The sequence below is a fragment of the Pinus tabuliformis genome, chromosome 4_1 (genome assembly GCF_031772625.1).
Source record: "Pinus tabuliformis cultivar Carrire ecotype Pingquan chromosome 4_1, CPIR1, whole genome shotgun sequence".
In the NCBI taxonomy this organism is placed as follows: Eukaryota; Viridiplantae; Streptophyta; class Pinopsida; order Pinales; family Pinaceae; genus Pinus; species Pinus tabuliformis.
The window spans coordinates 530,451,616-530,523,704 of NC_142303.1; the positions used below are offsets into that span (position 1 = coordinate 530,451,616).

At 36.0% G+C, this 72,089-nt stretch overlaps 1 protein-coding gene across 3 annotated transcripts; it reads left to right on the plus strand.

Moving 5' to 3' along the window:
* Positions 1–33,663: 33,663 nt before the first annotated feature.
* On the plus strand, positions 33,664–51,587 carry LOC149176921 (uncharacterized). Of its 3 annotated transcripts, none has more exons than XM_089423237.1 (2): positions 33,664–33,938; positions 51,263–51,587. In XM_089423237.1, the coding sequence occupies exons 1-2, from the start codon at positions 33,806–33,808 to the stop codon at positions 51,403–51,405; spliced, it is 276 nt and encodes a 91-aa protein (XP_089279363.1). In that variant the 5' UTR covers positions 33,664–33,805; the 3' UTR covers positions 51,406–51,587. The 3 variants fall into 3 exon arrangements, with proteins under 3 accessions (XP_089279363.1, XP_089279361.1, XP_089279362.1); XM_089423235.1 differs by lacking the exon at positions 51,263–51,587 and adding an exon at positions 34,070–34,523 and having other exon boundaries at positions 33,672–33,938; XM_089423236.1 differs by lacking the exon at positions 51,263–51,587 and adding an exon at positions 34,073–34,523 and having other exon boundaries at positions 33,675–33,938.
* The last annotated feature ends 20,502 nt before the right edge of the window (positions 51,588–72,089 follow it).

Below are 72,089 nucleotides of genomic sequence, written 5' to 3' on the forward strand. Positions count from 1 at the left end.
TAAGGATTTTCTAATAAAATAAGGCAATTAACCCAAACATCAACAAAAACCAGTCATAAAGGACATAACAAGATCTCAGGGGCTCAAACACACTTGGTTTGATAGAGAAACACTAAAAGTTTCCAATCTCAGGGATTAGTGAGGCTGTCAAGGCCAAACAGGCACTGAACAAGGGATAAGCATGACTGTTTAAAGAAAAAGTGCGTTGGCAGCGTGACCTTCAGATCGAAAAACACGTTGGTCGAGGAAACAAGCAAAAAATAAAAAGGATTTCACAAATCTTGTAGATTGAGCACTCCAAGACAATAACGAGTGATTGTGCAGACCTATATCAACCCAAACTAACTGAGAACATGATGGTCAGTCAAACTAATCAAGAGATCAATGGATAAAGGAGGATGAACATGTTATAGCTTCCCCAATGGAGTCACCATTTTGTTGTGAAGGAAAATCCACTATGTAGATAGAGGCGATCCCTCTAGCCCAATGAGTGGGTCTAGTAACAAACCAAACAATCTAATAGTCACATTCCTAGCTAATGCTTGAAAAATGCAATAAGAAAGAGGAACCTACCTCATTCTGATCCTAATCGCTCAATCCTCAGAGATGGCTTTGAATCTTTCGCTCCAGGCCTCGCTCTTAAGTCGTTCTTCATGTTTGGAAACCTGCAAGAGAGATCAAAGTACTATGCAAGACACAAGAGTATATATAACATATATCAAACATAAGCTACTTAACAGATCAAGGAAAATTAAGATAATCACATAAATATTTACACAATTATGGAAAGTGAATCATTAGATATATATATTAAGAAACTAAAAATGGAAGCATACAACCTATGCCTTGATGTTGAGGCCTTCCTTTGGGTGGATTTCCAAGTCCAAGCAAAGACTCTTCAGGTACTCCTTCTCCAAGCTAGAATGGGTAGCATGTGAGCATAATCTTAGCATAGGGATGCACTAATCAATGACCAACCATTTGGGAATCGAAGGGGGTGAATTTATAGGAAGGGAGAGGGAGTTAGGGATCCACAAAAGAGGGAGGAAGGTCCACATCTCAAGGGGAAAACCCATGATGATAATATCAAGAACCGCAAATGAGAGAGCTTGACCATATCAACAACAACCAATATCCATCTCATTGTTCTCGAAGGTTCTAGCAAGTGAAGCTTCTCCTCTAGTTTGGGAAAGCCTGCCAGAAGGAGTTAAATATGGGTTTTCCTATGAACCTGCGCTGGCAGCACAAGTGTATAACTGAGAAAATTGCCATCATCATGGGTAGGCAGTGGAGCAAAACACATTGATGCCAAATATGAGGTTTTTAGGCAATTTTCTCCAGGATGATTTCAGGGCAGCTTTCCTTTGATTCTTCAAGGAGGTTTTGGTCTATATATCATGATGGATATGATGTATAGTAATCAATGTTTTGGCTCTCCTGGATATGGCACGGGAAGTGAACAGGAGACATGAAAAAATACTCTGTAACACACCTAGGGCTTCCAAAGCATTTGTCCAATCAGGGCTTCCAAGATTAGTAACTCAACCAAATCTTTTACAAGGATTCCAGAGAGTTTTTCCAACCAGGGCTTCCAGGAACTAATAACTCAACCCAAGCTAAAGGAAACATGAGAACCAACCAGAAAAACAAAGAAATAAATCCACAACACCATGGCTATCTAGGAAATCGAAAGTCCAGGAAAATCCACTGTCAATCTAGGAAATCCGACATGCCAGTGAGAGATCATGACCAATAAACCACATGCATATGCCATCGATGCCAAAAATAGTGAGGAAAACATACATGCAACTCGGTACCTACAAGAAAAACTCGTTGTAGAAAATTGATCTTGATGTCCTCTTGCGCTTTCCTACTCTTCCTTTGTCTTCTTGCTCCAAAAATCCAAGTGTTCCACACCCTCCAAGAGTGCTCCAAGAAAACTCTAAGTGTCCAAGAGTGAGAGAGAGAGAGAATAATGAAATAGCTCTAAAATTGTACTCGCAAAAGTTACACTGACCAAGCCTAACCCCTGATCCTCATAAACCTTTTTATTAATGAGGCCACTATTTTCTTCATTTTCCATCATTTTCCTTCAATTTCCTCCTCACATCCAACCTGTGACCTTTCACCTTCCTTTCCTCCTAATTTGCATTATTTTCATAAATAAATGTGCCAAAAACGCCAAATTTCCTTTCATAATCCTTTGCCAATTTCCTTAGCCATTAATAAACCGAATGAACACCCACTAGGATGTTTTTCCCACCATTCAGCTTGGAATACGTGTCCCATGACTGCGGCCTTATATATTTTTACATGGATTTTTAACCAAAGATGTTACAGAACCCTCCCCCTTGGGGGAACACCGTCCTCGGTGTTCAATGACACCTATAAACCTACAAACTACTGAAAACAAAACATACTACCCATGGATCTTTATAATACAGCTAGTTGTAGTATTTACAATGACCATTGTTGAAACATGACAATCATACCATTTAATGGAGCTTTATAACACATCTCATTAGGGTATTTACAATAATAACCACACATACACATTTGCTTCAAACAACAAATAACCATATTTTCTAAGGAGCTTTATAAATCAAGCTTCATACAATATTTACAATGATATACACATATGCACATATGCACATTTTCTTCAACCAAAAAATAAAAGGATACGATGCCTGCATCCACAAAAAGGGATTCCAGAGGCTGACACCTCCACCCTCAAAGTAATACCAGGATTCACCTCCTTCCCAGGAAGTCTAGAATCCATTACAAGGTCAAATATTCATCCAATGTCCAGTGAATTGTTACCAACTCATTGTTCCAAGGCACACTCCTAATGTGCATTGATTCCATTTGGCAATGCTAATGACCAAAATAAATATATCCCCAACCTTCCCTTCTCTACTACACAGTACCTTGTGAAATCGAGTCACCCCCTTCTATGTAGTCACACACCTTCCAAGTTTGGCTGGCACCCCTATCCCGGGAAGTCCATCCCTCGACAAGGTATCCTCGCATCGGAATGTCCAAAAACCAAGGCATATCCCTACCTTAAAACCATCATAACAATCATAGCATGCTCATGGAAATCAATGGACACTATTGGGTACCAATGTCCCACAATGGCCCTGCTCTTAAAGTGTTTTACCAACATACTACTGTTTGTTCCAATTTCTTTCACTGCAACTGCTAATTATTGTAGTCAATTTCAACCACCCAACCGAGCATTTCATGCTTTCCGCTACCAAGCACATAATTTCCATTAGATTCAAAATAAATGGAATAGACTTTAAACTATACCTCATTGGTGGCTCGTCAACAAGGCACATTTGCAATTTTTTTCGCTTCCTGTCACAACAAGTCAAACTAATTATTTGATCAAATCATCATGAATAAACATATCACATCAGGTTAGCTCAAAACACAACCATCATAGATCAAAATCATAAGTCACATGTAACCATCATAAACCAGAATCATAGATCACATGTAATCATCATAGACCAGAATCATAAATCACATGCATAACAAAATTGAAATAAAATACTTATACTTACCCTTTAATCGATCCTTATCTTCTACCTTTGTTTTTATTCCATACGCACTCTGGATTGATTACCACACCCGATCAACATCGAGTGCCTTCTTCGCAACCATGTGCACATACACATAGTGTGTATCACACACATATAACCACACACAACATACAACACCATGCAATACATGCAACCACACCTGACATACCACACATACACCTACACCCAATGTACAACACAATGCAATACATACTCCTACATCCGGTGTGCATCACCACACAATACACACACATGTCACGATGCCACGACTACACAATGCACATACATAGTATCACATGTACACAACACGACATGTACAACATGCACCTAATACCACATGTACACTAGTACCACATGTACAACATGTACACAGTACCACCCATACATAGCACCACCTGCACAACGTGTACGCAACATCACATGTACACGACACCACTAGCACAACGTGTACACAATGCCATATGTACATTGTACCACTTGTACAATGTGTACACAACGCTAGACGTACACAGCACCACGTGCACGACACTTACATGACACCACATGTACACAAAACCATATGCATGACATGTACACAACACCACATGCACACAAAACCATATGTACAACATGCACACAACACCATATGTACATAGAATTGCATATACAACATGTACATATCACCCTATGTACACAACACTGCATATCCAACATGCACACAACACCGCATATCCATCATGCACACAATACAATATGTACATAGTAAACCAACAGTAAGAAGAAAACCATGGAAAAGCAACAACAATATGACGCCATAAGCAAAGTGGCATGGCCATGCACAAGATGTAAACAAAAGCGCAATCAAGCACAAAAAATCACCAAAATATCAAAGACACAACACTGAAAATAGACACCATGACTCAATCCCCATGCTCCCCAAAGCCTCCAAGGGAAATCCCATCTTGATCCTTCTTCGAGATTTCATGGCAGCCTCTTTTCCATGCAATCCCTTGCATCATACTACTATCAACACATAATTTTTAGTGCATAAATAAACATAACAACACACTGGTTACCTTACCTTGTTGTGTCAAGCATGTTGTCTTGTAACTGAACACATCCATGCCATCTCTCCAAGGACTCCAATTCCTTTTACAGATCTAGCTATAACTAGACACCAACTATTATACCTGTCAAATACTTGTTCATGAATATAGCACATACCCACACAATGCCAGATGAAATCAAGGTTAAGAAGACTTCTGATATGCAAACCACTCATTCATTTAGAATTAGGGTTTCCAAACATAGCCAAAGGAATTCTTGCCCAATTCATTTCTTTACCTTTTTACCTTGTTGCAATCGAGGCTTGCTATGTATTGTCACATCACCCAATTGTTAGTCATTTAAGCACATCAATTGTTACCTTGTCACGCTAATACCAAGCATGTTTCCTGCAACTAGTTACATATGTCAACCACATGTTCCAAATATCAAGACAATCATATTTGTCAATTTGAAATCAACCTTTACAAAGACTAACAATCATGTCATAATCCATAGTCAACTCATAGTCATTAGACATAATGCTACAACTGTCACCTACTACACTTAAGTACATATCAACTGTCTCAACACATATGTGTTAGTACAATCATCTTAAAACAAGATGATTTGAACACATGCCCATATTATGCAATTCATCAACCATTCAACCAACTTGCAAACATATCATGTTAAATTAATCAGCTAGACGACATAATCAAACATTCAAGCACAAAGAAGATGACATAAGCAAGCTCATACCTTCATGTATCTCAGGGGAGGCTATCTTGTCTACACAATCAATCTAGTTATCATAATATAACTTTACGACATAACAACTCAAACATAAATATGGTCATGATATCCATAACAATAACTAACTAACATGTTCACATCATAAACTCATAAACAAATTTTCATTCATGCATAACAATCACATTTTCACAGTCAATCTAGATTAGTATGACATAATATCACAATAGGTCGACTCATACCTGAATGTCATATCCCTAACCATCTACATAGGCCAATCCAATTTAGTGTGACACATATAACATCAAGATCTTAATGTAATAACCCTAATAATCAAGTTACTAGCATATAACAGCAACAAGTTATATATCATGCTCATCAACAACATATAACCTAATCATCAAACTAACCATCATATTACACCAACAAGTTAACCTATAACATACTCATCAACAACTTATAACATAATCATCAAGTTATATAACATAAAACAACAAGAGCAATGCATACAACCACAAGTTACTACCACTCATGACTATCTGACACATGTGCATATGACTACACTAATCAACTAGCATCTATCATGTATGTAACCATAACATCAATAGAATGAAAGGCATACACATAACCATAATGCATATAGAAATCCTTAACCTACGTACTTCCTTGCCCAACATACAAACAGGTATGACACCATGCTCTTCCCTCGAGGTCCAATGTTGCAACTTCACTTTAATGATTTACATCTCATGCTCTATCTCAACCAACACATTAACATCATGACATACCAATATCATCATGATGACCTAATTGCATACAATGACCTAATGCACAACAACCTTCACCATGAAAATTCATGCATGACAACATATAGACATTGACATGCATAACAAATGTATATACAACCATACACTCATGACGACACATCCCACAACCACACCATTAACCTTCACATGGCGACATCATTACAACCATGATCAACACCATGCAAATGCAATAAGCACATGGACTACAAGAATAAGCAACACATATGAAGATGACATGACTGTATGACCAACACACCTCCCATCCAGTCCGAGGGGTGAACCATGCTCTGATACCACTCTGTAACACCCTCCTCCCATATCTACCCAAGTAGCCAACCAACCAGGGTAAACATGTGACGAGAGGCCACTATGATTGGATTCAACCCCTTAGGTGACCTTAAGGAAATGGAATCGACAGAAACACATCATACAAACATTCCACATCATCTACAGGACTCCTAAGAACCATCCCAACATTTATGGTAACCAACCCCTGGGTCCCACTGAGATTTTAGACCTCTCGACCTCTAGACGCTCCCATGCTATGGGCCTGACAACGTCCAGGAGGCTCTGGATGCTCTCATGACAAGGCCTTCTAGTGTCCAGGGATATTTTTCTCAGTGATGTGTTAGCGCCCTCGAGATTTGAGCCACATTTTCAGGCCTAGAGCCTGGGTCACTACCCAGAATTGAGTGACACCTTCAGAACAAAAATATAACAATGAAAAAATGATGAAATTGCAAATACTTGAACAAGCTCTTGACTGGAACCCTACTAGCCATGACAAGTATTTCAACAAACATATCACAAATATGTAATCTACACGTGTAAACAATAGATCTAGACATAAGAGTTTCATACTCATCTGAGAATTGTTAAGAAGCATTGATGCCTCAACACATTAGTTGCCATTTCATCCATTAGGTCATAGATACATTTTTCATTCATTTACAAGTGAAAACATGATGAGAGCCATACATAGCCATTGCCATAATACATATTCATAACTAGCATAATAGGGACAGAGGTACCAAGGAAACAACATCCATATAATCCACATATAAACCAATACAATACTCATAAACTAAAAAGGAGAAATAACATCATATTAGTGATGCAAAGGCCAACCAGTTGTGGGACTTCCATGAACCACCCGACCGTAGACATGGCTGAGCCAAAAATCTTTTCATCCAGTCATCCCCATGCTATATTCCAAGCATGAATGTGGGATCTCATAAAACACATCAATCCAAAACCATCTAGGGCTTCCAGAGGCATACCACCTCAACCCATCAAACAATGATTCCACCTCATGTTCGAACATCACAAAAGCATTATCAGATTGGTCTCTACCCAAGCCTTCCAGGGCTCCAGAGCGTTTGTTCCAACCAAGTCTTCTAGGACTAGTAACTCAACCCACAACTTATTATGGGATTTCAGAGCATTTATCCAACCAGGGTTTCTAAGACTAGTAACTCAACCCACCTAGGGCTTCCAGAGTGTTTGTCCAATAAAGGCTTCCAATTTAGTAACTCAATCCAAGTTGTTACAGGGCTTCCAAAGAATTTTTCCAACCAGAGCTTCCATGAACTAATAACTCAACCCAAGCTAAAGGAAACATGAGAGCCAACAAGAAAAACAAAGAAATAAACCCACAACACCATTGCTATCTAGGAAATGGGAAGGTTAGGTAAATCCACTGCCAATCCAGGAAATCCTCCATGCTAGTGATAGGTCGTAACCAATAAACCACATGCATATGCCATGCATGCCAAAACTAGTGAGGAAAACATACATGCAACTCAGTACCTGCAAGAAAAACCCATTGTAGCTATTGATCCCGATGTCCTATTGCGCTTTCCTGCTCTTCCTTTACTTTCTTGCTCCAAAAATCTAAGTGTGTCACACCCTCCAAGAGTACTCAAAGAAAAATCTAATTGTCCAAGAGTGAGAGAGAGAGAGAGAGAATAATGAGAGAGCTCTAAAACTGATTGACAAAAGTTACACTAACCAAGCCTACCCCCTGATCCTCAAAATCATTTTTATTAATGAGGCCTCTATTTTCTTCATTTTCCATTATTTTCCTTCAATTTCCTCCTCACATGCAACCTGTGACCTTTCACCTTCCTCTCCTTCTAATTTCCATTATTTTCATAAATAAATGTGCCAAAAATTCCATTTTTCCTTTCCAAAGCCTCTGCCAATTTCCTTAGTCATTAATAAACCAAATGAACACCCACTAGGATGTGTTTCCCACCATTCAGCTTGGAATACATGTCCCATGACCATGGCCTTATATATTTTTACATGGATTTTCAACCAGGGCTGTTACAAGTGTTAGGTTGACCAGATCATGTTCAACAACTGTAACACCTATGTTCTAGACATAGAGTGATCTAATAGCTCATATTATCCTTGATACTAATAACTATTGATCTGTGGGCCTGTGACTTAACACCTAAGCAGACTATGATCTCTATTTAAAGGGCATGGAGGGTCATGGTTGATGATTGATTGTGAGAACTCTTTTATGTAAAATACTTTCTTTTGCATTAATAAAATTACCTCAAGTGGTCGTGTTGGTTGGGGTTGTTGATAGTTTCCCTGTTAAAGGGTCTTAATCGTATAAAAACGATGGATTTATGATCCTTAATCTGGTTGTGTGAGTGGTTACTGAAGGTGTTCATCTTGTATGGAATACCCTGTTACCCAAACATGGTATCAAAGCCTGTTTGAGAAACTGGTCCCATTGGTGAGTGATATCTTGAATCCCATGTTGCCACATTTCTTAGATCTACTATTTTTGTACCATTTTGGCCTGAATAGATTATTTCATTGCATCCATAACATCGGTTTTAGCTAATAACTCCTTTTGTTTCATCTGAAAATGTCTTTGTTTGCCTGAGATACAACATTTTTCGTCAGATTTTAAGGTTATGTTTTCAATCGCGGTTATGAACCTATCACTTGGGCATGTAAAGGAAACAAGATATTTTCGTTTCTTCAATAGGAGTAGAGTATCAAGCAGCAATTAATGCAAGTCAATAAGTCTGGTGGCTTTGTTAGATCCTTTCAAAGTTTGGATTCCAACACTAGTTATCTGACCACCCTTCGGTGCGACAAACATAGTACCATCAAACTCACCAAAGATCTAGTTCAGTATGAGTACAACAAACACATTGAGCTACAAATGAAATTCTTCAAAAAATTCATTCATGATCAAATTATTGAAGTGCACTTTTTCCCTACAAATGATTAAGTTGTAGACATTTTCACAAAGTCTCTTATAGAAGATAAGTTTTCAAAACTTCAATCTATGTAAGTAATTCAAGAAGTTGTCATTAAGGGGGGATAGGATCTAATGCTTTCTTCCTTCTCCTATTGTTTCATATTTGTAAATCCTTCAATCCAATCACAAGTTATTCTTCGGATATTTAGACACTTAGGAGTTAGTTAAGTTCAACTTGGTCGAATGTGTATACTAGGTAAAAGTGTGTATCTTAGTGTGGTTCATTAGTTGCATTGTAATCCAATGGTTTTGATATGTTCTAGACATAGTGTGATATGATGATTCATATTATTCTTGATACTAACGGTTATTGACACATGGATTAGCACCTAATTGGTCCATGATCTCTATTTAAATACCATGTAGGGTTATGGTTGATAATCAATTGCGAGAACTCCTTATGTAAAATATTTTCTTTTCCATTAATTAAAATTTCCTCAAGTGTTTGTGTTGGTTGGGGTTGTGGAATATGTACTTATCAAACTATTTTAGCCACGTAAAAATATTGGTGTTGTGATCTTTGATCTAGCTATATGTGTGGTTATTGAAGGTGTTCATGATGTATGAAATACCTTCTTTACCCGAACATTAGTCAAATCTACCAAACAAAGATATATACTATGACATAACCCTTCTAATAATAACTAGTGTTCAATGGTTTAATAATAAGAATGATTGTTACCGCACTTTAATATAATCCTGTGTTATTTGCAAATTAAGAACCTACATGGGTTGCATTGAATGTAAACAAAATACAAAAGGAAGGCAAGAACATTGAAATGTGGCAGAAAGCATGTCCTTCCTTAGCATGGAAGCTCCTGGAACACCAGTGGCAATTGTGATCTCTATGACACATGATGGCTTCACCACCATAGATATGCACCACCTTAGCTTCATGGAAGTCTTCTAGCTCTATATGTATATGCACCTATCAAACTTGTTCTTTCCATATCACATGTGGTCTCTAGAGATTAGAAGAGGGAGTTTACTCTTACTAAGACTATAACTTAACCCTCTTGACAACACTCTTCTGCTTGGAGACTTTTCTTGACTTTTAACAAGATGTTAATCTTGTTACTTTTCCAACATAGCCTCCAATGGGTGGTTTTTCGTATCCTTCTCCCATACAAGTCTGACATAGTGATAATTTTAAGCTTTGACCCTACAAAGAGTCATGAAAGAATGCTAAATTTCCATTTAGTATCACTAGTCTCTTCTTCAATGATTTGTGTGATGAACTTTCAACTTATGATTTGGAGGCTAATACAAACAAAATGGCATCTAAACTCTCCTTGAGGTCCCATACCACCCAAACTCCTATGAGTCATCCATGACACCATTCTCGTATTATTTAACAACAGCAACGTTGTAAACATGTGTATTTGTCCCACTTTACAAGTATTGCATTTTGAAATCGGCATAAAAGGAAGTCCAATATATTTTGAGGTAAATAACAAAGTGTCAATACTTTAACAACAATGGTTTTATATGTTTCACCATCTGCTAAATATATTGTTATGAAACCATAGTCTTCTCTAGACTTTCATCAATAAGTGAGAGTATTGTTTATACTGTGTGATTTTATTATGTTTAGAGGTATTTCTAACATAGAGGAGGTCTTGTCATATAATGCATATATGCTAGTGCAACAATATAAATTAAAAGGTTGGTAAACAACAATAGGCATCAATTCATAATAAGCATCCAAACACTTATTTAATCATACATCTCAAGTTTCTAAAATTTAATTTAAAAAAATCATAAGAATTAACTAAATTATAACTCTATTTAAATTTATTATTATTATTATTATTATTATTAATGATAAAATAATTAATATATAAGTTAAACATATATACATTAAAAAAAACTTGTAACAATATTTTTAACCACCCCCATTTTATTCTTAATTGTTACAATAGCATGGCTTATCAATGCAACATGCCCAAAAATCCGTAACTCATTTCATATTATACTTGTTCATATGGCATTTTTTTATTAATAAATTTAATTAAAGGGGGAGGGGGGGAGGCATAACTACTTTGGAAATAAATCTGAACCTTTGATTTGTGTATACTATTAAGAATATTCTATAAAGATTAAATCCCTACCATCTACCTAATAATTATTGATAATTAAATTAAATTTTTGGAAAACCTATTCCAAAATAAACATACAAGTCCACATAATAATAACACAAATAAATTAATTAAAATACTTAAAAAAATTGTGAATTGGAACAATTCATATTCATAATAAAAAATAGTGTTTACATAGAGAACATCACCATCCTATTTAGATTCTCCCTGTGATACATAAGAAGTAACAAAAAAAACCCTCATCACCTACATTATAGATCCTGAGCAGAAAATGCTCATCATTGCAACATATTCCAAAACTACAAAACCTACCATCACAGTAGACATGACAACTACATCATAAATACATAAGATAGTTCTAGGATAATCACTTCCAGAAGAAAGAAGCCTTCTGAAACCTTGTCTCCATACCACCACCAAGTTGTAACCTTTTAACGCCCATAACCATAAAGGATCAACATTGTAGTAACCAGAGGAGGCAATAATATGCATAAAGTTCGAACACTAAGACATTGTGAAATACCTCCAATATGCCAAAAAACCAAACATTGAAACTTTGTGCAATGCTTCCACCACGAAATGACTAGCAGCATATCTTCTATCCAATATGCCTCTCACCAATTGAAGGAGAATCAACCTAGAATTCGTAACATAACAGAGAAAAAAATGAGCCCTTTTACAAAGAGTGCATGAGACGATGAAAATGACAACCCATAAGAGACTCATAAGCATCAAAGGCATAAAAAATTCCAAAAAATAGGATCAGTCATAACAGTTCTCAGAGAAGCATTGAGACAATATCATCAATAGAGCAATGAGGACTATATTCATTGAACTCCAAAACATAAACGAAGTGCCCTTACTGAGAGTCAATACCAATGTCACCATTAAGCAACCCATAAGAAGAGTAGCAAGGTATTGAAGGATGCATACCAAAAGTTTATAGAAAAACTTCATGAAACCCACCATTTTATTCTTGATCAGAATAAATTATGGTATGACTCTACCCATTATCAACCAGAGGGTTTGTTAGACTTTAGAGGCAGAATCACTCACCAAGAAGGCTTCCACATGAGTGGAACGAGAGTCCAAATTATCCCAACAAAACCATTGATTGCACAACATACACTTAATATGCTCCAAATAAGAGAATATATTATAGTGATCCACTTGTTTCTCCTTGAAAATCAAGAAAAGAAAAGTAACCATTTTTTGGTGTAAGGCCGGAAAATTCATAAAATGTAGCCTTCTTTTCTTAAATTTTTCAAGGCTTGGAAGTCATTTCATATTTTCCCCCACCAACTTAGAATCTGAGTGATAAGGCTAGTCCCTTGTCTCTTTGTTTTCTAGCAGCAATATCTCCTTCCTAATTTCCAGAGGAACGACATCAAAGAAGTTAGAGATGAAGTCCTAGGCAAAGGGTTGGCTCCTTTTCTTTTCTACATTGCCTCTTGTAAGGGCTCTGGACACCACATATCTCCACAATGGTATGATATTGTCCACTTTGGGCCTAAGCCCTCATGGATTTGCTTTTGGACTTACCCCAAAAGGCCTCATACCAATGGAGATATTTGTCCATCCTTATATATCCATGATCCTCCCCACCTCTAGTCAATGTGGTTGTTGGATCAGGTGCACAGCAAAAATAAATAAACACAGAATTAACACAGCATAACAATCAAGCACATAAGAGACAATTTTTAATGTGGTTCACCCAACCAATCTGGGCTACGTCCACCAAACATAGGCATCAGGAATTTATTATTCAAATCAGGAGATTACATCATGAAAGCGTCACAAAACTCTCACACTCTCAGCAAACCATCCGAATGGTTATATAGCCTAGAGAATCTAACAGCCTCATTAATTCCCTCACATCAAATATAGGAGGCATTAACTCCCTCCCAACAACCTGGAGTTAATCTAGGACCTGAATTCCTGTTGTTGTCACCAGCTGAGATTTTTTCCTATTTCATTACAAACAGAAAATCTCAACAATCTCCACCTTGACAACAATTCGCCTGATGCCCTGTTATTATTATTTTATCTTTTCTGCAAGCCAAGAGAAGCCAAACACCAGCGTAGCTTCTCCAACAAAACTGGTTTCGTGAACATGTCTGCACAGTTTTCCTTTGTATGCACCTTTTCAAGAGAAACTCCCCTTTCAGTGATAACCTGTCTTACAAAATGATACTTGATTGGAATATGCTTTGATTTACTATGATGGGCCGGATTCTTAGCCAAATGTATTGCACTTTGACTATCACAAAGTAACCTGATGTTGTCCTGTAACCTACCAAACTCACCAAGCAAACCTTTCAACCAAACCGCCTCTTTGCAAGCATGAGAAGCAGCAATGTATTCTGCTTCAGTAGTGGATAAAGCAACAATATTCTGTAGCTTTGACATCCAGCTTATAGCTCCACCTGCAAGAGTAAAGACGTACCCTGAAGTTGATCTTCTCTTATCCAAATCACCTGCAAAATCGGAATCAGCATATCCGCAAACAAATTCACTACTCTTATTGTAAGAAATACAATAACTACTTGTGCCTCTCAAGTACCGAAGCACCCATTTTACTGCTGACCTGTGCTATTTACCTGGATTTGCCATGTACCTGCTGACAACCCCAACTGCATGAGAAATATCTGGTCGCATACACACCATCGCATACATCAAACATCCTACTACATTGGCATAAGGAATTCGAGACATATAATCCTTTTCTTCATCTGTATTAGGACATAAACTCGAAGAAAGCTTAAAATGGGAAGCTAAAGGGACTGACACAGGCTTCACATTATTCATACCAAACCTCAAAAGTATTTTCTCAACATACTTTTGTTGTGATAGCCACAGCTTACCATTACTCCTGTCTCTGAAAATCTCCATGCCTAAAATCTGTCTTGCCGCTCCTAGATCTTTCATATCAAACGTCCTTGCCATCTGAGTCTTCAACCTGTTGATTTCTTCAATGCTTTTGCTTGCTAAAAGCATATCATCAACATATAACACTAAGATAATGAACATGCCATTATTTAACTGCTTAAAGTAAACACAATGATCATATTCACTTCTTACATATTTCTGACTCAACATGAAAGAATCAAACTTCTTATACCACTGCCGAGGCGACTGCTTCAGGCCATATAATGACTTCTTGAGCCTGCAGACAAATTTCTCATTGCGATGCTGAACAAACCCTTCTGGTTGTTCCATATATATTTCCTCATCTAAATCACCATGTAGAAATGCAGTCTTAACATCTAACTGCTGCAACTCTAAATCAAACAAAGCCACTAATGCTAACACAATTCTAATTGAAACAATTTTAACCACTGGTGAAAATATCTCATGAAAGTCTATGCCAGCTTTCTGAGAAAACCCTTTTGCAACCAGCCGAGCTTTGTACCTGTCTTCCGTATCATTCACACCCCGTTTCAGCTTGAAGACCCATTTGCACCCTACAGTTTTCCTGCCTTTCGGAAGTTCAACCAGATCCCATGTACCATTCTTACTTAAGGCCATCATTTCTTCCTTCATGGCTGCTTTCCATTTGTCACTATTTGAACCTTCTACAGCTTCCTGATAACACAAAGGTTCATCATCATTAGCGATCAAAGCAACTGAAGTAACATGATCATCATACCTTCTCGGACGACGTTTGATTCTTGTAGATCTCCTTAAGAATGTTTCTGGTGCTTCCACAATTGGCTGTCTATCATCTGTAGAAACTTCTTCATGATCGCCATCTGAGACCTGTTCATGTCCTCCATCTGAACCCTGTTCATAATCTGATTCTGAAACCTGTTCATGACTAGAATCTGAACTATGGTCGTTATGACTATCATTAGAAATGCTGTCAAACTGAATATGCTGGAAATCAGATACATCATCCTGTTTCAATCTTCTATCTACATCTAACTGTACAAGAGAGGATTCATTAAACTTTACATCTCTGTTGATGATGATTTTGCGGGTAGTAGGATCCCACAATCTAAATCCCTTTGTTCCATCACCATACCCAACAAAGATATACCTTTTAGACTTTGGATCTAATTTAGTTCGCTGATGTTTAGGCACTAGAGCATATGCATCACAACCAAACACTCTGAGTTTAGAATAGTCACAAGGGTGTCCTGTCCATACCTCTTGCGGAACCTTGCAGCCTATTGCCGTTGATGGAGATCGGTTTATCACATAACAAGCTGTTGCCACTGCTTCCGTCCACAACTCCTTCTGCAACCCGGCGTTACTCAGCATACACCTTGCTCTCTCTAGAAGAGTCCTGTTCATGCGTTCAGCAACTCCATTCTGCTGAGGAGTATAAACCGTGGTCTTATGTCTCTCGATCCCTGCATCCTTGCAATAGTTGTCAAACTCCTTGGAGGAAAACTCACCACCATTGTCAGTTCTTAAACATTTTATTGTTCTACCAGTGCTGTTTTCTACCAATGCTCTAAACTGCTTGAAAACTGAAAAAACATCAGACTTCCGTTTCAACATGTAGACCCACACTTTCCGAGAAAAGTCATCAATAAACGACACAAAATACGACGAGCCACCATACGACGCTGTAGGGGCTGGACCCCAAACATCTGAATGAATATAATCAAGTATCCCTTTACTAGTATGTTTGCCTGTTTTAAACTTTTGTTTACTTTGTTTACCAAACAGACAATGTTTACAGAAATCCAATTTTCCAGATCTTAGATTAGGAAGTAACTTTCGGTCAGCCAAAATTTTCAATCCTCTTTCACTCATATACCCCAATCTTTGATGCCATAAGTGAATGGAACTACTGTCATGTTCAGACACAGACACATGATCTGACCCAGTTCTACCTTCTAATTGAAAAAGATTTCCTACCTTCTTAGCCTTCATCACTAGTAAGATACCTTTATAAATTTTCATAACTCCACCTTGAATTACAGTTTTATATCCATTTGAATCAAGTGCTCCTAATGAAATCAAATTTTTCCTTAAATCTGGTACATGCCTCACATCAGTTAATATTTTGGTTGTGCCATCAAACATTTGTAGTTGTACACTTCCTATTCCAACAATACTGCAAGTGACATCATTACCCATGTACACGACTCCATCATCAAATGATTTATATGTTTTAAACCAATCTTTATGAATACACATGTGGTTAGATGCCCCGGAATCTAACAACCAATGTTGATCATGTTTTGAAATATTAACTGACAATACTTCATCACTCATACCTGAACCGGATACTGAACCTGTATCTGTGGTGTTGGCTTCCTTCTTTTCTGTCGAAGAGCCTTCTTTAGTAGCCTGCTTTCGCTTCCAGCAATCCTTTTTCAGATGTCCAGCCTTGCCACAATGCCAGCACTTCACCTTTGGCTTCTTTCCTTTGGACTTCGAACGAGAGTCGCTATGCTTTCCCCCGGAGTGTCTCTCTCGTGAGCGACCTCTGGCCATCATTACCTCTGATGTGGAGGTGTCTGCATTCGACCTCTTCCTCGTCTCCTCAGCCAATAAGGCTCCAACAACATCGTCAAACTCAAGGATATCTGATGTACTAAAGCTTATGGAAGTAACAAAGTGATCCCAGGATTCGGGCAAAGAACATAATAGAGTTATTGCCTTATCCTCTTAATCAAATTTCACATCTAGACTGTCTAATTGCACCAATAAGGTATTAAAAACATTCAGGTGATCAGCGATTGAGGTCCCTTCTTTCATCCGCAAACCGTAAAGCTGCCATTTCAGGAGAATCCGATTTGTCAAAGATTTCGTCATATAGAGCTTCTCAAGCTTCGACCACAAGCTTGCGACGGTTTTCTCTGACACAATGTTGAACAGAACATCGTCCGCCAGACACAACCGAATTGCGCTCAGAGCTCTATCGTCCATCTCATCCCAATCATCCTCCGTCATGGAAGGAGGCCTTTTGTTTTTCCCCAACAGTGCTTTCGCCACACCTTGTTGAACCAGCAGATCGTGCGTCTTCACCTTCCAGATCTCAAAATTATTCTTGCCATTAAATTTCTCAATTTCAAACCGGGCACTTTGAGTTTTGGCCATCTTGTATCAACAAAAAAACACAATAATCTCCAAAACCAACATTTAAATACCAGCAATTTAAAAAACCAAACTGCCTATGCCTCAAAAAAAAATATCTTCCATTTGCACTTCACACAAAAATTTTCTGCCTATGCCTTTGTTTTGACACAACAAAAAAACTGCCTTATTACAGTATATAAAGACCTCCGGCAAAAACAAAAAAATTTTGTTTTATCAACTTTTGTTTCAAGTATTTTGATGGATGTCCTGGAAATGTCGTGGGAGTACGGTATTGAAAACCCTGGTTCCCAAAATATATACCCCAATATATTTTAACACCCCACCATTAATATTAATCCTCCATTTAACATGCATTCACCCACTTTAACTTACTCCACCATTTACACTTTCCATTACCTTAACATGGTATATATCACATGCGTTTCCACTTTAACTTTTTAAACATATACATGTAAAGCACAACGCATACCAAATAACTATGCCAACGTTTAAAACATATATATCCACGCTGTTATGTTCTTGGTGTATATCTGCACCGTTGTTTATATGTTCCAACGCCGTGTGATAATATATATCATACCAATGGTTGGTAAAACAGAAAAAAGCCACGCCGTTTTTTCAATTATATTCACGCTGTGTTAAAAGACCATATGCACGCTGTTTGAAAAAACCCATATCCACAGCTAAACAGAACTTAAGATAGGCACGCAGGTATCATTACTGGAATACGCACCAGGGATTTAAAAAACCAGGCTCCACGCAATAGATCTCAGCTCACCGCACAACAAACGCAATATTAATTGATGTGTTGTGCCAACAGCGTGACAGTTCCACGCAGTTTGTGTATACCAGATCCACGCTCAGCGCGCAGGGCAATGGACGGCTCCAACAATCCACGTTATGCAGCCACAGCAACCGATTACAAACAGCCCACGCAACAATCGATTTCTCCACCGCAGCAACGATGTTGAACACCTCCAGTCAAACGCACCAACAGCAATCAATCCGCACCCGCACCAGCACACCGGGACTTGATACAACACGACCTCCTCCGCTGCGCCAGACGTCCAACAAAGCTCTGATACCAATTGTTGGATCAGGTGCACAGCAAAAATAAGTAAACACAGAATTAACACAGCATAACAATCAAGCACATAGGAGACAATTTTTAACGTGGTTCACCCAACCAATCTGGGCTACGTCCACCAAACATAGGCATCAGGAATTTATTATTCAAATCAGGAGATTACATCATGAAAGCGTCACAAAACTCTCACACTCTCAGCAAACCATCCGAATGGTTGCCTGTTATATAGCCTAGAGAATCTAACAACCTCATTAATTCCCTCACATCAAATATAGGAGGCATTAACTCCCTCCCAACAACCTGGAGTTAATCTAGGACCTGAATTCCTATTGTTGTCACCAGCTGAGATTTTTTCCTATTTCATTACAAACAGAAAATCTCAACACCTCTTCCACCCCTTCGACTACACATTCTTTGCCTAAGAGGCATGCACACAGTGACCAATGAACATTGATAATGTTGAGTACAAGGAATTAAAGATCCTCTTCCTATAAATCCAAAAAAGGGATGAGCTACAACACCTCGAACACTTGACCTCATAATTACTAAATCGTCACCCAAATGCCACACCACAAGATTGAATTTGAGCAAATTCTCAAGCTCCCCACAATTTAGAAACATGACACAACCCAAGCACAAATAATGAGCATGCTTAATACAAATGTTGCCTATTGATACCATGTTATAAATAACTCGATCAAATTGTAATGTAAGATTTAAACTCGGAACTCGGAAAATTAAACCCAAACACGAAAGCCTCTTGAAACAAAACGCAAGAGGGTCATTCAGAATAACCCAAATGACTACAGACTCTCTCAATGATTGAGACCAAACAAATAAAATAATCGAGAATCCATCCTCGAAAACCCAAGCCAGAAAAAAAAGAAAACACCAAACCAACAAATAAAGTTTGTGTCAAATTTTGACAAGCGAACCAAAACAATGCAACATAATAGCTCATGATACCACTTCAGAATACAAAAACGAACAAAATTACACAAACTGGAAACAGTTAAAGGAGAGCGATAAACTATCATTGTCAGACAATTAAATGTGCTTTTTTTTAAAGTATTCCTAAAGAAATTGTAGCGAATATTTGCGTCTTGTCGGGCGGAAAAGCAACAAATTCTTTGCTTCGAACGATTTGTAGCGAATATTGTGGGGCGGAAAAGCAACCGTCATTATTGCTTCGAACGAATACTTTGCTTTTGCGGAAAATCAACCGTCATTATTGTGGGGCGGAAAAGCAAAGTATGAGTTCATTGGTGTTGAGTGCCAAAATTCTAGCAGAGTAGATTGTATTTTCTTTTATCATTTGCTTCCGGAAGGCAAATTCTCACATTTACAGAGATAACAAATATAAACATAATCATCCTCTTTTCCGGGATTAATGCACTCTATTTTATAAAATCAAAAGACCAATTTATTAGTTCTTCGAAAATTAAAAATTTGCATATTATTTGTTCTTGTTGGCGAGTCTATATAGTTAAATTTGACGCCTCCTTTATTATTTTCTCGGGGGCACCATGACGTGTTTTTTTATTAATTATTAGTAATTAAGTAAATTGAAGTTTTTAATAAATTCAACCAATTATACAAATTATTTAAATTTGTATATTGAATTAAGTGTTTATCTCTTACTTTTTGTATAGAGGATAACGTATCATCATATGCACTTAAGAATAATTCTATACTTAGACTACAAATAAGAAGAAATTGAGGAATATCTTCCTTTTCAATTGTAAAGTGACCAACGCACATATATCTATGTGAAATTAATTCATGATTATTACAAAACAAAATAAGTATAGGTGTTGTTATTATCTATTGATTCTACATTAATATAATCTCATTTTCTCTCCAAGATGAAGATTAACACAACTTATTTAAATGGTCCACTGGTTCATCCAACATATGTTCTTCTTCGATTCCTTATCTTTTATGATACCCTTTTTAATCTTCATATTTTGTAATATATTCTTAAGATTGATAATTTTATGATGGCCAACATGAACATTTGATTTAGTAAATATCCATGTATTTAATAAATTAAAGTTGAAGAAGAGAGTAGTCAACATGGATCCCAATGTTTGAGAGGAAAGCTTCTTCGATTCCTTATCTTTTATGATACCCCTTTTTAATCTTCATATTTTGTAATATATTCTTAAGATTGATAATTTTATGATGGCCAACATGAACATTTGATTTAGTAAATATCCATGTATTTAATAAATTAAAGTTGAAGAAGAGAGTAGTCAACATGGATCCCAATGTTTGAGAGGAAAGATTGTTTGAAGGAAAAGCTGTAATGAGGATTCGAGAAGTTTCCTACCTTATCTAATTAAATGTATTAAATTTCTGATTTGGTATTGAACCACCCACCTACTGACATTTATGGGAAGGAGTGGGAGTGGTACTGAGCTACTCTAGGAGTATGGGCCACATGCCCATTCGATAGAATTCTAGTTAGCCACATAGCCCGAGGAGGAACCGCAAGAAATTCTCATGCTATGAGTGTGGTGGAACATAGAGAGAAGAGAAGACAACAGTGGCGAGTAGTTAAAGAAGGAACTTAAGAAAAGTTGGTGAGCAAATGGAAGTCAAAGAGAGTGTGTGGGGGTAAGGAGAGAGCTCAAAGAGAGACAGAGAGAGAGTAGAATCTCAATTCCCTATTTGTGAGGGAGAGTGGCATACACACTCTCTACCTTGAATTGAATCATGTAGGTCCCTAAGAGAAGCTTCCCCTTAAGGCATCAAATCTAGCTTGAGGGTGGCCAATTGTAAGAACGATGTAGTGTAGTTGAACCTACAATTACGTGGAGAGTGGCTCTCCCTTCTTTAGTTTCTAGCAACCCTGAGTAAACAAGTAATTGTATAAACTTATAATTGTTAATAAAATGGTGTTGTTTAGTGTTTTAGAACTAGTGATAAGCTAGAATTTGATCATAGGTGTGAATGGTTGAATGTTAGCTTTAGAAATGGATTGCATATAAATCTATGTATGCAATTTATTTTCATGTGGGTTATGCTTGGAATGTTCTTGTTTTATTGTGAAAACACCGTTAAAGAAGTCTTCATAGAAAATCTCAATTAAGTGAATAAAGAAATTGTTGACAACTTCATGGATCGTGTACGTGGGTATCTGTAAATTTAAATTATGGCCTTTATAGCCTTTGAAATTAGTGTTTGGTGAGTATTTGTTGGTACAACCATAAAGCATAATGTAAGTTCAAAGTGAGGAGCTTAAAGATCCTTTGAGTTGTCACCAAATTTAAAAATCATTATGAATAGCCATGAAGGATAAGGGAAGTTCAAAGTGGAGAGCTTAAAGATCTTTTGAGTTTTCACCAAATTTAAAGGTCATTTTTAGATCATTATTAATTTGAATTATGTTATGTACAGGTACAATATGTAATATGATGCTTAAATATCTCTAGACATTCTAGGTGGTGTAACATGTAATCCCTTTCACCTGGATTCAATCCTAAATATATCGGGAGAAACTAAGACATAATATGACTTGCATTAAGGAATTAATACTAGCCTTGGTTGTATGATTTATTTAGCTTTAATTTCTTTCTAGATTACATGGGAGAAATAAAGCTCACATATATCAAGCCTAAAGTAGATAATGATGCTTAAATTCACATCAATTATCAAATTTGATGTTGCGAATAATTTATGTCGTAATTGTGCCCATTTAAGTGTAAAGGTATAAGTAAGATATTATTTCCTCCTTTAATTTTGGTGAGAAAGAAGGAAGTAGGAAGTATGTCGTGATGTAATTTTTATGTTTTTACTTGGTAAGATTGTGTGTGGATTTATGGCTATGAAATAAAATATTATTTTCTTAATATTTTTTTTACTAATAATTTTATTGTTTAATCTATTTAATCTTTTTTAATCTTTTCTTAGAAATATTTTTACTTATTGTTTTTAAGATTGTGATAAATCTTCTCCACCTTGAAGGTTATTCTAAATCTAAATTTATTGAAGTCACCCTTTGTGGGACAATTTTTCCAAACTGACAACCCACCACTGATTTGGGTGGCTCCAGACATGCTCAAATTCAAAAGTGGCTTCAGAATAGTTCAAAAATAAAAGTTGTCATATTGTAGAACAAGTAGGACCAGATCGTAGTGCTCGTCACTCTGATTCCAACGGAACAAGTGACACTCAAATATGAGTTTGTATGGTTGAGTTATGGTTGGTCAAAGTATTGGTCAACCTTGGCCAAGTAGGAGGCTTAACAAGGGAACAATTTGGTCGAGTCCCTACGCATGAAATCCTACCACTGGAACGGCAAAATTTGTCGAACTGTTAATTTGCCCAAAGTACCTTATTTTTGACAAAATGAAAAATGACTAATATGGTTTTGTAAAACGAAAAATTATTAAAAAAAAGGTTGGGTTGGGCCAGAGCCAGCGGGAGTTGAACTACTTAGCCGATGTGGGTCGACCTCGTAACTGGAGGCACACAATACGCCAACACAAAAATTTTGACAACAAATTCCATAACAACCAATCTCCAAATATAAACGCACCCCTGTTCACCATATACGCCGATGGTTTTCATAACCATTAGCCATGTTCCTTAACTAACACCTAGTTTAAACTTTCAAAACATGAAACTGCCCAACAATAAAACAATATGCCACCACATTAATACATAGGGTGTTAATCTGGGGGGTCGGTGGGGTTTGAATCCCCGACCTACCCATTATTATTGTTATTCGCCACCAATGGCTCATTGGGCCTCACATTGAAATCTCCGTTGGGGATTTCGTATTTAGCTTCATCCATTTTTTCCAGCGACCAGGCAAAGTGAAGCAGAGTGGAGACGAATCCCTAATAGAGGAACCACGCCCGATGGAACCATGAGCAGGCAGAGGGTGTGGAACCCTAAATGTGGAGAATCTTAAGATGTTGAAAAGATTCCCTTAGAGGGCCATAGATGTCATTATCAGATTTTGACAAGTTGATAGTCATTCTTACATGTTTTCTCACCAGGAGCCCAACCATGTAGTTTGTTTCCCCATCCGAGTAACAGAAATGCAAGTGCCGAATAACACAAAATCTTTGAAGAATCTTGTGGAATCTAGAAGATTCCCTTAGACACTGATTTTTTACAGTGACAGAATGATGTGGACTTATAGTCATTTTTCATATAATTTCACAGGGAGCACAATGGTGTTCTCAGAATATTCATCCGAGTAGCGGATTTTTTGACCATCTTTAGGAAGGAATCATTGGGGGAATCTTCAAGATTCCTGAGGGCCCAAATTTTGACGGTGTCAGAATTGGACAAGTTTACATTCGATTTTGCGCCATTCATTGCCAAGAATTCAGTGGTGCAGTCCATTTTAGCAGTTGAGCTTTGCATTTTTCAGGCATCACCGAGAGTGGAGGTATATGATGCAGTTATGTCATGCTTTTCTTATGTTTTGCTGGGATGATGTTTGTATTGTTGAGATCCCTGATTGTTATTATGTTGAGGGATACTTATTTGCCACATCATGTGAGATTCTATTAGCTTGTCATGATGAAGGAATGCATGCTTGAGTGAGATTTCCTATAGAACGTCTCGTGGAGGGAATTTCCCATGCGAGTGAGAGCTCTTGAGAATTTTCCCTTAGACACTGACTTTTTACAATGTCGGAATTGCCGACTTTGTAGTCATTTTTCATAGTATTTCACAAGGAGCGCAATGGTGTGCTTAGAATATTAATCCGAGTAGCAGATTTTTCGGCCATATTCAGTAAAGAATCGTTGGGGGAATCTTCAAGATTCCCGAGGGCCTATATTTTGACGGTGTCAGAATTGGACAAGTTGACAGTCGATTTTGCACCATTCATCGCCAGTAACTCAATGGTGCAATCCATTTCAAGAGCTAATATTTTCATTTTTCGGCCATCACCAGGGGTGGAGGTATATGATGCAGTTATGCCATGCTTTTCTTCTATTTTGCTAATATGATGTTTGTATTGTTGAGATCCCTGATTGCTATTACGTTAAGGGATACTTGTTTGCCACATCATGTGAGATTTTATTAGCTTTTCATGCTAAAGGAATGTTTGTTTGAGTGCAAGTTCCTATAGGACGTCTCGTGGAGAGACATGCCACCCTTGTTCAGGGAATTGCCCATGCGATTGAGAGTTCCTAAGAATGTCTTGTGGAGATACATGCCATTCTAATTGATGGTATTTATCATTGTAATGACAAAGAGTATACCATGTACATCATCATCATTTGCAACATTCAATGAAGTGGCCTCCCCACTCTTAACACTAGGGCTCGAAGACGTATCCCACACTGGGTGAACTTCGTCATCAATGTGTTTGTGTTCATTGATTTGATGGTTGTTGTTATGTTTCATCTTCCTTAAAGCATGCACATGTGATTGTGTTATACTCTTTCATATGCAATTCTACTAACATCACACAAGTAAAAGATCTTGGATAATTCTTGTAGCTGAAGAGACTCGGATCAACAACCCTCATAATCATAAATTAAAAAGCAAAAAGGACATAACTATGTTTGAGATAAATCTCAACCCTTTATCCTAATTATTAGTAAAAATATTATGTGGATGTCACAGTAGATATTAAATCCCTACCATCCATCTATTAATTATTGATAGTTAAATTAAAATTTTGGAAGCTCGTTTGTCACTTTTTTTGTCACTCAATTCATTCCCGTTACCTCACCTTCAATCATTTAGCACTATTCCTACTATAAATTTTCATGAAAACACCACTATACAACTCCAAATTCTCAAGTGATTAATTATCATGTGTTTCCTTTATTTTTAATGAATTAAGGAGGATTATGCTTGGTTTTACTAATGATGGTTTAGAAAATCAATGAATTCTTGTAGCCACATCCATGATCGAGATACTAACGCAATTATAAAATAAATTCAGGCACATGGGTTTTATCGATAAACACATCAATATGGATTTATATTATCGAGATCTTGCCCAAGTCAAAAGAAAACAACTACAACTCAAAAATAAATGTCCTAGCCAAATTATGCAAGTGGGAATGAGTAGCAATATTCACATGTGATTTATGGCTGATGAGGGCAAATTAGAAGATTCCAAGACATGGGTTTTGTGCGGAATAAGCCCATTTAGGTGATTTGCTAGTGGATTTTCTAGAAAATGTGTGCTTTGGGATATTCATGAGTTTATTCAAAGATGAGTTGTCCATAATCACTGTTGTGGTTAGCTCTTAAACATCCAGTCAACAAATTCCATGTGGAGTGCCTAGTCAAGCAAGGATCGAATTCAATCTATTCTTAGATATTAATGATAAGAACGTTCATTGGCAATCATATTGTGATTATCTCTCCCACCAAGATTTTGTTATTCAAATATCAGAATGATTCTTGATTTGGAGAAATCAATTTTGATCTAGATTCATTTTTCCTTTCTATCAACACATGCTCATTGATTAGGTGGGGGGTCATTAATGATAGATATATCATAGTGATCATTGTTATCACATAGAGAGGATTAAACTTATGATTTTATTGTAATATTTTGTACTTGATTTCAATAAGATCAATCATTTGCAATCAGATCATGATTATCTCTTCCACCAAGATCAGATTAAAATGTAATAAATATTATATACTTGTTATTTGAAGATTAGAACAATTCTCAATTTGGAAAAATAAAATATGATTTATTCATTATTCCTTTGTATAAATACATGCCCATTCATCAAAGGGAGGCTTAACAATGATACTCATTGTAATAATGGTACTGATTATCATACAGAGAGGACTAAACTTCTAATTTTATTGTAAGATTTTGTACTAGATTTCAATAGTACCAAATGTATAGATGATTATGTAGTTGAGCGCAATTGCTTTGTAGTCTGATTTTTTTCCTTAATCAGTGCACAAATTATTTTGGTAGGGTCCCTCAACTTGGTAATGCATTGTTGCTCTATTATTCTTTGGTTATTCTACATTAGTTTACATTCTACAGTTGAGTGCTAACTTTTTATTACCTAGTTATTGCATTGCTTGTTTTCTAAATTAGATAGATGTTATTTCCTAAATGTGTTTAGTCCTAATTACAATGATTCCATGTGTGTTATGTTTTCATTCATTAGGTTATTAACACTTTCCTATTTAGTTTCTACTTAACAAAGGCACTAGAGATCACAAATCAAATTTGCTACACAAACATAATCACATGAACATCAATGAATGAAGATTGTGATTCGAATCTAGTAGCATCTTAATGGACTTTGATCCATTAAAATTCCACATTTTGTGGTTTGGTTTGCTTGATTTTGATTCCAATTAAGTTTGAATTCATAGGCTTAAAGTTTGGTTTTCTTCCACATATTGCATGATACCACAAAACCTTTCAGAGACAAAAAAAACATTTACATAACAACGTGTAAATAGAGATCTTATTCATAAAAGAAGAACTTACAATAAATATTGTTGAATGTTGATCGATATTGTGGAAAGAATATAATTTTGTTAAAGAACTTTCCAATTTCTCTTGGTTAACATAAGCCTTGATCATATTTTTCTTGCATCTCAAAATTTACGATCCTGGATGGATAAGAAAAATGTAAAAAAATTTATACATATATTTTTACTAACACAAGCATATGCCTATGAAATTAGGGACATATGAATGAGGATATAATTGCATATTTTCCCCCTAGGAAATTATGTTTATGATACCACAAATAGGGTTTTGTTATGTATTGATCCATTGGGTATGGTCGTGATAAACCTTAGTCCAATGACCATTCCTCCTTTTCCTTCTCTATTGTGTACACAAGTTGCTTCGTCTTTCTCTTGGGTAGGGACCCTTTCCTCTCCACTATCTTGTATGATGTTGTAACTATGGACAATGAGTTGCTTGAATTTCTGGGAAGTTTTTTGAGACCCTCCATCTTTTGGTCGCACATGAAGTATGTGTCACTCCTCACTGATGAATCATCTCACTACCATCAAGCTAGCCTGACAAACAATCTTATTCGTTCATTGGATTCACGTGATTTATGATTCACCTTCCTTGAAAACATATCAACATCAAATCCTACTAAGTAAGGCATTATCTCATTTACTTATTCATTCATAACTCTCTCTAGTCCTTTCCTCCTTCCAATGGATTTTCCTTTTCCTCCCTATGTACACCCTCCCTTTCCATGGATCTCCCACCTCGACTTCCTCTTCCACTAGATCATGCACACCATAAACCTGCTAAGTGTATCAAGTGCAAGAAGATGCTACTATCGATGGTTGCTGGTTGTAATGTGTCTTTGCAATCCATTCCCATTTTTTTAGGTATAACCCTCATTAGGAAATTCAATGGTCATGCCATATATAAGAAGCAACTTAGAACTTAGATTGAAACTAATTAGAAATTGAGGTCAGGTTTCTCCCCTCCTACTTTCTCATGGCATGGGGGTTGGCTAACATTTATCTTCTCATTAGGGGAAGATTCTCCAATTCTTTTGGAAATTCAATGGCATTGGGGACTTTCCAATATTTTTCTTAAGCCTCAGGTGGTAGACTTCAACCATGTCACGAAGAGTTTCTACACTCAAAGGGGTTAGGCCATCCTTCCTAGGATTCCTCTCTACTTCTAGTAAAAAAAAACGTTCTTGTCGTTGGGGATAAAACTGGTGTTTTCATTCAACCGAAAATTTCTTGGGTGGAAAAATGTGATAGACGTTGGCTCTAGATGCAAGTGTAGTTTGATTTAAGAGAAGGGTTTTTAGATGAAATCGAATTAAGTCTGGGTCCTTTCTCTTGGATGTAGAAAATTGAATATTGGAAGGTTCCATTAAAATGTTACATTTTCCGCAAGATGGGCCATCTTCAAGCATAGTGCACATCTTTCAGTACATGAGCCAAAATTTACAATAAGATTTAGAAAAAGAAGGGTGATTCATCCCCCATTTCTCCCTCAATTTTAGCTTCCTTTGTTGCAATTATAGGTGAGGATAGTACTACATGAGAGACTCCACAATATTTCTTTCAAGAGTTGGGATTTATAGCTCCTTCAACTTTTGGTATGTTAAATCCCTCTTTTTCCCCTCTTTTTCAAGACTTTGTTTATATCGTTATCTTTACTTCGGTTCCCTAGGTCTCTTTTCCCATATCTAAGACCCACACCCCTTCAATTGCTATGGCCTTCCACTCTCCTCCTCCCTTCATTTCATTCCCATCCTCCTCTCTGGTTAACCCTTTTGATTCTCATAGTTCCCCTCCCTCGACTTTGGACTCAAGGCAAGTGTTTTTATCCTCATCCTCTCTCAATGTATCCATTATGAATCCCCCACCTCGCAAGTCATATGGCTTGTGTCCTTATCTAAGACTAAAGAAGGAATTACCCTCTCGAGATGGCGTAGCTATGCACCCTCTCCTAAATAACCCATTTGGTGGCATATATCACCTCTTGAAGGCTCATTAAAAAAGCCATAATAAATATCAACAAAGGGATACAAACTACTATTTATAGGGCTCTTAGAGTGGGGGTAGCCTACCAGATCCGCATAACATGATTATCCTATCCTTCATTGCCAAACAGTCGAGAGGTTCTTGTAAAAATATCTCCCTTAAACAACTTATCAATATGGATAAACTCAATATTTTGTTCATCTAGGAAATGGTGATTAAAGGATTTCATGCTTGTTGTGTCATCAACTCATGGCTCAAGGATTGGTCCTTTGCTACCTAGGATGCGATGGGTCACTTTGGTGGTATCCTCATGGGTTGGTCCTCAAAGCTAAGGGTTGTTTCTTCCAAAGACATGATTCCATTTTTGGAATGCTTGGCTCCCTTAGGAGCATTATCAGATCAAAATTTTATTATTAGAGGTGATCTAAGGCTCACCATATCCATTTGAGAGGTCTAGGGCTTGAATTTGGGATCTGATACCCTTAATGGTTTTTTCACTCGCTTCTTTGAATGCTTTTAGCTTATGGACTTTGTGACACTAAAACTCTCTCTAACTTTGCATAATAATGTGTTGATCATGGAGTGATATAAAATGACCATATACATTTCTCATTTTAGTGGACCTATTTACTTGATTGAACCTTATTCAATCATGGGTCTCCTCGATAGGCCTCTCAGACCATCTTCTCATTGTTCTTTGAATGGTTCATGATAGGTATAAAACTCTTCTCCCTTTTTAATTTAACAATTCTTGGTTTCATGAAGAAGAGTTTACAAAAATGGTTATGGATTATTGGATTCATTTATCTACCCCCAATCCTATCTCTTACATGGGACAATTCAAAGAGAACCTATCCCAACTCAAGGCTATTTTCAAGCCATGGTATTCTATTTTAGGAAAAAACAACAAACTTGGTTAAGAGAGATCAAATAAATCATTCAATTAGTTTAGGAAGAAAATTTCATGGGCACCTTCTCCATAGAAGAGTTAGCTTCTTTATGTTCCATGGAATAGGCAAGATAAACACTCTTGGAAAAAAAAGAACCCGATTGGAAAATAAAAATTCGAGCAATCTAGATTAAGGAAGGTGATAACAACACCAAATTTTTCATCACTTTACTTCATATAGAGGAAAAAAATGAAATTTGGGGGATACAAAGGGAAGATGGTTCCTTGGTCCACTGTTTCAAAGATATCGTCAGGGAAGGAATCATTTTTTTCAAAACTATTTTTAAAGATCCAATTGGTTGTTCCATCCATGAAAATTTGGATGTAGTCTCAAAAGTCCCCACCATGATCGTTGAGGAAATGAACCAATCCTTAGAGGGGGATGTCTTGAAAAATGAACTAAAATAGGCCATTTTATCTATGCAAAAGGGGAAAATCCCAAGCCTTGATGACATGCGAATCAAATTATATCTAGTCTTTTTTTATTTCCTAAAGGATGATCTACTCGAGTTTGTGTTGAAATCCCAATGTGCTCCGAAGGTTTTAAGGGTGCTCATCTTTACCTTCCTTGCATTTTTCCCTAAGAAACAAGATCAAATTTTTTTAATCATTTCCATCCTATCTCTTGTTACAACCTCATCTATAAAATTATTTCAAAAATTATTTCTAGGTGAGTGAAAGCTCTTTTGAGTGACATCATATCAGAGGAATAATTTGGTCTTTAAATGCTAAGCAGATACATGATATCGGTTCATTGGCTCATGAACCTCTGCATTCTATAAACATTCATAACTTGTCTGATATGACTCTTAAAATGGACTTATCCAAAACATATGATAGGGTAATATGGACTTTCATGCGATTGGTGCTTGTTAAGATGGGAATGAGGCTTCCTTCTCTGAATTGGATTATGGGTAGTCTTCAGCAATACTCTTTCATGGTGCTTATAAATGGAGCTACATCCACTTTCTTCAAGGATTCACGAGGTTTGAGACAAGGGTGTCCTCTTTCACCCCTCCTTTTTCTTCTTGTATTAGAAGCTCTTATTATTCTCATGCATGAGGCTAAGTCTAAAGGTGTAATCACCACTCCCACATTTACCCAATTTCACTAGTATGCCAGGGTAAATATGAGAGGAAGAGTTAATATGACATGAAACAACCTCCTAACTATAGTTGATGAAGTGGAGTCGACAACCTGAAACTTTACTAACCTTCCTGAAGAGCTATAGAACACCCTTGAGCTAAATAACCACTCCAAGTGCCCAAACCCTGAGTTGGATTACTTTTTTAGTGACCCAGGCCCACAAATGCATGCATGACAAGGCATCCATGCGGTTATAGGCCTCCAACCACATACATAAGCTTGTAAGGGTGAGATTATGGCCAAAAAATTCCAGTTCAGGGTGTGTGGTCCCAGATTCTGAGCCACCATTTCAGGCTAACCCTCAGACCACTACCAAGAACTCAATGAGACTTTCCAAAATGTTAAATAACATTAGGACAAATCCGTTCATAAAAAACTTGATCAAAGACTTGACCTAACTAGGCCTAACCATGACAGCAATTTCGTCAAACATATGGTGAACATGTAATCTACATGTCATAAATGCATATCTGGACATAGGGATATGAAACTAATCAAAGAATCACCAAGAAAATATATTGTCATCTCATAATAGCTCCAATAAAATTTGTTAGCTCATGCATTCATTAACCATTCATTAATTAATAAAAACATATCAAGAGCCATAACTAGAACTTGTTATGGAACCATGCTTATAACCAACATATAACCAGAGTGATAACCATGATAAAACAACCATCAAATCCACATAATAAAAAGTACAACTACTCATTAAATGCAATGGGAAAAAAGATCTTATTAACATATGCAAAAGTCAACCAAGTCAGGGACTTCCACGTATCACCCGCCCATAGAATGAGTTGAACCAAATATTTCTTTCAGCGAATCACCCCTGTGCCATATTCCAAGCATGAATGTGGGACTCAAGACATAAAGAACTAGGGCTTCTCGAAGATTAAACTACCTCCACGCTCATGCTCCTTTGATCTCACTGAAGTCGGTCAAGAGATCACATAAAAAATCTCATAAATAAACAACCAGGGCTTCCCCAAGATTAAACCACCTCCACCCTCGGGCTACCATGATCCTACCAAAACCAATCAAGAGATCACTAAGCCCAAAACAAGCTTGGATTTCTCATAATTTCTTCACCATTACCTTAAGGAATTTTCCTATTTCCACCCACCTTTCGAGGGATTCTCAGAGATTAAACGACCTCCACCCCCAACCCTTGGGAATTTTCCTGAAACCATCTCATCTGATTCCAAAATATTTTGGCAATCCAAAGCTCAACAAAAAAACAAAACCCCATCACACCATGGCTATCCAAAAATGGAAAGGAAAGGCTGAAACCACTGTCACACCTGACAAAACCCATGCCAATGACAACAAGAGAACCAAATACACAAATTCATGTGCCATGCATTCACAAAATAGCTTGGAAGTCATACATGCAATCTATTACCTACAAGTCTTCCGGTTGAAGCTGCTTGATCCAACCTTCCTTGCTTGTCCTTAGATTTATTTGTCCTTCCTTTGCCTTCCTTTGCCTTCCTTTGCTTTCTTTCTCCAATGCTAGAGTGCTCCAAGAATGCTCAAAGTGTGCAATAGTATGAGAGAATAGAGAGAGCTCCAAAACTGAACTGACAAAAGCTAAACCAGCAAAAGCTAGCAATTGATCCTTGAAAGCCTTTTTATCATTGAGGCCTCTATTCTCTCCAATTTCCTTTATTTTTCCTTCAATTTTCCTCTCATGCAAACGTGTGACCTTTCTTCTCCCTTTTATCCTATTTTCCTTTATATTCATAGATAAATGCCATTTTATGCCTCTTTTCCTTTGCCAATGCCTTTATCAATTTCCTTAGCCATAATAAATCAAAATGAACACCCACTAGGATGTTTTTCCCAACATTCAACTTGAAATGAATGTCCCATGATCTTAGTCTTATTTTTCCTTTATTACATAATATTTTAACCCAGAGTTGTCACAAAAACAATTTTTAATGGAATTGAGGTGGTCAGAAACTATTTTCGTTTCTCACACACCTACTATTCGTTGATGGCATTTTTGTCTTCTTTGTAGGAAATTTGGGGGATCTTCCACATTTGAAATTGATTATTAATCTCTTATGTATGGCTACCAAAACGCTCATGAATATTCAAACATATTTTTGTCCTCACTCCCTCTATAAATAGGTTATTACACTAGTGGATCACATCTTCCCTTTCTTTCATTGTCCATTGTATAATGGCTTCAAATACTTGGGATATTTCCTAAAAGAAAATGCATACTGATATGTAGACTCGTATTAGCTCATGAAGAAAATCAAAGAAAGGATTTTCTTTTGCATTAACAGATTTCTATCTAGAGGAGGCATATCAACCCTTTCGAAAGGTGTGTTGGAAAGAATTCTAATTTAATACTGCTTTAAAGCATAGGTTCCTAAAGGAATTCTTAGGAGAATTAAAAAGGATAACTTTCACAGTATAAATATTGGCCGCCTATTGAAATTAAACTGCAGTCTTCACAGACACAGACAGCAAGAGCTCCGAGGTTTTATTAGCAATCTGCTGGAAATCAAAGGCTGTTTTAGCAATCAAATCTGTTCAATTTGGGTTTGACACGAATATGAATTCAAAAATTGCTCGTTCTCAACAAATGACGCCCCTGATACGGGTCGTCTCTGCATTCTTCATTATCTGCCTGTTCATGAAAAGTGCAATTGCGTCCAGGGCTGCTGTGGCCACTCTTAAGAATACTGGTAAGAATAAAGACTGGTAATTTATGTGTGCCTTCAATCCATTTGGACATTTTCTCTTAGGTTTTTAAAGATGTGTGAATCATGCTATTTATTATGCTTATTTCGAAGTACTGAGTGGAATGGAATGGCAGCAGATACAGCTTCTTTCGGCAGTGAGGGCGTCCCTGCAGTGGATAAATTGAGTGGAATGGCAGATATAGCTTCTTCCGACGGCGAGAACGTCCCGGTAGCGGATAAACCACCGCCAAATTGCCATCCAGTTGCTCTCTGTGGACAATGTTTTCCATGTCAGCAAATCAAAGGAGATTACTTTTGCTGCGAAGGGTGATTATAGTTTAATTGACGTAATAATAAGGAGGTGTTATGTGATATGAAATTTTAGATTTATGTGTGGGAATGGCTCAGTTTATTTAGAAGTGACAGTGGCAATGAGAATCTAGAGTACAAGACCCACCATTTATTGGAAAATGTGGTTGTGTAATATGTTTCATATAGGGTTTATCAATGACATTGGTAAATGTGGTTGTGTTAGTATATATAATTGCGTAAAATTTTTAAGGGGTTATGAAAATATTCACTGCTTTAGATTGATTTTCAAAAAAATATGCTTAGCATATGTTTAGTCTTATTGTTTATCAACTAACGCATTGTGTTACAAAATTTGTTAGATTGTATTGATTTTTAATCAATTTAATAAATTATATTTGTGCAAAATGGCTCCCTACTCATTAATTTTTCAGGGATTTGAGATTATTCCAATTCTAATATGTTCATATTTTTAATTAGATGACGGAATTAATATATAAGCAAATTTTATTTAGCAAAATGGTCCATTTGACAATAAAATGTCTAATTTTTTTTACTCAATTTATATTAACCCATACTCTTTTTATACATGATTAATCAAGTAAATGTATATATTGTTAAAACATTTTTTGTATTGCATTACTTTTTTTTATTATATTTATGAAATTTTTACCTATATAAATCACATTAATATTTTTAATGTAATTAATGAAAAATTATCAAAAAAATTAAAATATATATATTTTAAATTTGACCGCAAATGCAAACATGAAGGCCCCACCTGTACAAAGTACGAATATTTGCTGACAGTGTACATAATGCTGTGAAAATGAAGGAATGAGCATCGGCTGAATAAAAGAAAAAACTCATTCATCAGGTCTGTCAGTGATAAGACAAGGGAGCATAATATATGAATGATATGGCGAAATACAGAATGTATCTGTTTTTTTATATTTTTATTTTTTAATTTAATTTATTGTAATAGGGTGATATGAGTTTTTATTTTTTAAAAGGTAAAGTTGTAATTTTTATTATTTAAATTATATTTTTAAATATTTAAATAAATTTAATATTTCAGAAAACTTAAATTTAAATTTAAGAAAAGGTCATAAAAGACGTATGGACCGCGCGTTTTAAATATAAATTTTAGTAAAATGGAACGTCTGGACACAAGAATGGTCGGTGCGGAAGGTTGGAAATAACGTATTTTATTGCATTATGTGGATTATTTTAAATATTATAATATTTCATATGATAAGTAAATTTCCTTTCTGTAAACCATTGTATTTGATCCTTTAATGAATTTGTATTTAAAATGTCAATATTTTTGCCAAATTCAATTCCTAGTAATATATGTTACTTCGCATAATACAGATTGTGGTTCTGTGTCTAGCCAGTCCTATTTGTGACCAGGCTTATGAATTGGCACTCACCTTTATTGATGAACTTAAATTATATATGTAAAGTTTATTTCAATGTTGTTTTTCGATTACATCAGCCTAAATACTATTTAACTAATTCATGTTCATGAATAAGTTTTGGGCTTGAAAGTTTAATTGAGAGCCATGCTTGTTTCGTCTCAGGTGAAGAATAATTCTCCAAATTTACTAATCATAGTTTCAGCTTTGTTTTAAAATATCACCACTTGTAATGAAAATGTATAACCCTCCAAATTTACTAATCATCATAGTTTCGGTTTTGTTTTAAAATATCACCACTTGTAATGAAAATGTCAAGATATAAAATAGTTTGGCAGTTTCAATGTGATTTGAATTCATAATTTTTGTACTTAAGGTTTAACCGAGAGACATGATTGTTTTGTCTCAAGTAAAGAATGATCCTCTGAATTTACGAATTGTCTTAAAATATCACTATTTCTAATAAAAATAAATCCGGACATAAAATAGTTTCGCAATATCAAGTAGGCTCGTGCTGCCATCTTTCTTTGAATGGCTAATTTTAGATATGAAGCAATATTTATTTGTTTATGACAAGTAAAAAGCATCTTTATAATAAGTACATAACTCAGCCTTCCAGATGCATTTAACGCAGCATTATTTAATTCAACACTCAATGCGTGTAATTATCAAAATGCCCTATGGATCTTATCAAAGCCACACCATGCAACATTTGAATATAGGATTAATTTAAAAATAAAGTTTGTAATTATTAAAAAAAAAGTTAAGTGGGGTTTTTAAGAAAAAATTATTAGATAAGAATTCATTGAAATCACAAGTTTGACAGGTAAACTTTTCATAATAAAAATGCACTAAATTTTTTTGAGAGTGCTGATTCTATATATGCAATCAATAATCAATTTAAACAACACTAATTAAAATTTACCCACAAAAAATTTAACCAAATTCCAACCAAAAATCTCATAAAACTTATAAAATCACAGTTACTGTTTGTTCCATTACCAAAATGATATATAAATGTAATTAGTAATGTGATATAACTCCTGCCCGGATGCGGGTGACACCAGGCATGAAGTGTTAAAGCCACTTGGCACGGTCGATAGGACACGCGACGGACAGAGAGCATTAAGGCTCCTCGCCGCCACCTCCCATCAACCTGCAAGGCAACATTCGAGCCTTAATGAAGGCGCAGGGTTCACAGCGAAGGCGGATGGCCGCATTCAATGCGGGGACATTCCGACGGAATGCAGAGGTCGTTAAATTTGCAGAGTTGGCCGGGGATGAAACCCACAGTGATGGTGCTCCTGCTCTGTGTCCTGAAAATTCTGGAGTTTTGGTGGAATTGGGGGAGACTGGTCGACTCCTGGTCCTCCCTGGTTCATGCCTACAGTCTTTTGTTTGCCATAGTGAGACGAATTGGGAGGAAGCTTGGTTGGAGGAAGTGGAGCTTGGGAAAATGGTGCGTGATAGAATGCCATGCCGTCGGGGCAGAGGCTCAGGGAGAGCCAGATCCGCTCGCGGGCCTGCAACTAACCAACACCACCATTGTTGTTGCATTTACTGCCACCGACGAGAAGGAGCACCTCAGGTGCAGGCAAGGCAAGTCACGGAGGTCGGAGGGTCCAACAATGGAGAGCAAACTCTACCAGCATTCGGCTCTGTCATCTTCTCGCTGTGCAATCCCAGAGAAAATCTGGGCATCAATGCGCACATTTCAGTCTTGTTTACCAGAATTCCGGAGGACCTGGAAGAAGGCTTGCCTCAACCTTCTGCAATGGAGCACCCCGCGGTCAATGAAGAGCGACTCCACTCGGAAAATCTGCCTCAGGCTCTGGAGGCAGAGTGCAGGCTCGTGGACAAAGGCAAAAGGCCAGTGGGGGAGGCCTCTAGCTCGAGGGAGGCAGAATTGCAGAAGAACGAACCTGTACTGCCGGCTTTCTTGGACGGTCTGCCGGAAGGACAAGGCTGGGCGTGGATACGGGAAGCTAACCCAGGGGAGTGCGAGCCCGAGGATGACGAGACAGAGGGCTAAGCCCAGATGGCTCTCATGCATGAAGACTGGACGCGTGTTGGGCTCGTGGTTGGTTCTCTCTCCTGCGGTCTTTAGTGATTCTAGTATGTTTTTTCTGTTCAATGTCGGTCATTCTCGGTCATATAAATCGTCTGCTGTTTCTGTGTCACTCTTCCGTCATGGAATTGAGTTTTGTCTGGCCTGGGCTATATCCACAAGCTCTGGTCAATCTCTGCCCCTGCGAGGGCTTTACAGAGATGGTTTTTTGTCTTTCTGCTGAAGGTTTTGGGATCAATTCAGGTATCTTCAGAGGGGTTTCTCAGAAATGTAATGGGTTGGGGGACTTTGCTACAGCTGCCATTAGGCAGCATGATACACTGCATGTAATTTTCCGTTGTACATATTAATACATAGTAGATAATGTTGCTTAGAAAAAAAAAAAAAATGTGATATAACTCCTATCAATAACCATAAACACTGAAACTAAACATTTACTTTATCATATAACAACTAAATAATATGCATACGGTTGGATGTATATCTGTATAACCACGGCCACTCAAGTTAAGTAATTCATAATTCATATAACCGTGAATGATAAGCATAGTTGGATATATTTATATTTATATAAACTCATTGTAAACTGTAAGCTTTATAATTAGGTGAGTGTTAAGTATTGCCACAAATTCGTAAAGGGCAGAGAAGAGAGATGGTTGAATTTAAAAGTATTCTAGATTGACTTCTCTGCACTTTGTTATACACTTATCACGCATACAACTTACGTTTCAAGTATCATTTTTATAAATGAATTTGTTTTTTTATTAAAATTAAAATCCATCTTTGTGGATCACTTAGCTGTAATAGGTTGAAATAAAATAAAATTTTATAGTTTTGATTGATTCAATATGTATTAAGTTGTACACTCATGTCCAAAATATATAGAAGATAAAGAAATTTAATTAATTTTTATTTAATTTGTTTTCTTGAGAGCATGGTTGTAAATTTTCAAAAATTTTATATCGTGGGTGACTAGTGCGGGTTTTATCCATCAAACTCGCGTTGCTCACACTGAGGCTAGTTAGGTACAATTCCTAAACAGACACGCTAATGCCAAGGTAAAAAAAATGAATTGAAATCTTCCATGAAAAATAGTTAATCTTGATTTTTCTCTCCGTGGATGCTCATAAAATGTTGGTTTATTGATGTTTTTCATAAAAGCCAGTCCAAAATGGTGATCGAATGGAAAGAGAGGGGTCATGAAGCTGAAGACCATCAGGCTATGCATGATGAAGACTGTATCGATGCCCTTCGAGCATATGGACTGCTCAAATTGTTTATGATTTTCGGGATTAGAGCACAACCTGAGTTATTGCAACACTTAATTAGTTGGTGCAATGTAGATCACCAATTGTTTATGTTCAGGGATCAAGAGCTTGAGATAGAGGTTGTCGACATCTACTTCATTACTAGGTTGTCCAAAAAGGGACAATAGGTACAGTTATTCGAATCATGTTCTGGAGGAGAGAGCACGAACATGCTTATTGCGAGGCATTGTCTGGGAGCTAAAAAGGGTAACAGTGGGAAGATTGGCATAAAAACCATTACCAGTCTCCCACTGCGAACCATCCTACACACTATGTCCTGAATAGTTGGGATGTAAGCATTGCATTAAACAATGTAAATTTTGAAACGAGAACTATAAACTCAAAACGGGAACTCTGGCCAAAAAACCCCGAAAAAACATCAAAAACAGTGCTAAAAACGAAAAGTGTTGATGCTAGAATAACACCTTTTTTTTTCCAAGCTAAATTTTCAACATGTTTTAAAAATGACAGTGAAAACCAATTTTTGGTGCAAAAATTGTCCAAAAAACTTCCTCAAAATGAAGTGTTGATGTTCGAATAACATTTTTTTTTTCTCAATGGTAAATTTTGTGCAAAAAACACCCTCAAAACGAAAAGTGTTGATGCTAGAATAACAATTTTTTTTTCAAGGGTGAAATTTCAACATTTCAAAATAATAGCATAAAATATTTTATCATGACCCCGAAAAACATTAAAATTTCAAAAAAAAAAAAAAAAAATTAAAACAATGAAAAAACACAAAACAAAAAAATAAAAAATAAAAATAACAAAACATAAATAAAAATATATACTAAAAACAAAACATAAAATAAAAAACACAAAACAAAAAAAATCAATCAAAAATAAAATCAATCATAAAAATGTAAAATGTAAAAAAAAAAAAACAACAAAACAAAATTAATCTATAAAAAATAAGAATTAAAAAACTAGAAAAAAATTACAAATTATAAACAAATAAATAGTAAAAAAAACATATCTAAAAAAATTGGGGAAAAAACAAATATGTAAACCATAAAAAAATTTGGGAAAAAAAGAAAAAACACATTTAAAAAACTATAAAATTAAATAGGTAACAATAGAAAAAAAAAAAAAAAAAACATTAACAAAAAAACTAAAAAAAATTAAAATTAAAAACAAACTAGATTTAAAAAAAAAAAAAAATGGAAAATTAATCAAAAAAAAAAAATTAGTGAAATTAAGATTAAAATGATGATTACTTAAAAAATAAATGTAAAAATACATATATATGAGACAAAATATAAATAAAAAATATTAAAAGCCTACACACATAGAAGAAAAAAATACATAGAAATAATAAGATATGCCAGAATAATTGTAATGAGATTTATAATTATACTAATTAAAAATATTTCCATATTATAATATATACATTAGTTTTATATTATGATATATATTACCTCATGTCAATGAGTGAATAATATTAATATTATTCCTTAAGATTAATATTAAGAATTATTATTATTTTACTACAACAATAATCAAATTAAGGTAGTGGTATGCACCACATGCATATACATCATAATTAAATTATCAATTCATTTTACGTGCATTATTTAATTCAACCAATGGTATAGATTTAGAGTTTCGCAACTCTGAGGGTTAGCTCAATTAGTCGAGTTCCTGTGGCTAAATCACCTTGCTATTGAGAGGTCACAGAGTCAATTCTCCTTACACTCACCTTGCTATTGAGAAGTCATAGAGTAAATTCTCCTTGACACCCTCAAGGTTAGGCTTTGCTAATAAGTCAGCACAATGTGATCCCTTCGGGTGGATCTCCCTTGATATTTCCTCGAAGAAAAAAAATCAAAATTCCATGTGTAATTCACAGAGAGAGTCTCACCTCTCAAGTAACTTCCTTGTATCTAAGTCAAATGTTTTCTATTAAAGACCTACCAAATCATGAAATGAAGCATTAACATAACTTAAAGACTATTCATAAATGGAGTGACTATGTTACATTGAAGTCTCCCAGAATTTTCCTATTAAGTTTTACGTTCAAGAAGATTTAGTGATTATAGATTAAGCCAACCTTAACCAACCAATGACTATGTATGGATCAAAATACACATGCCTTCTTCACTTCCCTATTACCCTATGGCACTATATCATCTTATGCATGATATGACATGTATTAGAAATCTTGGCTATTCAAATATGTTATACGACCATTGATGCAATAGTGGTTGTTGGTTCTTGTTTGTTAAATGGCTGATGTGTATACGGATGACATACATGTCATATACAGGTGATTCCATTAAATAATGCCCATAAAATTAAATGGACGTGAAACCAAGTAAGGTTATATCCCATTGACATAGAAATAAACAAATACAACTTGAGGTGAGTTTAACATAAAGGTTGAAATATTCCAAGCTGCCATCAACCAAATGAATGATCTAGATGAGAAAAGCCTAAAAACCCTAGAAGAGTCTAGAACAAATCAATATCTCAAAACGTGAAACTATATTTATCAACCATCCTTTGTTCCTTCATATATATATATTCACATGTGAGAGAGTGTGGAGAAAATAATTGTGCATCATCACTTCATAAATATCACAAAGGGAGACCTCACTATGACACAACATACAATTACCATGCATAATGTGGTCATAATTTGTAGAAGGGGATATGGAATAATGTCCCCCATTTACTATACATTACCCTAGATTTAGCCTTTACTTTGGTTTTTTTTTTTGTATTTGATAGCTACAACACATGGTTATCCCATGGTACTATTCTAAGCAAGTATAAATATAGTTAGTGCCTACAACTTACAAATCCTATTTAATTTCAAACGTATAACCTTCAAAAAGGAAACCACATGTTATTATCATTAGATTAATTTAATATCTACAGGAATATTTTGAATTATAAAAAGTGTATATTAGCTTTAACAAGGCAACAATTAAATACCAAATCTTCTTAGCTACTTCAGGCTTCTAGAAAATCAATCCACAAAAATATTAGTGAAATAATAAAAATAACATTTAATTTTAAAAATATTTTATATTTCCATTAAAATATAGCAGAAGATTATTTATACATTTCCTATAATGATGACATGTAAAAAGAAATATTAAAAAATAAATGAAATATTAAAGAAAACATAAAAATAGAATATATTTTTAAAAATACTCTACATTCCCATTGAAGTATAGCAAAAAGTTATTTCTTATCCAATTTCTTATTTTGGCCATTACACGCTAGAATTTAAAATACGCAACCTATATTCCCTTTAAAATGTAAAGAAATAATTTCATATAAGCTATGGAGGAACCCCAAATATTAAGATGATTAGACATCACAATATTGATTATTAACATATTTAAAGATTTTAAAATGTAAAGGAATTATCTTATGAATATTGGCATTCAAAGAAAAATGTTAAAATATTAGTTTATAATTAACTAATAAAGTTTAAATATTTTTATTTTTATGGATGGAGTTTAAATTAATATTAATCATAATTTAAAATTATGTAAAGATAGATATAATAATCTATTCATCTATTATTTTATTTTATTTTTTCTAATATTTCATTTATTTTTTAATATTTTTCTTGGCCCTTGAAAACATAAACAAAGGTGATATATGTACATATATATTTCTCACCACTTCTACCTTATATGTAAGCTAATAAATACTAATATAGCTACTACCTACAACTTATAAACTTTTTATATAAGTTTAAACATATAACTTTCAAAACTAAAACATATATCTTTCTCATTAAATTAATTCAATTAATTATAAAAGTGATAAAGATATATATAAAAAGTGCTCTTTATAACTCCTATGAATTGATTCATTTTTTTATCAAACAAATCTACAATTAAAAACATAAATGAAATATTAAACATAAAAATAAAATATATTTTAAAAACATTTTATATTTCTATGAAGTAAAGAACAATTTTATTTATCTATTTTTTTTCATGGCCATCACACATTTGAGTATAAAAAATAACCTATATTCCTCTTAAACTGTAAGAGACTTTATTTATCAATAATTTTATATTAGCCATGAAAGAACCCAAATGTGAGATTAAGAAATGTTAGTTATGATAATTGAGATAAATAAATATTGAGAAGTATAATATTGATAATTGACAGATATAAAAAATTCAAAATGTAAAGAAATTATCTTATGAATATCTTTATTAAAAAAAATAATAATAAAAAAATATATAATTAATTAATGAAATTTATATATCTTTATTTATATTGATTATTTGTAAATTAATATATTTTATTTCAAAAATAATATAAAATAATATTAATAAAAATAATTTTTAAACATCACATACAATAACAAATAACAAATAAATATAAAATTAATTAAACTACTTTACAAAACCTTAAACCTTACTTCTATGGTTATAATGGTTTGCATTCACTATGTTAGCATTGACAAGGATATAGTGAGACTTACATAGATTCAAGATTGCATTCACTTTGTTTGCAATGAAAAGGATACAGTAAGACTTACATAGTTTCAAGAAAAGTTTATTTGGACAAGTCTGCTCCAAGTTCAGACAATTTTAAAACAAATTCTCTAGAATGCATCACAACAAGAAAAGTTTATTTGGACAAGTCTGCTCCAAGTTAGTTCAGACAATTTTAAAGCAAATTCTCTAGAATGCATCACAACATATGGATTTGACCTAGAAATAAACTACTTTACAAAACCTTACGTCTATGGTTCGCATTCACTCTGTTCGCATTGAGGATACAATATTAAAAATTGTTAATTTCTAATTTTTATTACTATGGATAATAGATTATATATAACTATTAATATTTTATTATTATAAAATTATAAATTATTATCTCTAAACACTTCCATCACTGCAGTGGAGAAACAATATATTTACCTACCTAAAATCTTTTAACAAAAATTCACAAATTATAAATTCATGTTTTTGTTTAATTCCAGCAATTATACATCGACGTTTTTGTTTAATTCGGACAACGGAATGATACATTTGATCTTTGATTTGTAAATAAACCATTATGTAAAAATCAGTAATTCACAGTCGAAAATATTTATGTAAATGAAAATGATACCCTAATTGATACAAAACCAGAAAACCAGAAACGAGTATCGTGTTTGATTCTTTAGAGGCTTTTTGTGGTTTAAGCTTGAATGATACTATGTTGGTTTTCATGGAAGCTAGATATATCAGTTAACAAAAACCAGTATCATGGAAGCCGGCATATAGATATATCAGTCAACAAAAACTCTTAAATGTCACCACTGTGCGCTCACCTACAAGGCTGCAACAATAGTAAACCATATACAACAATAAACCACAACCCTACAGAAATACATAAACAAATTTAAGTGATATTTAATCTATTTGTATACTCTAACATATTATAGAATAACCACGGCCTCCACATTTGATTCAGTGTTTGTAACACCGTAGGGCTTGTAGGCAATTTAAGAGAACAAGCACTGGTCAGCCACTTCTATGTTCTAGCCGGCTTGGACGATCGTCGAAGAGGTGATGCTTTGCAAAAGCACTCATGGCCAAATTTAGCAGAAGTTTAAAGTCTTCCAACATCCCCCCAGCCACTTCTATGTTCTAGCCGGCTTGGACGATCCTCGAAGAGGTGATGCTTTGCAAAAGCACTCATGGCCAAATTTAGCAGAAGTTTAAAGTCTTCCAACATCCCCCCATCCCACAGCTGGCTATCGTAAAAGTATTTAAGCATAGCACCGCTTAAGAGTGGATGCCTTAGAATTCGTTGGAGTCCACACAGAAGCTTCAACACCTTCTCATGAACAGCGTTTGAATTCATAATCGCTATTATCGTTAAAATGAGAAACCAGAGTGCCGAGTTCTTTAAAAAGACACACAGGATGTCGAAGAAACTTTCTGTGGAGATTATAAACAACATGTTCTCCTTGCAATGACTCTAAGAATATCGACTGAGCGGGTAGATAAATTCAAAATCGAACATCGGCTGAGCGGGTAGATAAATTCAAAATCAAATTTCCAATTAGCTTGCCATTAATGCGTATACTGTATTGTATACCCTAGTATTCCTATGCTACGGTCTGGTGGTCGTAGTACCAACGGAGGCGGCTTCTTGTCCAGAGAGGCGGACCTCAAGATTGGAGTGGCTCGCTGGAACTGGAAATTTTCCCGCCGATCAAACAATCCCAGGCCTGTTTAGACTGCTACTCCAATAAGGACGGAGAAACCTTGAATTAAATGATTTTATAAAAAGCAATTATTTATATTTATTTTTTATTATCATATTTATTATCATATTTGTTTGGCCATATTTGTTTCAGAAGCAACATATTATGAATGGACGAGCCCTTGGGCCCCCGGCCGCGCCACCAGCCCCTCCCGGAATCGACGAGCCCCTCCCGCCGCCCGCTGGTGGCGCGGCCGAGGGCCCAAGGGCTGCGCCGTTTTTTTATTTTTTTTATTTTTTAATTAAAACATTAATATTTAATAAAAAAATTTAATATGTTTTAAAAAAAAAATTTAATAAATAAAAAATAAAAAAACTTTAATAATATTTTTTAATTTTTTTATATAACAATTATAACTAATTTTTTTAATATATTAATTTAAAAAAAAAATTATTAATTTTTTAAATTTTAAATTAAAAAATTAAAATGTGTTTTAAAAAAATTAATTTTTTTTTTTTATGATTTATATTTTAAAATAAATAACATATTGTTTAAAAAAACATTATAAATTTTTTCTTAATTTTAACATAAAATGTAAATTTAAAAAAAAATGTAAATTTAATTTTTTTTTTTTTTTTTTTAACATAAAATGTAGGTTTAATTTTTTTTTTTTTTTGAAAATATAAAATGTAGTTTTAATAGTTTGAATTTTTAAATTAAAAAATAATAATAATAAAAAATGTTAATTTTTTTTTTTTTTTTTTTTTAATAAATGACAAGATTGTTTAAAAAAAATAAAAATTATTTATTTAGTTTTAAATAAAATAGGTATATTTAATAAAAGATAATTGTATTTTTGTTTTTTAAATAAAAAATAACCATTTTTTTGGGTTTATTTTTTTTATAATTTAATTTTGTTTTTGTTTTTTTAATATTAATTTTACTAGTTTTTTTATTTTTTTCGTTAATTTTCTATTTTTTTTTTAAAACTAGTTTGTTTTTATTTTTATTTTTATTTTTTTTCCTAGTTTTTTCTAATGTTTTTTTTAATTTCTCTATTTCTACTTATATATATATATATATATATATATTTTAATTTTGTTTCTTTTTTCCAAATTCTTTATGGTTTGTGAGTGTTTTTTTTTTTTTTTTTTTTAACATTTTTTGTTTTTTTTTTAAATATTAATTTCACTAGTTTTTTAAATTTTTTTAGTTATTTTTCTATTTTTTTCTTTAAACTAGTTTGTTTCTTTTTTTTTTTTCCTAGTTTATATATAGATATATATATATATATATATATATTTTATTTCTCAATATTTACTTACTTAATTATATATATATATATATATATATATATATAGATATATATATATATATATTTTTTTTTATAATTGTTTTTTTTTTCCAAATTTTTTTATGGTTTATGATATAAATTTTTTTTAACATTTTTTATTTTTTGTTTTTGTCTTTTTTATATATATTTTTATATTTGTTTTTTAGAGACAATTATTTCATGTGGATTGAAAATTTAATTAATGATGTATAAATATGTAGAATATCGAAAATGTAAAATATCGACCTTCTTCTTTAAATATGCAAATCAATAAAAGCCCCACTACAAAAATAAAAATAAAAAAAAATAAAAACTAGAAAATATGAAGAAGAAGATCACTTCCAAAATTATTAAATTTACGAAATAATTATTTACATTTCATACATTAGAAAATTTAAAGTCAAAAAATAGGGCTTTTAAAAAAAGGGTTACGAAATAATTATTTACATTTCACACACTAGAAAATTTAAAGTCAAAAATAGGTCTTTTAAAAAAAAGGGTGTGATGCAGAATACTCACTTTTTAAAATCAGCATGAAAATCACTACCATTCTAAAACTTGATTTCATCCTTGAACATGAAAAAAAATTAAAGTTCCAAAAACCATGTTCTAAAAAAAACATGTGTATTCTGCATCACCACTTTTGAAAATCAGGTCATTTTTTGCTATCTCTACGAAACGGGTAACAGTATCAGTTCCCGTTTCAAAGTTTACATTGTTATTAGGTGTCAAAGTCTCACTTCCAGTACGTGATCAAATGCCTAAATCCCATGATATTCAACTGATGTGAAGGTTTATTGGCATACATGAAGCACCAATTGACCAAGTGCAAGAGGGGAAATATGAAACAATTTGGTTTCGGATCTATTCTGGTGATGTTCATCTTGGAACATGTACCATTATTCCATTATCAGTTTTTGGAATTGGATCCACCAGCACCCATAGACCCAAGTTTTCTTAGATGGGGAGAGTTGATGCCAGGACATGGGGGCAGTCAACAGATGTCATTCCCTCTAGCATTCTTCGGAGGGTTGGGACAACAACTAATCATGGTCGATGATTGGGTGTATGCAGGGATGGATTTGTAAGCAGATCTAGATCTTCCACTCCCTCCAGGGAAATAGCTGACTCATTCAAGTAAACTATTTTTGAATTTTTTTGAATTTTATATCATTTTTTTATGTGTATTGAGATTTGACTTATAATTTTGTGCGGATGCTGGACCAAAGAGACCTCCAAGGGCTTCTCCAATAGCTAGGCGAGTGGCATGCAAAATCGAGGATTCTCCTCCATATGTAGAGGGAGCAGATCCCATCATTGAGGTAGAGCACAACCTGGAAAGCTTAACTAGAGGGATTCCAGAATATGCCTCGATCGATGAGGTTCCATTACACTATCAGAGGCACATAGTAGGAGTATCCGCTAGACTACGTCGACTACTTGGCTGAGCCATTAGGGCTTTCTGGTCTTATCATGAGCACCATGTGGATGAATAGCCAACTTATAGTTTACTTTCTGAACTATGTAGGCTTGTAAAGCGATGTGTCTCGGAACACAAATTTTGTTATTCTGATGTAGCAAACATTTTTGCAAACACTCACTATATATATATATATATATATATATATATATACATGTTTTCATGTTTACCATATTCGATGTGTGATGTTCTATGATTTACAGGTTTCGCAAATGTCTATCTAACACATAATTAGCCAATGCATCTGTTAATGTATTCATGCGTCTTGGAATGTGATGATAAGTAATAAAATCAAATTCTTGTTCCAATAAATGAACTCGCAAATACATTCTCAAAATTTGAGGGTTTCTAACTAAATATTGTCCATTAAGTTGTAGCATAATGACCTGTGAATCAAGTTTTATGATTAACTCTCTAATGCCAAGAGTGATAGCTTCTGAAAAAAGCTCGATGACCGCACTATATTCGGAAATGTTATTAGTCGTTTGACCTAAACATATACCTTGAAAATTCACTAACTCACCATTAAGGTCATAGATTTCCCATGCAGCGAAAGATAGATTTTGTGTACTATGGAAAGCACGATTATCAAAACCAATGTAATGGTTTGGATGACATCTGCAAACCAAGTAGAGCACCAGGCAAGCAGAGGAAAATGTTTGCAAAAGAAAACTAACACACCAAAATCACACTGCACACTAATGAAAACACACAATGGTGTATATGAATATTTACACGGGTAATCACACATAATACTTCATCACGTAAAGCCCGTTTTGGGGCTCAGCCAAAGAATTTACTTCATGGTCCACTAACTCGTAGGCACCTTTTTGTAAAGCTCGCTTGACAATGTAAGGCCCATGCCACATTGGCTCGAATTTCCCAACTCCCAATTTGTCATTGGCTTGACCATAAAGTAAGACCAAGTCACCTTCAGTGAAAACACGAGGAGAAACAGTTTTATCATATTGAGCCTTAACTCATTTTTTCTGGGCTTTAATTACTAATGCTGCGAAGAGGTGGATTTCATCGAGCCTTTCGAGGTAAAGTAAACGTTCCTCTTCAAGTGAGGTATCTAGGAGTAATTCGATGGCTAGTTTTAATGAAGGAATTTCACACTCAATTGGAAGAGTTGCCTCCAGACCATACACCAACTGAAAGGGTGTGAATCCAGTGGCAGTATTAGCTTGGTAAGCCCAAAGAGCTAAAAATAGCATAAGATGCTAATTATATTTATGTATCCCAATGGTGCATTGAAGCATAGGAACCAAGATTTTGTTGACTACCTCAACTTGGCCATTAGCCTATGGATAATAAGGGGTTGAGTTGTCGTGACACAAACCCAACCCAACATTAAGCTCTGCCATCACGGAGTTTCAAGAATGAGATCCATGATCAATAACGATGGCTTGAGGGACACCAAATCAAGCTATGACATGGTTAAAATGAAATTGAGCGGCGGTTTTACTATCAGATTCACGTATGGGCATCACCTCGGCCCATTTAGTAAAATAATCAATGACGATGATGATATAACCATGCCCCCCAGCCAAGCGAGGGTTACATGTCATGAAATCAATCCCACATTTAGAAAAGGGGCCAACGGTAACAACTAGGTATAGGGGTGCAGGTGGGACGCGTTGTTTATGGTTGTAAAATTGGCAAGCGTGACATTTTTGGAATGCTAAAATGAAATCTTTAAAGATGGATGGGCAAAATAACCAACATGAAGGATTTTCTGAGTAGTAGCATATTTGGACATATGACCACAACAAGCCCCAGAGTGGCAGTCGTTGAGAACTGTCTCAGCTTCTTCGAGTGTCAAACATCGACGAAGGATAGAATCGACACCAACACAATACAAAGTATCACCAATGATTCAATAGGGTTGGGACTGATTTCGAATGGCACAACGTTCAGAATTAGACAACTCTAATCAAATTTTTTGGGTATGGAGATAGAAAATAATTTCCCTGTACCATGGGTCAAGATTGCTGATGAGAAAAAGAGTCTCATCAGGAATGTGCTCATCGAAAGTAGTAGACGTCGTTGCAAAGGGAAGGTCACAAATCAATTCAGCGAAAACCAACGATTTCTTTGATTTGGCTGTAGCAAACTCCAAATCAAATTCTTGAAGGATAACAATCCACTTAGAATATTTTCCCCCCAACAACTGACGAGTCAGAATGTAGGTCATGGGGTTGCAATCGGAAATCACAATGGTTTTTCGTAAAAGAATATAGTGGCGAAAGCGCTGAATAACATGAACGGTGACTAAAGCAAGCTTCTCGACATGGGCATATTGAGTCTCAATATCAATAAGATTCTAGCTTAAGTAGTAGATCACGTGTTCATTTCCATCATCATCGTCTTGCACTAGTATCATGGAAATAGTACTATCGGCTGCAGCTAAGTACAAGAAGTAATCACGGTGATAGTCGATAGGATGCAGCAAAGAAGCACTAATGAGAGTGTTCTTTAATGCATCAAAATATCTTTGCGCGATTTCATCCCAAATAAATGGGATCCCCTTTTTTTAGCAAATGAGTAAATCCCTTGGCAAGCTCAACGTAGTTAGGTACAAAACGACAGAGGAAATTAGCTTTCCCTTGCAAGCTCTATAATTGATGTAAAGATGATGGAGGAGATAAGTTTACAATGGCCTCAAATTTGAGGGGATCAATTCAGATGCCTTCCTTTGATACCACAAACCCTAGGAAACGACCAAATTCAAAACAGAAGACACACTTGTGCAGATTCAAATGAATATTGTAGTGTCTAAATGAAGAAAAATCACTCGTAGGTGGTTAGGATGATCTTGACGCTTAGCAGAATGAGCTAGAAATTCGTCAAGATATGGTTGAATGATGTGTTTGATGTCATGAAAAGCATAAGGCATAGCACGTTGGAAGGTAGCACCAAAATTTTTCATACTGAAAGGGAGTTTCTTAAAGGCAAAGGTCTCCCATCGATTTATGTTGATCAGCGGGAAGAACGTTAATCTGATTGTAGTCAAAAAAACTGTCCATAAAAGAAAAAATCTCAGTCCGAGCACATTCATCAATGATTTGATCAATAAAAGGAGTTAGATAATTATCTTTGGGACATGCTCGATTAATATCATGGTAACCAACAGAAACACGGATAGTCCCTTGTTTTTTAGTCATAAGGACAATGTTTGATTTTCTCTTAGCTATTTATTATGCTTATTTGGATTCACTAACAGGAATGCAGCAGATACAGCTTCTTTCGGCAGTGAGGGCGTCCCTGCAGTGGATAAACTGAGTGGAATGGCAGATATAGCTTCTTCCGACGGCGAGAACGTCCCGGTAGCGGATAAACCACCGCCAAATTGCCATCCAGTTGCTCTCTGTGGATAATGTTTTCCATGTCAGCAAATCAAAGGAGATTACTTTTGCTGCGAAGGGTGATTATAGTTTAATTGACGTAATAATAAGGAAGTGTTATGTGATATGAAATTTTAGATTTATGTGGGTGAATGGCTCAGTTTATTTAGAAGTGACAGTGGTAATGAGAATCTAGAGTACAAGACCCACCACTTATTGGAAAATAAATGTGGTTGTGTAATATGTTTCATATAGGGTTTATTAATAATATTGGTAAATGTGGTTGTGTTAGTATATATAATTGCGTAAAAATTTTAATGGGTTATGAAAATATTCATTATTTAAATTAATTTTCAAAAAATATACTTAGCATATATTTAGTCTAGTTTATAAAAAAATGTTAAAATGAAACTTGGTTACACTGTAAAAACTTTCAAACTTTCTACTTCTAGTAAATAGAACAGCGATCGATACTTTTCGAATTTATCAAGTAAATCAACTCTCGTGGTATATAATTTAATTATATTGATTGCGTTGAAAAAAATCTTAATCTAAAAAATATATATATTAGGATATAAGAACCATCGCCATTTTATTAGTTCATCAAATAAATTTATAATAATATTATAAAATTTATATTTATTAATCTATAATAAATCTACGTACATACACACCTAAAACAAAACTTTAATATTTGTAATTTAATTTAATTTATTTATTTTCTATAATTTAATGTTATTCAACTTATACTTTGTAAAATTAACATAATATATTAGGCATGGGTGTGAAAAGCATAATAAATGAAGGATTAAGTTTGAAGTTTGGTCACTAAAGCACCATTAAAAAATATTCATACTCAATACATCTAGGTAGTATACCTTAAAATATAAATATAAATATATATATAAATATATATATATAATAAACTCTTTATATAAATATATTGTATTCAAATGTCATTCACAACCACATAGATCCACTACCTTAATAATATTCTCGAACTAGTCAAACGAGGGAGACAACACCACTAGCAAGAAGGGATCTTTGAATATTATCATTGAAGATTTTATTTAAATGTTGAATTTTGTTTCCTAGCAGTTTTCCAAAGCAATTGAAGATAATGAACGTGACCTTTCTAACAAAATCAATACCCGCTAATATCGCCATACTGCATTTCCCCTTATCGTACCAACACCACCGAACAAAGCGCCCTGATTCTTTGCTTTGCTTTTGACTATCGTAATTATAATTATAATTATTTTTTGACTTGGTTCCATTTCCAAATGGCTTGAATTTATCAAAGACTTTTAATAGTGCCTCGTTGAAGTTTCAATTTTACTCATCAATAATATTTAACTATATTTAATTAATGAATATTTAAAGATTTTTAGAAGAAAATTGAATTTTTGGAAGAGAATTGTGTAAAGAATTAAATTTATTTAACATTTTGAGTTGACACTCTAACTATCATCAAAAATTTAATAGATGAAGTGTCCACTTAAAATGTTGGATTAACTTAATTTTCTAGACATTGCTCTTTCAAAAATTCTTAACAACATGAATAACCACAAAAATTTCTAATCACAAATTTTATTTTATTAAAATATAAATAAATAAAAATTAGTTAATTTTTGCTCATAAAATATAGTTTAATTGGCCAATGTATAAAGTAATATGTAAAATATGAAATTCAAAATTCAAATTCCCACAAATTAAATAAAAAATAATCTATTTTTTAACTTTACTTTTCAAATTAGACTTATTAAATTTAAAATATTTTATAAATTATTATTAATATATAATAAATTAAATAATAATGTATAATACAATATGAAGTAAAATAATAAACACTGACTTAAGAATATCCTAATTTCTTTTCCAGCAATTATTATTTATTTTTCCACCATGAAATATATAAAAGATATTGCAATATTTTTATTGAGAAGGATTTATAATTATCAAAACACTAAATAACTTATGAAAATAATACTTTTATTCAGAAGACTTTATGATAATCAAAATACTAAGTTTTTTTGGGAATAAAAAGTGTGAACTTTGAGAATAAAATTATTTGGGATAATTATTACTTTTCCTTCTTATTTTAATTAAAACAATCTTCCTATTAAATAAAATTTATAAATTTTAAAAATATATAATATAAATAATATAAAAGATTAATATTTTTTATTTTTTTTTCAGAGGAAAAAAAATCACCATATTTTTATATATAGATATAAAAAGACATATAACAGAACATAAGGCAAAAGGGAGAGCTAAAACATAACTCCCGACAGATTTGCAGAGGATGGCCATATGCCAAAGCCACAAAATCCAAAGATTTGATCCTGAAAGCCTCTAACAGGTCCAGCTAAATGAACATATGACCCAAGATAACGAAGAATGCAGCAGATTACAGAACTTTGGAAGAAGGAGACAGCCTCCTTAAAGGAGAAGGAAACAGAGGGATCATTACACCAACAGCCAAATGGATAAAACACATAGACTGATACCATCATAGCAGAAAAACCCAACAAGGAGACATGGAGCTGAAAGTCAGTCTACCAAGCATACGAATCATAGAAGGCTAGAATCTTCTGAATAATAACCTGAATGGGTTCTTTGGAATGTTGAAAGATAAGAGCATTTCGCCATAACCACAAGAACCAGCAAGAAATAATGAACAGCGATCTCGCCGAAGAGGACTAACTACTCCACCAAATAAAAGCTTCCTGAACAGAAGAGAAAGACATGTGAGGGAAACCAAACTGTAAAGACAATTCATACCAGATTTGGAGAGACGAGGAGCATTGAAAGAACAGGTGCAAATTGGATTCCGCATCGTTGAAGCACATGGAACATCTGCTCGGACCCTGCCAATTTTTCCTCTGAAGAACTTCCCACGTGAGGTTCTTATTCCAATATAGCAGCCAGGAGAAAACGATCATTTTAAGGGGGCAAGAGGCCTTCCAGAAACAGGAGGGAAAGATCTGAGAAGAGCTTCTTGCTGATGATGAGATAAGATCTGCATAAATGAGCTTCACATTTGCAGATTGAAAGGATCCTTTTAAGCTCCAGACCAAGTGATCATGAGTGCCCGATCGTTGTACTCCTAAACTGCCTAAAGAAGCTTTTATTGAATCCCATAGCGGCCGCAATAGAGGTGGCAAGCACAGGTCCTCCGCTTCTTTCCAGACCGGGACAGAACCCCTCCATTGCTTAATTAACTTGTCCCAAGTGAACAAACCCTGCCTGTGGAAGGAAAGAACCAGCTGATGAGGAAAAGATATACCCCGCGCGCACGAGATGGAGTCGAATCCAATGAGAATACTGGTGCCTGAGGAGAGGTTCCAGCTTAAAAACTGCAGGAAGAAAGGCTGAGTTTTTCTTAAACTCTGCCAGATCGCCGAACCATGCCTAATGCCAACCGTTCCCCTCCTGTACCAAAAATCAATGCACCTGCCTCTCATGTATTTTCCTTTAATGATCATGCTCCACAGTCCGGCTCCGAAAATACCACGGTGGAGGGATTTACAAAGAAGAGCGTTTCCAAATGAGCGTAAGTCAAGGAGACCCCAGCCGCCATCGATCTTAGGCTTTGATATGGCTGATAGCTTAACAAGGTGCATTTTGCTATGAACAGAGCGACCACCCCAAAGGAAATTGGCGATCAATCTGTTCATGTGATTAATGGTACTAGAAGGAAGATAAAATAGATGAGCCCAGAAAACTGAGAGCTGAGAGAGGACCGCCTGCACGAGAACGAGTCTACCAGCCAGGGAAAGGAGTTTGAACTCCCAGATGGATATCCTTTTATAAAAACGATCCAGAAGCCATAACCAGTCCGAATTTGAGTTACCTTTTGCTTTTAAAGGAAAGCCTAAATATTTAAGCCCTTGCGATATAGAAATTGGAGCGATGCTCATCAGGTCCGCAATCCAGCGAACAATTTCGAGGTTCAAATCATTATGGTATAGAGAGGATTTTCCCCTGTTAACAATAAGGCCTGTAGCTCGCTGGAACTTCAGAAGAATATCATAAATACACTGCCAGGAGTTTTTGCAAAGCATAGCAAAAATTAGAACATCATCTACAAAGAGATTATGAGAAAGGGATACGTTTTTGCATATCTTTACCGGCCTACAACGCTTCTCTGCTACTGCTTTGTTCAGGTGCAAACTAAGAGAATTCATAACCAAAATAAAGAGCAAAGGAGATAAGGGACACCCCTGTCGGAGTCCTCTCTCCGCCTGGAAAGAAGGGGAGGGTGATCCATTTATAATGACAGAGTATTTAACATTTTCTACACAGCTCATGACCCAATTGACACTTTGAGACTTCAGTCCAATTTTTGCAAGAAGAATTCTTAAAAAACCACAATCCACGCAGTCGTAGTCTCTTTGCAGATCGATCTTGAGGATGGCCGCGTCCTTATTTTTGGATAGCATAGAGAAAAGAGTTTCCTGCGTCAAGGCGACCGCGTCCAAGATAGACCTGCCTTTTAAGAAAGCATGCTGGTCCCCCGTAATGCAGCGATTAAGAAAAGGCTTCAATCTTTCTGCAATGATTTTAGAAGATAATTTGAACAAAATATTACAGAGTGAGATGGGCCTGAAGTCATGGAAGGTCTCCGCCCTGATTTTTTTTGGAATCAGGGCTATAAAAGTTGAAGAGATCTCAGGATGAATGCTTCCAGACATCCTTGAAGCGTCGAGCATCCGCAACAAGTCCAATTTAATAAGATCGAAGAAATGGGAGAAAAATTCTATTGGCCACCCATCGGGACCCGGACTTTTGTCCTTTTTGATAGACTTGATAGCGCTCAGGAGTTCCTCTTCTGATATAGGCTTGATAAATTCTTCATTAGCAGTATCATCCAACATTTCCGGAACCATCTCTATGCCCCACATAACATCTTCAATTAGCACCTCCCTTCTTTTAAAATGGCTATGAAAAAAACTCACTGCCTCCCTAGTGATCTCTTCCTGAGAAGAGAGGATATTTCCCCAATCATCTTTTATGCTCCATATGGTATTCCTTTCCCTCCTAGCATTTGCAAACCTATGAAAAAAACTTGTATTTCTATCTCCCTCTTTGAGCCAGATGGCTCGGCTCTTGAGATGCCAGGTAGCCTCCTCCCTTTGCAATATCTGTTGTTTCTTTTTCTCCAGATTCCTAATCAAAATTTTTTGATCAAAAGATAACCTGTTTGGGTCAGCTGATTGACATAGGGAATCCAATTCCCTTCTCGCATTTTCCAGTTCCTGTTTATCCATCCTCCTTTTGTGTCTTTGCCATTCCATCGTCGTTGTCCGCAGCCTATCCATTTTGATGCGAAAAGGCATAAACTGCGCCATCTCATCTTCTTGCAGATTTTTCCAATTGCTTGAGATCTTGTCATTAAAGGAAGGGTCTGTTAGATGAACCTGATTGAATTTGAAGGGGTAACCGCGCCTGAAGACTTTTTCTCTCCACTTCAGGAAGATGGGTCTGTGGTCTGAAATGTGGTCGCTTCCTATAGATAAAACAGGCGTTCCCATCTTAGCGAAAATACTTGCATGCATAATTACTCTATCGATCCGCTTTGCTATATATGCCTGCCTGGTCCTGCTGTTGTCCCATGTTAGACACATATTTTCCGGCACAACGTCGACCACATCCCTGTTAAGAAGTTCTCTCTTGAATTTTCCAACCATATTGCCGGGACTCCTGCAATTCCCCCAACATTCGGTTGAGCCCAGAACTAGATTAAAGTCACCCGCCATCAATAGGGATTTAATTTCAAGGATTCTGGATTGAAAGATCCTTTCCCAGTAAGCAAGTCTATTTTTATAAGGCGCGTAAATATTTATCAGGTTGAGAATGAAGTCTTGACCCCTGATAGAAGCTGTTAGGAGGATTCCTGCACAGCATTTGTAAGCTTTTGCCCTTATCCATTCTAGATCCCACATAACAACAAGACCACCTGACTGACCATTTGCCTCAGTGGCAGCCATGTACCATTTTGGAAACATTCTCCTGAAATAAACAATCGCCACTTTACTGGGATGCATAGTTTCTTGAATAAAGATGACCTTTGGATGAGCCCTGATGAATACATCTTTTAGCGCGTTAAATTTAGGGGCTGCGCCTAGTCCCCTGATATTCATCGAAACAAGAAAGGTCATTTTGATGACTGTCCAGCCTCACATGCTCTAAGGGGCTGAAATTTAGGTGATTCAAATACAGGGACTTCCACCAATGATAAGTTCCTCACACCCTGCTCCGACGCTATCGACCTTCCTCTAAAGTGGCGACTTCCCCCTTTGGATTTCTTTCTGACCGTAATATTTCTGGCCGAATTTGGGCTGATGTGCTGAATGGGAGAGCTCATCGGCTTGTGAATGGTCAAGGGCTGTAGATCCAGAGATGATCTATTGAAGAGGAAATCTAAATCACTGTCCGGGTTATTAGCAGGAGATTCCAAAAATCGAAAGTCGGGAGAAGCCAGATCATTCCCTTGTGTCTGAATGGGCTTCTTGCCTTTTGAGTGATCTTTGACCGGAGAAGACGAAGATGATGAAATCTGAATTGGAAGAGATCCCATTAAAAAGTCCCTCTGATTCATATCTGGGGGGGAAGGTACAGGAAAGTCCTCACGGGGTTCCGGAATATTTGCAGCTTGAGGAGGCGGAGAGAAAGCATCAGATCGACCGGGAGGATCAAGAGGGGATAAGTGAATATCAGCGTGAGGAGGGAGATCCTGAGAAGAGAATTTATGGAGCGGCTTTAATCCTTGTGATTCCTGCTGACTCTGAACTGGAGGCTCACGGAAGTCTAATATCTCCTGGGAATGCTTTGAGTCTAATTTCCTGTTGCAGCTGAAAACTGGTTTCTTTATTCTTCTTGAAAATCGGAGATTGCAATTTTTGATCAGATGTCCCGTTTTGTGGCATCCGGAACACCTGAAGGGAATGCCCCAGAAATCTAGCCTTTGATGGATGTTGGAACCCCCCCAAAAGATCTCCAGATGTTCAGGGTATCCGCCCTTATATTGCTTCTCAATAAGGATCCAAGCTATTCGCTTGTCCTTTTCTCCTCTGCACCAGGGGTCAACATACACGAACTTACCAATCGAATCACCAATTTTAGCGAGGGTCTCTTCTGACCAAAGTTCCAGCGGTAGGTTCGAAAGTTTCACCCATATCAGGGAATTCGATGGGGTGTTCTTTAAAGGATCGAAACCAATGTACCAGCGGGAAAGAGCCAAGAAGCTTCTACCAGATACCCAGGGGTTATTCAGGATCAATTCAAGGTCTTGGGCTTTTAAGAAGTGGAATGAGTACCATTCCTTCATGAGCCGAGAGATGATGGGGGTATACCCAAGTAAGGGGGACCATTTTTCCGCTAGCCACTTCCTCATGTCCGAATCGCCCATCTCCGGGAATTGCCACTTCCCTACCAGAGCTAAGTTCTTCAGGCTGTCAATTCTATCAGCTAAGGTAGCATCCTCCACAGAAACAGCTTTCGGGGGGGGAATAGTCTTGACAGGGTTCTTTGATTTGTTGAAAAAAGAGGACGGGGACCCATCTTTCCCAGAACATTTATTATTATATCGGAGAGAATCCTTATAGGATGGATTAATTATCATGTCCTCGACTGTGGCTTGCCATCCTGTAAGGGAGGGGGCCTTTTCCCGCGCTTCCTCAGCTTGAATGGCAGCCTGTACAAGTGCCCTCGTGGCTGAAGAGTCTGAGTCATCCACCATTGTGATTGGGATTTCGAGACAAAAAAAACAAGACAGGGCTTTGGGATTACCCTCTGTTCCAAGTACAAGCTCAATCTTGTCCTGAGATCATCCAGAGCAGGGCCCCCAAATAGAAAAAGGCCTAGGGACTAAGAGAATTAAAATGATGGATCAAGCAAGATCAGTCCGTAGATTCGATCCCTGCAGGAGGATTTAGATTGATATGGGAGTTAAGAAGCTCTGACAGGATAAGGACACTATGACATGAACAAGAAAGCTCCAGAATGGAGGATAGAAGCAAGAGGCCCTGATGCACTGGAATAGACATCAGCTGATGCGATAGAGAAGGACGAAAACCATAACTAGGAGAGATATGGGTAGGTATGGCCTGAAAATTTGAATTTTCAGATGATCGGAAACTTGTTACAGGGAATGAAAATCCAGGAAGAAAACAACTGCTGGTTCATGAAGACGAAGAGAAACGTATGCTGAGGAGTCTTCTTGACAGTCTATACAGTAGCAGTATAGATGAAAAACGCACCAACAGCTCCCTATTCTAATGCGAAAATCGGAACAGGGGTTATAGAGGACTATCGAGGTCTTTATCTTAGTGAAGATAGACTTCAATAATTTAGATATCAGCTCCATTGAATACCTACATCATCTCCCCTCGCTGGAGCTTTTACCTGGGCAACAGATAGACTCCTGACAATAACCCGGGACTTACAGGTACAAGAGTCAACGTAACAGACCCACAAAATCTCCTCTTCTTTGTCTGAAAGAGTATAAACTAGACCACAATCCCGCTTCATGCATGAAAAAATTACATATTCAAACTGGTAGGGAGGGAAAACTAGAAAGCTCGAAACGAGGAAAACAGAGACAAATGGCCTGTACCTATAGGAGAACAAAAAGAGACCACAAACCAATAGCTGATTACCTTTGGGCGACTTAGTCAAAACCAAGAGGACGGGGACAAAGAAAGTCACTGTGATTGGATGACTTTGGGACTTACTCTCACGTTCCCATTCCAGCTCTGCTTAAACTTGTTGCTCTGCTTAAACGCTTCTCCCTTGTTACCTGTCTATTTACTTAGCTTCAAACTCGTTACTTGAGCTTAAAGCTGGTTGGAAATTTTCATGCATACAATGAAGCTGTTAATGAGAGCAGCACTCCATTCCAGAGTTGTAGGTGCATAGAATTTAAGCATTATTTTCAAACCTATTTTATTATAATTTAATTTATTTAAATTTAAATTTATCATAGTAAGACATTAGATAAAAAGGGCCCAGTTTTAATTGAAAATGTCATTTTATAAAAGGGAAAAAAATATTACTATTTTTAAGTGATTAATATATATTTGTTTTTTTAATTGGTTTAAATTTGAATAATTTATCTGAATAAAATTATAATATATAATTTGTTTAAAATATAAGAAAATAAAAGATGGATATATTTAAATATTGAGAGAATGTATGTTTTTACAATTATTTATATTGGGAGAACTTTTCTGATGAAAATTTGTAGAGAAGATTTTACATCTTGTCCAATTTTTTGGGTGGACTCTCTCCACCCATCATTAGAGACTTACCACTCAAACTCTTAGTCCATGATGGGTGGAGAGTCCACCAGAAAAGTTGGACATGATATAAAATCCTCTACACATTCATCTGAAACGTTCTCTCCATATTTAAATATTGTTTTTTTTAAATGGAAAAAATTATTAAATTTGGTAGTTAATGTACTTAACTTGTTAGTAATTCATAAGATGGTAGATTTCCACTTTTTCCAAATGCTTCCAAGTCTTGGGCCATTACTCAGTTTTCTATGTCCAAAGAATATGAACTCGTATCCAATTAAAAATAGTTTTAAGTTTTACTAGAAAAATATGACACAATTATAGCCTAGATAACATACATGAAGGAGCCTTGGATGGGGTGATTTGTCCAAGACAAACGAAAGGCCATGATGCTGCCATCCCACCAACTACAAGAAGTGGGAGATGTGACATCACCACCCCCCATGACTTCACATTGCATATCACATCAATCTTGAGTTTAATGGGCAATTACTTTGCCTCCATTGCATCGGTCATGTCTCTCTAGCATATATTAATGTTCTCTCCCTTAGCACTTACAAGGACACTGCTTAGTCAACTCCTCTTGTACTTGGCTACTCGATGCCATAAGAAATCCATATATCATGTTGCACATTACTTATATCTGGAGGTGGAAAATCATTATGACACATATAGCCATGCTGAAGTTTACTATAATCCTTGGTTTATGGTGATAGGAACTAGCTCGACACCACCAACTTGGCTACAAGTATTTCAATGGGGTAAAGGAATCTTTTTGGCTAGTTTGAGCCTTTATTATTCGTCGTTGCATCCTTTCCAGTGGGGGAACTGGACTTTCCTACTAGTTCTACGTTGACAAGCTAGTCTCCATGTTTTATCTAGGCCTCTTCCTTTGTCATCACCTAATTCTTGCCTACTTTTATTACTAGCCCTCCCTTGTTGACTCCTCTTTATCATGAGCCTTCACTTCTCCACTAGCGCATCGACTCACCTTTCAATTTAGCCAGCCTCATCTACTCCTATATTTCTCCCCCCACTGACCTCTCCTTAATGGTTGTTAGCTCTTCGTCGACCTTTCTCCCTGGTCATGAAATTTTTCCTTTTCTGGTGGCCACCATGTTGAGATAGTAGGCCTAAATATGTTGACGTGTAGCCTATTATCATGAGCTTGGAGGTTCTAGAGCCTAGCAACGAACAAAGAGCTTGGCTTCCCAGTACAGGGAATTCACTCCTCCAAGCATCTAGGAAGAAATCACTTAGGAGAAGTGAGACATAATGGATGAGTATCAATTCTTAACAAACTCCATGGTGCTTGTATGGTAGCGGGTTGGGTACCGATGACTCCCAAGGTCATCATAATCACTACATGGACACAATAGATTTCCACTTACATCTAAAATTATTGGTGGGTCGAGTGTTGATGGACAATAACACTTCCAAGGAGGAGATTCTCCTCCAACTAGATGACTTGCAAATACTAATACGCACAATGGACAATAGTCTTAGGAAAATCGAAAACCACCTCTTCCTACCCCCTAAAAATTGGTTATTCTCTAGGAGGTAATGAGGACCTTGTCCCTGTTGAAGAGTTAGATTTTGGAATATCCTGAATGTTTTATATGTCATCTGGTTTTTCACTCCTTAGTCTTAGTTTTTTGTTTTTCTATTAAATAGTAGCCTTAGAGGCCATGTATTTCAGACAAATTTGCTAGAATTTTGGTTCTCTTAGTAAACTTTTTTATGGTTCCTAGTGAAATTGAAATTCTAGGTCTAGTTTGGTTTCCTTAGTGGTAAACCAAAACTTATTTCAAAGCATCTTGATGTATAACAATGATTTGAAGAAATAGAAAATTGTACTTCATAATATAAAAAGAAAAACATAAACATTAAAAACCAATATCATGTATTATCATGACTTAAATTATAACTAAGAAGTATACTTAAACATTACTTATATTACAATTTATTATGATTTGACTTATTTAAATCTGATTTTGTTGGAATATTATAATATGTTATTTAGAAAATTAAAATGAAATATATATATATATATATATATATATATATATATATATATATATATATATCTATATCTATATATATATATATAAGATCAATAAACAAATACTAAAGAAGTAGTGATTTTGGACTGACACTTGGTTAGTGTGGAATTTCAAAGTGGGTAGTGCTTTTCAAAGTACTTAAATAAGAATTTAAGTAAATAATTTAGGAGAGCCTTGGAGAGAGATTGGCACATGGATGAGTGAATAATCAAACTTCTATTTTAATAAAAATAATTATTTTTGCATGAAGTGACAAATGTCACCTATGAAGCTTCCTATAAAAGGAAAAATTTATGGGAGAGGGAACCATTTTTTGCCTATTGTTGGATGTATTACATAATGCTATTGTGAGTGAATATGAATTCTATAGTGAGTTTGGTGTTGTGCATGCCATTAGATAGGGATCTCTTGAGTGAGGAGTGCTCTCCTCTATCAACTAGTATTATTCCTCTACTTTATAGGCCCATTACAATTCAAGGTTTCGTGTGGAAGAAGAGTACCCAAGCAGTAGGATGGGAGGTCCATTGGTGAGTTAAGGATGTTCGTTCGGGATGCAAAATCCTTCACACATGTACATGGACAACAACAAAGGAGAACAAGAGGAAACAAGCTGAGATCGAGTCTCCACCCCTTTGGTGAATGATACATGTTTTCATAAAATTCTATTACATGCTTTATTTATGAGATAGTAAAAGTGAATGATATGATGGTTGAATTGTAACGTTATCGACTATTGATGTATGTACCTTGAAAGTTATTTGTGCTTCCAATTTTGATGTGTTTTTAACGAATCATTAGTTTTAAAATGGAAATATTTATTTTGTTATAATTTGTAATACAATAACTTCACTACACCTCTTATTTGTTAATAAAATGTAACCATGGTTTTCTACTTGTTATTATCTAGAGTTGATTGTAAGAAAAAAACATCTTAGGGAAGGTCCCTACAATTTCTTCATATCCTTTTACCTAAATTGGTTAATTTGACTTATAATGCTATTTTTTTAAGTTTGATTTTCATATTACTCCTTTATTGGTTGTATCCTCTTGACGCTAACTTCGGGATGGAATTTTATGATGGAAGGGTGTTTGCAATGTCCACTCCCTAATTCTATTATGTTATGATTAGTTATTGGTATACCCACTAAAAGATTGATTATTGTGTTAATTTATTGTTGGTATTATTAGTACACTCACAAGGAATGCATATGCTAGCTATATACCCAGAACCCCCATCAACACACTTGCATTTCTATGATATACTATTCTAATTGAATTTTAAATGTAACTTTATGATTAAATTAACATTAATTAGCCCTATTGTCTATGTAAATCCTATTTGCGGACATAGACGATCCCTCTAGCCCAATGAGTGGGTCTAGTAACCAAAGTGACAATCTACTAGACCCTTTCCTAAGTTGCAATTGAAAAGAGAGACGAAGAAGATGGCCTACCTCATTTTGATGCTATCTCAATCTCCTTTGCTGAAGACCTTGAATCACTTGTGTCACGAGCTTTTTCCTACTGCTCTCAGTGTTTATGCACCTACACAAGAGATCAAGACACAACAAGGCATGCAAATACAAATAGCATATTCAAAAGAAACCTACTTAACTGATCAAGGAATGTTAAGCTAAATGATACATGAGCATACACATTTAGGGAAAATGAACCAGTAGTTATATATTAATAGAAAATAAGGGGAAGCATACAACCAAGCCTTGATGTTGATAGGCTCTCCTTGAATGAATATCCAAGTCCAAGCTAAGCTCTCCAAGCACTCCTTCTCCAAGACAAATGAGCAGCATATAGGCACAATCTTAGAATAAGGGTGCAAATAGACATAGACCAACTTGACCAACCAGCCTCCAACCATTTTGGAATGGGAAGGGATGAATATATAGGTTGGGAAAGGGAGTTAGGATCTCTCCAAAGATAGGAATAGTTCCTCATCTCAAGGAGGTAGGTCATAGGGATAAGACCAAGAGGCCAAGTTGGGAGAATTTGACCTTATCTATGCCAAACAACCTCTAACTCGCCGTTATAGAAGCTTCTAGATCACGAAGCTTCTCATCCTCTTTGGGAAAATTTCCATTCTAGCGTCATCATGGGTATATGAGAAAATAGAGTGATGTTGTCGTGGGTCAGGGATAGTGCAACAAGCGACCATCGCGGTTTTTAGCGTCATAAGAGTGATGATTCTCAAATTAGAGTTTAAGAGCTATTTCCTTCATGGGAAGCTCAAGGAATTTTCCAATCAATGTCTTAGGAAGGATCTGAACTGCATATATGAATGAGTACACTGCATTATGGTCATCCTTTGGGCACTTTAGGGTATATCACAGGGATGTACAGGAGGCGTGACAAAATACTTTGTAACAAATGGCCCCTAAATCATGAAGGCAGAACAAGGAGTGATGGTTGAGATGCTTTACGAGCTTTTGCAAGGATGAGGACAAACACTGTCAGGAGACCTGCAAATCAAGGATGCATATACATATACATATCTGATGTCAAAACATGAATCCACGATATGGATGCATCCATATGGATAGTAAGGACTATATGAAAGGATCCATGGCATGGGCGCAACCATCCAATACAGAAGGATCATCTGTAATCTAAGATCCAAGGCATGGATGCAACCATCTGATATAGAAGGATCATCATAAATGTAAAGTCCCATGGTATGGTCACAACCATCCATATAGAAGAAACATGTGTACAATCATGAACAATACATAACTCCACACAGCCTGAGTTATATCAGACAAAACTCAGGGTCTTGCGCTCCATCCCAACCCAATCAAAGTATGAATTCTAACATGTGAATGAACGTGTCGCAGTTGAACATGCTAGAAAACCACCTGATTACCGACCATTGATGTGGACCGTTAACAGGCACGAGAGGAACCACCCATAATGATAATGGCTCTCAAGGTATGACAGTACAATCCTAAATGTGATAACGAAGCTGAAGTCAAACACTCGTGGAATCACCCAATCGAAGGCCAATAGTGAAAACCTGTCGTTGGATGCGAAGAACTTGCCATTAAGGCATGCAAGCTCTAAGGTACTGAAAGGGAGTTTCTAAGTCATCTTCCTAAATAATGAGTTGAATTTTCCAGGAAGTGACCCGTCAAAGGAGGGTCATAATTAGTCCCCCATAATCGACATGAAACAAGGAATAAAGTGGAATGAAGTGTGTAGGATCCAAGACTGTGGCAAAGAGTCAGACAATGTATAGGTAATACACTATAGATAGGACTTCTCTTGAACATATTGGTGACATGACTGTGGAGTGTGGTAGAATTTGACTCAACATAGGACCAAGGGTCATAATGAAAAAATACAATAGTCATATGAGAGGCAAAATGGATTACCTAAACCTAGAAGGAAAAGTGACTAAGTGAGGATAACCCAATCCCGACACGAGAAACAGATGAGTATCATGTTCAAGAGTGACATACTATCTATACAAGAGATGTTTCACTTTCACTTTTTCCGCACTATTTCTAGTGAGTACCTCTTTATTTTTACACACGCTTGAAAAGGATACCATATGCTTGTCGTATAAGTTCACCCTTCAAATGAATTAATCGTAGTAAGTTTTGCGAGTCCTAGGAAGGAGAAAATCAGTCTCATCATGGTGATGAGTCTTTCTCGTAAAACTTTTAATGAGTTCGACGGAAGAGTAACTCGGTGCATTTTTCATATTTAGAGAGTTTGAAAAAGAGATGAAAAAGAAAACTCCATCAAGTCCCCTTTCGTAATTTGTCTCTCGAGCCCGAAAGGGTAGAAAAGAATATTAGAGAGAACCTCTTGACCATGTCGATCAAGGTGTACCTTTTTTGTAAATAGTTAATCTCAACCTAAAGTAGGGGTAAACGTATACTGATACGATGTCAATTCATTTAATTTTACGATTTCGAAAATACAAGTACTCAACAATCTTTTCATATTTCGAGAGTCAGAAAAGAGCTTAAAGGTGACTCCCCCTAGAGGAATTAGTGATATAAAAGGATAGCGACTGGTTCCAATCATGCTGGAACTTTTTAAAAACATGCAATGGTCAAGAGACTGGCTAATAAGACCACTCATCGAAGATGTTCTTTAGGCAAGGGTAAAACAACCAAGTGAAAGCGAATGATCAGCCAAAGAGATGGTGGCAATGGAATGGACAAACCAAGGCTCATCTAGAAAAAATAAGCTGATAAAAATGGCAATCACGAGATGTAAAGTGGGAATGGTTTCATTTTTACACAATCTTGAAACATGAGAAACTATTCTTGAGTATACTTGAGGATGGTTTCATTTTTTCACAAGCTTGAAACATGAGAAAAAACTATGCTTGGATTTGGTTCTATTTTTACACAAGCTTGAAACAAAGATAAACTATGCTTGAGTTTGGTTTCATTTTTACAAAAGCTTGAAACAAAGATAAACTATGATTGAAATAAGTTTGCATGCCCCTAGCATAATAACTCAATTTGAGGAACATGCCCCCCGAGGTTCATTTCATTCACCTAAGTATACTACTGGTTACTAACAGGTAGATGGAATGAAGGTTCACTCACGAGATCAAGTGAAATACTCGACTGGGATTTTACGAGATCTAATCAAAGACTCGAATTCGAAGGGGATTTGTTTAATTTTTAAATGAGCTTGACATGGGAAAAGAACCATGCTCATGACACCTTGTTTCATTTTTTACCGAGCTTGACTCAAGTAAAAGAAATCTACTCATGGATACCTATTTCATTTTTTAACGAGGTTGAAATAGTAACAGGACTATCCTCATAGCCCTTGTTTCATTTTTTAACGAGCTTGACACAAGACAAGGAAATCTGCTCCAGATATCTTATCGCAACCCAAAAGAGACCATGGCTTCCAAGAGGTTCTCATCAGATGGGAGAACAACACAATGAAAGGGATACATGTCTAGGGATCCAAATGAAAAATCAAGCTCCAATTCCACCAGTACATGGTGTATTACATCACCTACTAGATCATCAGTAGATGGGGGCATGAACCAGGTGGCCACATAATTAACCTGTGGCAGGGGTGATACTACTTGCACATAAGAACCATTTAGGGATGATGGTTGAGTGGGAGCTGATTCAAGACCAATGAATTTAAGTTGATCAATGATCACAATGTTTCCTTCACGCGGGAAACACATCACTCGAAAGAGGGAAGAGACAAGAGCTCCCATGACATAAGCATAGTCATGACCAAGAATTAGATTAAAATCCAACAGACCTTGGACAACCATCACGTCTATATAGACAATATTTCCTCCCAAAGTAACAAGAAACTTAGGAAGGATCCCTGACGACTGACTGGTTCCTCTGTTAAAAGATAACAGATTTTGGGTGACGAGGTCAAGTTGAGGAGAACCTAAATCTTGCCAAGCAGTTGAGGATAGAATGCTAACAGATGCGGGTTCATCTATGATTGTGCTAGGTACGACCATATGGTAAGCTTGTATTGTAATTTGGAAAGGCACATAAGATGGAAGACGATATCCTTCCAGTCAACTCCAATAAAAAGAAGTGAGTAAACTACTCAAAGGGGGTGTCATAGGAACGTGAGAGCTACCCTCTTTCTCTATGGGAATAGGGGAATGCTCTCATGCACCTCGGGAATGAGGGGATTTCCCTCTAGTTCATTCGAAACTAACGAAACCAGAAGAACCTGAGTGGTATGGGGTTCATTCTCTACTTGAAAGGTATGATTAACTGAAGGTGGAGCCAAGTTTATTGTTTTCTCGACTAGTGGTTGGTCGATAACAAATTTATGAGACTCACTTTCAGAGAGAGTGGGGTTGACCGAAGATGACTTTTGATCAATCACTGGATCAACTAGTGAAGGATTAAGGGAAATATTTCAATACCTAGTCAGAATACGAGGTTGAGAAGCTGTAAGGTTTTCCAACTCTTTGGAAGCTTCATCCATAAGAGGACAAAGGTGAATGGGATGGTTACCTTCACACAACTTACAAGGAAATTTGACTTTTCCCTTTTTCCCATGAGCTATACCATTACTAGTTGAAAGTTTATCACCAACATAATCGCCAGAGGCTAATGACAAAGGTCGATGTGAACCTATGGACCACACTTCTAAGACCTTGGGAATACTAGGAAAATTACGAAGAAGGTGGTCACCCTTACATAACATGCAAGGGAATTTTACTTTATGGGGTTGGTTGGAATATTTTTCTTCATTAGTTGCATCCGTAGCAATGGTTTCTTGGTTGCTTCCTTGTTTATTTTGATTCTTCTTCTTCTTACCTTCCTGATTATTAGAATCTAGACTTTCACCAGGAGAAGAGGAAGAAAGAGGTGAAGAAATAGGCGATGAAGGCAAGGGGTCAACTATAAGATCAACATGTGGTTAATGTTGTTCAGGTGGAGAAGAACTTGGTTGAAAAGAATTTTGGACACTCGGAACCACCAAGGTCGAAAATAACCAAACTAGCAGACCAATGGTCATTCCAGGAAGGGACAACTTCATCATATAGGGAGCACCAGTATTTCCAAATGAAGGAAAAGGACTAGGATTCCCGTTAGAGGGGTTTTCTTGACTGGTAGACTCAGGAAATGTTGCCATTGGTATCAACCTAAGATCTACTAAGGAGTATTTCCACAGGAAAGATGTTGTTCCACTGCCAATTAATTTTATAATTTGAAACAAAAACTTTTCCTTTTCATGTTTTAAGAGTCGAGAAAAGGACGAAAAGGTGACTCTAGTCTCTTTTGCTGGTTTAGCGTGCTCGAAAGGACAAGTGCTAAATGATCTTTTCAAGTTTAAGGAGTCAGAAAAGATCAAAATGACTACTCAGGACACTCTAGGCAAAAGGTATTACCAAGTAACCGTGAACTGTAATATACACCTTAGCAAATAAATTTACTAAGGACTTGATGTACATGCAGGAAATCTACCCGAATGTTGTGTTCAGTGTATCATGTTTATTGTTATGATCTTGACCTATGAGAAGATACTAGAATACTAAATATGTGAATAAATATACCCAGAACACAGAACAATAAGAAATAACAACATGTATTTTATTATTCAGAAAGGAAAGCAATGTTCACTTGCCTCTTCAAGGGGGCAACCTCCATTAGAGCTAGGCTCAGTTACAAAATAATACACGACACTCCTCAAGGGGAGTCTCTATCCTCTATATAGCATTCATACATGCAATACCATGGGTCAGTACCATGGTTCTTATTAATACCATCTATTTAATACCATGGCCCATTTGCAACTAACTGTGGTCCCTTCTTTAAATGCAGGTCAACCACCTACAATTATTAATATGGGCTTTATTGACTCTTTAACTAACTATAACTATGACTTAACCCTATTACATAAATAAGGGGGTTAGGGTTGGACTCTAACATACCCTCCCCCATTAAAATAGCCTTGTCCTCAAGGCTGAAGCTATGGAAATTGTCGAAGAATAGTGGTTGGTTCCTAGGTCCCATCTTCTGGAGAGGTGTCTTTCCACTTGACGAGGACTTCCTTGATCGTGTGGCTATGCAAGTGTTGTTCTCACATGTCAAGAACCTGTTCATGTTGGAGCCATATTGAACCTTCTTCATCCAATTCTAGTAGACTTGTTTGAATTTTGCAATGGTTCCCAAACACTTTCTTGAGGCGTGAGACATGGAAGACGGGATGGATTTTTGCAGTGGGTGGCAAGGCTAGCTTGTTGGCTACTTCTCCGATGCGTTGAAGTATTTGATACGGTATGTAGAATTTTGGAGATAATTTCTTAAAACCCTTGTCTTTGAGTGATGTTTGCTTATATGGTTGCAGCCTCAAGAATAATTGATCCCCTTCTTGAAATTTGTTCTCTGAACGTTGTTGGTTTTCCGTTGCTTCATGCAATTTTGATCTTGATGGAGATTCTCTTTAAGGTGGGCCAACATGGTTGCACAGTTCTATAGGAGTTGATCCACTACTTGTACCTTCAAGCATCCCTAGATATAAGAAGTAGGTGAAGGAGGGAGTTGACCATAAAATGCTTCATATGGAGTCATTTTGGTGGTGGCATGATAGTTAGTATTATACCACCATTCGGCTATAGGTAACCATTGTACCCATAGATGTTGTCTTTCTAAAGTGAAACACCTAAGGTAGGTCTCCAGACATTTGTTTACTACTTCAGCTTGACCATCAGTTTGGGGATGATAGGAAGTATTGAGTTGTAGTTGGGTACCTTGTAGCCTGAATGCCAAAAGTTAATGGTGAAGATCGGGTTACGATCAGACACAATGGAAGTGGGCATGCCATGCAATTTGAAGATCTAGTCCATGAAAGATTGAGCCACCAAAGCTGGTGTAAAAGGGTGGGGTAGGGCGTAAACATGAGAATACTTAGAAAGTTTGTCCACAACCACCATGATGAATGACTTGTTTCTTGACTTCGAAAGACCTGTAATGAAATCCATAGAAACCTTCGTCCAAATTGAGGCAAGGATGGGAAATGGTTGTAATGTGTCTGGGCACTGACACACATCATACTCAGCTACAAAAGTAAGAATTTTCTTTTTTCATGCATGTACAAAAGAATGAACGTTGAGTGCAAGCATAAGTCTTCTGAAAGCCTGAATGGCTTGCAGTGGGAGATGAGTGCAAGTATGCCAAAATGCGACTTTTGAGGGTGGATGTTGGTGATATCACTACTTTGTCCTTGTAGCAAAGAATCTCATCCTTCCAAGAGTAGCCCGCTGTGGAATTTGGATCTGCCTACAATTTATTAATGGGTTGCGAGAGCAAAGGATGTGAAAACCATTCCTTGTGAGCCTCTTCAATCCACTCTGGAATGGGAAGAGAGATTGCTAGCAGGGTGCTTTCCTCCTAAAATTGGCATGATAAAGAATCTGCTACGGCATTTTCGCGCCCTTTCTTGTAAATTATCTCATAATCATATCCCAACATTTTGGCTAGACATTTATTTTGTTGTGGCAAGGATAGGCATTGCTCCAAAAAATATTTAAGGCTTTGATGGTTTGTGCGGATTTGGAAACGTCGCCCCAATAAGTATGGTCGCCAGGTATCCACTACATGTAAGATGGCCATCATCTCCTTCTCATAGGTAGATTGTCCCAGATTTTTCCCACTTAGTTGTTGGCTAGTGAAGGCCAAGGGTCAACCTTCCTACATTAAGACAGCCCCAATACCCATACCTAAAGCATCACATTCAATCACAAAAGATTTGGTGAAGTCGGGTAGTGCCAATATGGGAGTGGAACACATGGCATGTTTGAAAGCTATAAATGCCTGTTGCGCTTCATCATTCCAGAGGAATGAATTTTTCTTGAGAAGGTGAGTGAGGGGTC

Excerpts from the sequence above, each read along its gene's own strand:
- LOC149176921 (XM_089423235.1), top strand. The coding sequence starts at position 33,806 with ATGAATTCAAAAATTGCTCGTTCTCAACAAATGACGCCCCTGATACGG. Across the intron at positions 33,939-34,069 it reads GGCCACTCTTAAGAATACTG|CAGATACAGCTTCTTTCGGC; the intron begins GTAAGAATAAAG and ends ATGGAATGGCAG.